This window comes from Phoca vitulina, unplaced genomic scaffold, assembly GCF_004348235.1.
Source record: "Phoca vitulina isolate PV1807 unplaced genomic scaffold, GSC_HSeal_1.0 scaffold19, whole genome shotgun sequence".
In the NCBI taxonomy this organism is placed as follows: domain Eukaryota; kingdom Metazoa; phylum Chordata; class Mammalia; order Carnivora; family Phocidae; genus Phoca; species Phoca vitulina.
This window is the reverse complement of record NW_022589722.1, coordinates 15,398,697-15,470,785: the sequence shown is the minus strand read 5'-3', so window position 1 is coordinate 15,470,785 and position 72,089 is coordinate 15,398,697. Positions and strand designations below refer to the sequence as shown.

Below are 72,089 nucleotides of genomic sequence, written 5' to 3'. Positions count from 1 at the left end.
CACTTATCTTGCTCATGATTTCGTGGGTCAGGATTTGAGGAAGGAGTAGATAGGCTAGGTAGTTTTGTTCTACATGGTCTTAAAGTGGCTGGGCCTAGAGGATCCACTTTCAGGATGGTTCTTTATTCATACATGGTGCCTCCATGCTCCACACATGAGGTCTTATCATTTGAAGTGCTCCCTATGGCTTGAGGTTTTCATGCCATGGTGGTCTCAGGATATCTGATCACACTTCTTACAAGAGGCAGGAGTTCAAGTTACCAGATCAGTAAAGGGCCATGCCTAGAACTGGTACAGTGTCCCTTCTGTTACATTTTGTTGGTCACAGGACCTAAATACATTCAAGACTTTGAGAAATAGATTCCACTTCTGGTTGAGGAAAATGGCAGGTCACATTGCAGAAGGGTATGTGGGATGGGAAATATTTTGGGGCCATCTTTCAAAAATACTATTTGCTATAGGGGTGTCCATCAAAGTCACCTGCGGGGATTTTTCAAATTATGGCTACTATGCTTCCAAGTTTTCTTTAATTTTTTGTTTTTTTGTGATTTTATTTTTAAGGAATCTCTATACCCAACAAGAGTCATATGCTTCACCGTCTAAGCCAGCCAGGTGCTCCTACTTCCAAGTTTTAAGTAGGTTGTACAAGAAATTCTGATACATATCCCTGACTAAGACCCACTGGTATAGAGCAGAAAGAAAAAGTAGCTCAGAAATGAAATGTAAAAGGAAGAACAACTCTGAATAGGGAGCTCCTGCTGATAGACCAGAGATGAAAGAAATGAGCTCAAGGTATTATGGGAGCCCGAGCAGGAAAAAATTCAAGGAGGATGCAGTCAGAAGCACCAAATGCTATGGAGGTAGTGAGAATAAGAAGTAAGCAGAGGTTGCTGTATTTGGCTTTAAAATGTCTCCAGGCATCTTTGAACTCTATTGCAGTTAGGGTTGGGATCCCAATTCTGAGGCTGGCAAACTGAGTCTGCAGCTAGAATAGATTCCTTTTGTAGTCAGTCTATTGCATCAAGTATAGAAACACATCAGACTAGGACTTGAGAGAACTAAGTTCAGATTCTAACTTGGCTGCATATTCACTCTGTGACCCTATACATGTCACCCATTCTCTCTGGGCTTCAGGCTTTTTTGCTCTGAATTCTATATTAATATTTAAAATGTCATATTCTCTTCTTGTTTGCATTCAACAAATGTTTGTTTTCTTGAGATATTTTTTAACAAGACTTGAAAATACTCTCTGTTTTTTAATGTGGTATTACTTGGGACCAGAATAAGGGAAAACATCTGCTTTTATTTCTTTATTTTTTTGACAGAGTTTCTAAATATTTATAATTTACATGAAAAAAATTACAACAGTCATACTGGGCTTCTTTCAAATGTGAAGGAAGAGAGAAGGTTTTGCAAATGAAAATGATAGAAACCACCTTAGTAGGAAAATAATCTGAAGATGGTGTTTGCTCAGAATGGCTCAAAAAAGTCCCCAAGTCCTTGCCTTCACCAGGACGTCCTGGTAGATAGGTAATATAAGAGAGATTTAGGTTAATAAACTCTCTGGAGAGTGCTGTCAGATGGGTTTTGATGACTGGGTTTGCTTTAGCTCCTCAGTCCCTTACCAAACGGAACTAGTGAGACAGTGGTATGAGCCTGGATGTTCCTGGATCAGCCACTGGGGAGATCCTCAAGCAGTATCATTCCAGCCCTGCCCCCAACAGGACTTTCAGGCATCTGCCTTTAGCAAGGCCAAGGCTAAAACAGTGTTTACACAGCTGGGCCTTAGTTTCATGAGGATCTTCATTCTTTGTAGTCTGATTCTCAGTGCTACTTTGGGATACCTCTGAAGATGGGGAGCCAATTTAACTCCAATCATCAAGTAAATTACTAATCAGCCCTCCCACTTCCAAATCCAGACCTTTTTACTTCAGCCTGGTCCATTCCTCTATCCCCCTAGCTACTACTCGCTGCTCATTCCCCACTTGATGTCTTCTTATTCATATTTTCCCTTTCTTCTCTTTCTCTTTTTCTCTTTCCTTTTCCTCTTTCTCTTTCTCTTTATCGAATCCTAATCAGAGTTCAGAGCCAGGCTAAATTCTGCCTCTCCTTGGAGCTTCCCCTGCCAACTCTAGGCCTCTGAACCTCCCCCATACAGGCATGAGTTACCCACTAGGCAGGCTGAGTACGTGCGTAGACCACTTGTAATTCAGGGGCCACAGCCATCCCACCCCTACCCCCACCTCACTAAACACACACACACACACAGAAACCTCAGCTTTAATGAATGTATACAGAATTTTGAAATGGGAGAATCTAAAAAGATTTTATTTTAACTTTAGCATATGTAACCTTTGTGACATTTCAAGAAATAACATTTGTTATTCATTATGTAGGGAGGGGCATGAAAGGCGTACTCTTTTCAGTTTAGGGTCTTTAGAGTTCTTAATTTTATACTGATCTTCCCTCTGAAATACATTGCGCTCATTGTGTTCTGCATAGACATTGGCATTTAACTGTATATTGTCACATGGACGACCTAGTGGCTGAGCACATGATTTCTGAAATCAGACTGATGTGTTGAAATCTTGACTCTGACACTCACTAGCTCTGTGACTTTGGGCAAAGTATTTGTGGTAGATAATCTCCAATCATAGCTGTCATAACTCCTTTCCCCCGCCACTCCTCCATTGAGAAGTGAAACTTGTTTCCCCTTCTCTTAAATTTTGCTGGGCCAGTTACGGGTTTGGCCAACAGATCATGGGAGAAGTGATGTTCTAAGACTTCTGAGCCTGGACCTTAAGAGAACTGGGAGTTTCCATTTCTTCCCTCTTGGAGGGTTCCTTCTTAAGAATCTAGCTTCCATCCCAGGAGAGACAATGGAGGAGTATAGATGTCCTCTGGTAAACAGTCTCAACTGTGCTCCCAGTTGATATCCAACACCAATTGCTAGCCATGTGAGCAAGCCATCTTGGATGTTTTAGCTCTGTCGAGCCTCCAGATAAGTGTTGCCCCAGACAACCTCATGTGGAACAAAACTGCCCAGCTGAGCCTGGCCAACTCAGAATCATGAGACATAATAAGATGGTGTTACTTCAAGCCACTAAGTTTTGAAGTGGTTTGTTGTATAGAAATAGATAATTGAAACAATATTTAACCCTACTTAGATTTGGTTTCTTCCTCTGTAAAATGGAGTCAATAATGGTACCTATTTCATGGTATTGTTTTCAGGATCGATTGAGATTAGTGGTAACTGCTTAGTGATGTTATCATTATTATTATTTTTAATCATGCAAGGAAGACTCTGTCACTGGTTAAAAGGATTCAAGAATCAAAGTGCAGGAGGTGGGGGAGGGCAGGGGAGAAAGCGAAAGTGTAGGAAATAAATGGAACTACCAAAATACCATCAACTTTTTTCAAAGAAATGGAACATATCCAGCCAGATTCTAATCAACCCAATCAATATTCTGCCTCTGATAGGAGCACTTAGGAAAACTTAAGAATATCCTCCAAAGTCCTTCACTTCCTATAATAAAGTATTACAAATCTAGCACCACGGAATCTAGATGAATCTTTCATGAAACTAGTTATTTTTAGCTTATATCACTTCTCAGAGAAACAACTTCCAGGCATGTATAAAGCTGTACTGCCTTTTATTTTTTCCTAAAATACCACCTTTAGCCCTCTAAGAAGTGCTTCCCCATTAAGCCTATATACATTACTGCTTAATTTGTAAATGAGAAGTTAATGTATCTTTCCTCACAGAGCCAGTTTCCTTGGTAAGGTCAGCACAACACTGATAAGAAAATCTATACTAGGCCCCTCAAAATGGGCCTCTGAGATTCTGGCTGAAAGCTCACCACAGATCTGGGTCCAATAATAAAATCCTCCTCAAATCTGGGAGCACTCAGCTCATTCCTGCCTTCTCAATCTTTTAAGTGCCTCCTTCCCATGCTCCTTCTTTTCCTTTCCCCAGTTCCTTGCAAAATCTTGTTCCAAAATGTCAGTCAACCATCAGCTAATGGGATCAGAAGTTGCTTCACAATCACAAAACCTCCTGTTCCCCAGCCCAGTGGCCCCCATTACCATCCTGTGTCCCAAGATGACCTCCAGCCTCCATGACATAAGAAGACATTTCAGAGCAGCTTTATAAATGGAGAAACTCGTTTGTTATTTTTTCAAGGGACCAAGAAAAGAAAATGTTATGAACAAGGAAATTGTTGGTGGGTCACTGGCTGGGACACTGAAATTTGAACATTGAACAATTAATTTGAGGATAATATAAACAGGTTTCATTATACAGATTTTAGGAATATGATATGAACAGTCTGTTGTTTTGAATTCTAGAATATTCTTCCCCCTACTGTGCCCCCACTCCCACCCCCTCTTACCATGACTTGGCATTCTCCCTCTTACTACTCTACTCTGCTGGTTGTTTTCTCCCTTTATGCCTGCTGTTGGGAGTGCAGATGAACTCTGAACTTGGCTTCATGTGGTTGCCTTGCCTACATTTATTCTGACATTCTGGTTTCCTATCGTGTTGCTGACACACATTTTTAAGGGTTCCATTATGTTAGGGTTTTTTTCCTTACTCTCTTCAGAAAAAATGATTTTTCAAAGGAATATTTAAAAAATCTTTTTGTTTAAAGAAATGTTTCTTTCTAGTTCTTTGTCCTGTTTCACAATTATAGCCATGTAATCCATAAGGAATCCATTAATGTGTAAGAGGCTTTGAAGCTGCTAGATTGTGTGTGTGTGTGTGTGCACGCACACTGTTTTTTTCTCTTTCTCTCAGAATCTGGCTGCTGCCAACCACTGATTTAGGAATGTTTAGGGGTATATGCCAACTCAATAATCAAAATCATTTTGGTACTGGGAACCCAACCACAGTCTCTGTAGACCAGTGGAATTTATTGCTTGCTCCAGTATTAAGTAATAGTACCAACAACATTTTGAATAAAGAAGAGTCTGATAAGATGTGAAAGAAGGTCAGGATAATTCATTTTGATCATAAAACAATGCTTGTTTTGAATTGAAATACTGAAGGTACAAATAGCCTGATGGTCCATGGCTTCCTTCCCTTGACCTGGTATAGGAATATGATTCATAGCTTACTTCAGGATTGAGGCTCCATACAAAGTGCTGATTTGCTGCTACATATACGTCCCTATTTTCATTCCACAAATATCAGTATCTAGTACTGATTATGGGCCAAGCACTGGCCAAGGCATTGGGACTGCAGTGGTGAACAGGATAAACACAATTCCTGCCACATGGCACTTTCTGAAGGAAGATATCTTGGCTGCATAGATTACTTGCTATTAGGACATTTGAGGCACATGCATAAGAAAGTAATAGTGAAGCTAGAGTCCTACTGAACTGTGTTCTGACCCAGACTATACCACTTCAAGCAGTGTTATCTTGAACAATTTATGTGGCCTCACTTCAGATCCTAAATTCCAATAGAACTTACATCATAGGGTTATTGTTGAGGGTTAAGTGAAAAAAATCTTTGTACAGCTTTTAGCAAAGTGCCTGGTTAATAACCAGTAGTAGTAATAGTGGTGGCGGTAGTACATGAGAGCCACACTGGCCTTCAGCAAGGTAAGTTTCTTCATTCTTGACACAGCAATTCATGGGACCAACCATCACTGGCAAGTCACAGATCCAGCCCACTCTGGAGTCTCTTCAATTCGAGGGAGAGAAAAAGAAAGAAAGTGTTGCCCAATGCTCAGAACCACATCCTTTGCTTCTAAAACTACAGTTCCTCTTACTGCTCATGGAAGGAAATGCAGCTCCTTCCTCCCCAGGAGGGTAGTTGCCAGCTCCACTGTGGTGAGGATCCTTCACACTACCTGAGCCCTGACATCTCAGACCCCATAAGGTGCAGCACCCCTCATCATCCCTGAGACCTACCACCAGGGACTGTGCCAGTGGAAGCCCACCATGCTATGGTATAGAGTCTTCCCACCCACTCTGCCTCTTCTGTTTCAGCAGGATCCCCATCCTGCTCCATATTGAGCCTAAAACAGTAGATCTAGAACTTCCAAGGTTGCTGGAACCTTCAGGGCTCACAAAAAAAACATCTTTCTGATGGGTCCTGGATTGTCTTTACCTTTGGGACAGCCCTGATTTCAAATACTTATCTCCAAAAGAGCACTCAACAGTTATCGTATGGCTGCCATGTGCCCTGATGTTTCAGCTGAAACAACATGATTACCAAACCTAACCAGATCTCTCCCAGAATAGTCACAAGGTTTTCCTGGGCACAATGGGGGTTACTCTGCCCAAGGTATGATGCAGGGAAAAAAATCTGTGTCCTGGTTCCTCTGTTCCTGTGCCTCTTCAGAAGTTATGTCTTCTACCCAGCAGGAGAGAGAAGTTTTCTCGGTTTCCATCCTAGGGATCTAGGTGTGAAAAGAAACTAGAGGGTATTATGCTAAGCAAAATAAGTCAATCAGAGTAAGACAAGTATCATATGATCTCACTGATACGAGGAATTCGAGAAAAAAGGCAGAGGATCATAGGGGAAGGGAGGGAAAAATGAAACAAGACAAAACCAGAGAGGGAGACAAACCATAAGAGACTCTTAATCTCAGGAAACAAACTGAGGGTTGCTGGAGTGGAGGGGGGTGGGAAGGATGGGGTGGCTGGGTGATGGACATTGGGGAGGATATGTGCTATGGTGAGTGTTGTGAATTGTGTTAAGACTGATGAATCACAGACCTGTACCCCTGAAACAAATAATACATTACATGTTAATAAAAGTAAAAATAAATAAATAAATAAATAAAACCTAGGTGCAAAAAAGAACCCACTGTAGTCAATCTGCCCCCTCCCTTCTCTATGAAGAGGGAAGGCCCAGAAAATTTCCCCAGATCCTGCCCAGCTCATCTATCTCTAAGTGACCTTACCATAGCTAGTGTGTGGGAGGAGAACAAATTTAAATGAAATAAACATGAACCTCCTCATAACAATAATAGTGCTATTAATCCGACACTTACTGAGTGCCCAATTAACTACGTGGTGCCAGAGGAGAGACAAATCCCAGCCACCCGCTTGGTAATTTAGCAAGATGCTGGCTTAGCAGGTCTGTGCTAGCTTGAGGGAAGAACAGGTTGATGCCAGAGGCTAATCTCTAGAGGCTCTGTCTTCAAACAAGACTGTTTCCTCAACCAGGAAATTTCCTGTATCACATAGTATACCATATGTTCTCTGACATCCTTTTCTTATAAATCCATAGAGCAGTACAGGGCAGGGTCCTTTCCCTGGAGCCCTTTCCTGGGGACATCCCCCTGTGGTAAGTCAAGCACACATTTCTCTGTCGGATGATGGCAGCCCAGGGTAGCCATCGGTTCTGCAGCCTCTTATGTGGAAGCTTCCCCAGTAAACCATACTTCACTTTTTGCATATCACTAGTAAGGCGTGTTTCTCTGCTGCCTTGGCATGACCGCATCAGAGCCCAGGAACTTAGCCAGTGTGCAGGTGTGAAGGACTCAAGGTCTCTATACACAAGTAGTTAACAGTTTCGTGGAAAAGAACTCAAAGGCGATAATAAATGCAGTACGTTTATAGACACTTGAGGTAAGAAGGAACTTTGATAGGCTGTCACTGAACCCCCACTCTAGGCAACAGATTATAATCTTAACTAAAATGCATACTTCTGCTTAGATTAACAAAGTCCTGGAGGGCCACTCATAAAGGGGGCCGACACTGGTTCCTGGACCCTCACTTTCACTCTTCAGGGGAAAAAGAAGCCCCCACAGATGACTGTATCTGACAAGAACTTACACTGGGAACAAACCCAAAATGAGGAGATATTCACTAATAATAATACATAATAATAATAATAAAATTCACTAATAATTTTTGTGGAGAATAAACCAACCACTCTTTATTCACATTGATTCATTTAAGAAAGTTAACAGAAAATATATATCTATATTAACCACAATATATTTATACCCACAAGTAATGTTTCAACATAAGCAACCACTCCAAGTGCATGGAAACATGGCCATTGGCCCTTCGAAGTGAGATGGCAAACCTAGGGAAATACTCAGGCTGGGACTGCTGTGTTCAGATTAGGCCTTACACATGAGTGCAGGGCTGGAGGGGGGTGGGCATGCTAAACTCAGGCTTATACACCTTAGTCTGTTTGTGTGGGTGTAAGCACCCAGAGGAAGGGTGCCATACTTTTCTTCCACACATAGACACTATCCATCCACAAAGCCTAAAGGAGTTCACTTTTCCTCATTCATCTGCCTGAAAGGGCTCCTTTTTATAAATGGTATAATTTTTTTTTAAGATTTTATTTATTTATTTGACAGAGAGAGACACAGCGAGAGAGGGAACACAAGCACAGGGAGTGAGAGAGGGAGAAGCAATCTCCCCACTGAGCAGGGAGCCCGATCCCTGGGATCATGGGATCATGATCAGGGTCCTGGGATCATGACTTGAGCCGAAGGCAGTTTCTTAACGAACTGAGCCACCCAGGTGCCCTATAAATGGTATAATTTGTATGTGCTAGCAGGTGTCTCACCTTTCCTCAAAGCCTTTCAGGACTTGAGAGTTCTAAGGGCAAGTGGGGTACAGGGGACCTGACTACTAATAGCTTGAACCATCCATCCCCACTTGGAAATGACAACTTCATAAAGACCTTGGATTTTTGGACTCTGGTCTTCTCCCAGTGGGTAAACATGGAGCTCTAGAGAATAATTTGTCCTGCTCATCAAGCTGGTTTTTTTTTTTAACTGAATCTTTTTGAGATAATTGTAGATTCACATGCAGTTGTAAGAAATACAGAGAGATATACTATGTACACTTTACCAAGATTTAATTATTTAAACCAACATTTGTTGAACACTTTCTGGCCAGCCATCAGGACAACAAAGATGCTTGAAATGGGATCCCTGGGCTTCTGTGCCTTTAAGTTTTCATGATGAAGACAGACACAAAATATCTCTTTAATGAAGTTCATTGTGCAAACTGCCAAGAGGGAAGTGAGCATGTTGGAGGAAGAGTCCTGGGCAGTGCCTTGGGGAATGAGTAGAAGTTTTTCAAGAGAAATGGGTGTTGGAGAGGCAATCTGGGCAGAGAAAAGAGCACGGGCAAAGGCTCAGAAGTATGAAATAGCATGGTGTGTGCTGGGAGCCATTCAAGTAATTCAGCATGGATTGGAACAAAAAATTCAAGGAAGAGAGTTCAGAGGCATCTGGGGAATGAGAAGGGAATGTTGTGTGATCCTGGCCTCCCACATTCTATGCTGGGGAAATGAAAAACAGATGGGAAATATGCTCCCAAACATGGCCCAAGCATGGCTCTCAGAGAAGCAGGAGAGAATCTTGTTCCGGTTTGAGGAACAAGAGCACTCATTTCCAATTTTTGGACTATGGCCCTCATTTCCAATTTTTGGACTATGGCCCACTTCCTTCTGTGACCGTCACCCAAGGCCAAGGGCAGGAGGTCTAGCTCATATCTTTCCTATTCTGCACAAGGGTGGCAATGGGAATGAAACAGAGTGCCCCCTCTACCAATCTGGGCTACCACATGGGGCGAGGCACCCTCAGCTCCCACCTGGCATGAAGTTTACCCAGAAGTCCTGTAAGGGCCCAGTGAAGGACACAGAAGGAAGGCCCTGACTGAGCTGAGAAACAGCAGACCTGGAGTATTCTCGCCACAGATGTCCACAGAAGCTGCCAGTGGAGCAAGGAGTAACCAGGTACACAGGGAAATAATTTCCTCAAAGACAGTGAAGATCCAAGGAGTAGCGTGGGATCTGAGTTCCCACCTGCTCACCTCCACAGTCACACAATAAACAAATGTGTGTGTTTACATGTATACATTCTTGAGGAGAAGACAGGGAGGGCATACTGAGATATTTAAATGTAAGTTTCCTTATTACTCAGCAGGATGGGGCTCCTAAGGAAGATTAGGTAGTTTATAGAAAAATAAAAAAGTCACATTTTCCTTGAATGAATGAGTATATTGTGTGTAAATGATCAACCCCTCTATATATGGTTTATGAAACCCTCAGTAGGGTTTTGGATGAAACAATTCTATTTTAATGTGGAATGGCAAGGATTCTGAATCATGCCATACTCTCTGCCAGTACTAAAATATTCTCTTACCAAAGAAAAGATGAGCTACTTTCTCACCTGTCCTTGCATCCAAAAACATGGCAATCCTGGTACATCCCCAGAAAATGGGGATGTGGCCTTTATGAGAGGATTGGGGCAGTTTTAGATCTGTGAACTGGTTTGTTTCAGAACAACCTGATTTGTAGTATTCCACCCTGTAACTGAAAGGGAAGCCGAAAGATAAGAAAGCAGTATTGTGTGTAGGTAGAACTTGGAATTTGGTGGTTTATGAGCCACTGATGGCCAATTTTCAGGTATTTTTTTAAGTAAAAAAGGAATATTCCTAAGTTTGCTGTGTTTACAAAACAAATCTCAGCAACTTAAAACAATAATGGTTTATTTCTTCTTGATGCTGTCTGGAGGCTGAGATGGGCTCTGGTTTTCACCAAGTGCCGTGAGTAAGAGAAACTTACCCTTCCTGCTGTGTGTCTTCCTTTATCCTCACACCACTACCACACTCACAACACTTCTGATAACAGATGTATGAGGGTCTTCTTGCACCAAGAAATTCTGTGACACCAGCTGGGTGTCCTACAGTTCAACTCAACTCTGAAACTACCTACCTGGAGACAGCATCAGATTCCACAGGTTAATGGTTCAGTCCCATAAGACAGCCACCACCACCACCACCGTAGACACCAACACAAGTCCAGGTCATCACCTGTGCTCCTGACCAACCAGCTATAGGTCAGAGGTTCCCACGACACCCTCCTCAGGTTTGATCAATTTGCTAGAGTGGCTCACAGAACTCAGGAAAACACTTTCCTTACTGTTTACTGGTTTATTATAAAAGGATATGATAAAGAATACAGGTGAACATTCAGATAGAAGACTTACATAGAGCAAGGCACAGGGAAAGAGCATGGAGCTTCCATGCTGTCTCTGGGCATGCTACTCTCCCAGTACCTCCAAGTGTTCACCAATCCAGAAGCTCTCTGAACCCCCATAATTTTGATATTTTTATGGAAGCCTCATCATCTAGACATGATCAATCATTAATTCCATTTCTAGTCCCTCTCCCTTCTTCCAAGCTTCTAATCATGGCTTGGTCTTTCTGGTGACCAGCCTGCAACTAAGAGTCACCTCATAGAACAAAGACACTGCTGTCACCCAAGAAATTCCAAGAGATTTGGGAGCTCTGTGTCAGGATAAGGGGTCAAAGACCAAATACTGGAACAAAAGATGCTGCTACTGCTTTGATCACTTAGAGTATTGTAAGAGTTTTAGGTGTTCTTTGCCAGGAACCAGGGGCAAAGATCAATATACATTTTTTTTATTATCTTATACCCTGGGTTCTGCTCTGTCTTCTTATTTCAGGACCCAGGCCGAAAGAGCAGTCCCTACATGGGACATACCTGAAAAGAGCAGAGAACCGGCCAAACCTTAAGATGAGTCTTATACCTTCTGCTCCAACATGATGAATGCCATATTTACTCACATTTCATTGGCCAAAGCATATCACATAGCCAAACCCAATGAGGTAAGGACATAAAATCTTCCCATAGGAGGTACAGTAAATCACCTGACAATGGACAGGGAGGAGTGACCGGTGACTGAAAAAAATAATATTATCTAGCATGATAATAAACACTGATTATAAATAAAATGGAAAACATGGGAAAGAAGAAAATAAAAATTACCTGTAATTCCATTGTTAACACTCTGATGTATTTCTTTCCAGGCTATGTGTCTGTGTTTTGCTGTTTTGACAAATTTAGGATTATAAAAGTATATGCCTGCTTTATAAGCTGCTGGTTGATACTGAATTATATAATGAACACTTTCCCACATGAAAAATCATTCTTTTAAAATATCACTTTAATTCTTGCACAATTTTTGTATTAGTTTGGATAGACCAGGTTTTGTAACAATAACAAAAAAACTCAACTTTGTTGCATGGCTTCAAGTCACAAAGGTTTATTTCTTTTCTTTTTTTTTTATTTTCAATTAGCCAACATATAGTAATGATTAGCTTTTGATGTGTTCAACAATTCATCAGTTGTGTATAACACTGAGTTCTCATCACAATCATAAAGGTTTATTTCTTATTCAAGCCTCATGTCCAGTGCAATTTGGCATGGCAATTCTGCTTAGCTTGATCATTCTGGAACCAAGCCAGAAAGATCAGCTACCATCTCAAATGTATCTGGCTATTGTGAAAGAAGGGAAGGAGAAAATAGGAGGGCATGCATTGGTTGTTAAAGCTTCTGCCCCCAAATTTTCACACTTTATTAGCCAAATCAAGTCATGTGGTGTGACATTTTTTTTTTCCCCAAGGGACACAATATTTTGCAGATCCTCCAATCAAGAGGTTGAGTCTATTTCTCTACCCCTTGACTCAGCTTGGCCATATGACTTACTTTGGCTAATGGGACAGTAGCAAAAGTAATGTAAGTAGAGGCTTAAAATGTCCTTGTGCATTGAGGCTTGTTTCTCTTAATGCTTTTAGAATCACCCAAGATTGACATAGAGGATGACAGATCACATGGAGAGAGAGGCCATGCTGTTCCATTTGTTTCAGCTATCCCACATAGGTAAGTGAGGTCATTCTCAACCATCAAGTTCCAGCCAGCCTAGACCAGAACCATCCAGCCAATTCACACATTTTGAGAACTTTTTAAGCCACTAAATTTTGAGGTGGTGTGTATGCCATAAGAGCTGACTTATACATATCTATATCTAATTTCATCTGGGAGAGAGACATGATATTTTTAGAAAGTCTTATTGACCTCTTCAGTATGAAATCTTATGGATGTGCCATCATTTATTTAACCATTTTCTTATCATTAGAATCATATTGTTACCTAAATCATTATATCACATTCATTATAACTATAAATAACACTACCATGAACATCTTTGTGTATGCATTTTTACCCAAGTTTCTGATTATTTCATCATAACAGATTGGTGGAAGAATTGCTGTCAAAATTTAAGCCTCTTAATGACCAAATTATGAGCCAAAAGGATGATACTAATTTATAAATCCAATGAAAGTACATAAGCATACCCATTTCTCTTCACTCTTATTCAACATCTAAGTGTGAGCTTTTAAAAGCATCTTTGCTAATCTAATGAGAGAAAAGTTTCATTTAAATTTTAATTTCCTTGCAAATTGAGATCACTTTGTCTTATATATATTGTTAACAGTCAATAATTCTTACATAATACTCAGTGTATATGATAACATTTCCTTATTTTTCTGTATTAAATTAAATCCAACTTTAGTGTCCCATAGGACAAAATTGGCAGAAAGCTCAACATCAGGTGTTCTTTCCAGTTTCTTTTCCCTCTCTTAGATGGTGAGGAACTTGGAGCCCTGAATGGGTATTATAAAGGTGGTGGGGCTCTGTGCTGGTACTTCATTTCCCTCCAAGCTAGGTGCAGGGGAAACTTTATGAAGGGGTGAGACCATCTGGGTTCCCACAACCTTGAAGGTAATGTTCAGTTTTCACATTTAGACATACCTTATTCAGGTCCATCTACCTCAGCGGCATTAGAGTGGGTGCAAGTCCCCTCCTGCTCAAATCTTTAAACACCTGTTGCTTGCCCAATATCATATTCTGTCAGCACCACAGGAAGGCAGGATGCAGAACTCTAGTTCCCTTTATTTGGCAGAGTTATAATTTGAGAAAGTTTGTGTGGCATGTGGGGGTGGGGAGGTGATGTAGGTGGCTGGGATGACAAGAGTTTATATGTACATATTACATAATACTTTCCCCAAAGGAATGAGCAGATATCTCAGAAGACAAACAATGTAACTGTTAGAAGCATAATATAAATGTCAAGTCTAAGAAATTACATATAGAAGTATTGAACCATAAGTCATCATATTTCTTCTGTAATTAAGAAAAAAATCACAATAATTTTAGTGAGTTAGAAAAGAAATGCAAAGTCAGACTATGAACAGACTTATGAACTTCATGGACAGACTTACTATCGAGGCCCTCTATATCCACACCTCCCATCCCCACTATTTTTTTTCATACCCTGCTCTTTGAAAAAGCTTCATTTCCACCAGATGTCATGGGACATAGCTTCTGTCAGTTAATGAATTGACAACAGTTCTCATCATTTGGGGTGCTGGAGTAGATCCCCAAACCCAGTCACATCCCTTTTCCTCCAAGGAACATATAGTCCTATCTACAACACCTTTTCAGGTAAAGCAGCTGAATGACGAAGCCAAGTCCTCATGAGACCCACTAACTCCCCACCCATTGAGTTATGTGCTCCTACGTCATGGTGGTCAGTCGGTGCAAGGGCGTTGCCTGCATCTAAGACAAATGAAGAACTTGCAAGAAAACACACGAAGGCTGCTGGTGCCAAACACTTTATGGGCAACATTTGCCAGTGCAATCTGTGTGTTGTGTCTTCTATAAAAGAATGTCAGCAAAGGAAGGAAATGGAAACCATTCCACAATGTGGGCAACCTCTCCTTGCTCACATATGCTAGAGCTGGGACAGTGGATACAAAAGTGGACCGGGGTGGGGGGGCGTGGGGAGGGTGCCTGAGAAGGAAGACTGGAAAAGGAGTCAGCTCTCGTACTTAGAATTTGTTGCTAGAAAACAGAAGAGCTGTTAGATTGGCCCCCCACAGAACTGTTTAACTCCTCTAAGTCTACCTGGAGTTTTTTGATGTAGTTACTCCACCATAAAATTTCATATCTCCTTAAGATTCAACTTCAGCTAAAGGCCCTGAAGAAACAAGGCCTCCTTCCAAAGAACTGAAGAGTCCAGAAACTTCTAGGTTCAACTGGCCAGTGTCTAAACTGACAACCTGCTCTGCAGCCTGAGGGATGATAAAACTTCACGGACTGGGAGAGAATTCCACGTCAAGAATGTCTGCTTCTGAGAGCTAGCTCTGATTGCCCTCATCCCCATTAACAAAAACAGATGTGTGCTCATGAGCAAAGTAAACATTCAAGGTCAATATATGTTCCTCTCTGCCAATCTAGTTTGGCACTTCAATATGAGCAAATAGTCTATGAAGCGGAGTGGAACTTTTCTGTAACACTGGTGTCGAGTGACAGGACTCACATCTGTGTATTAGGTTAACTGTTATATTAAATATCTATGAAGAGACTTTTTCTGTTTCATGGGGAATGATTTGAGCTATGATAAATCTACTGACATGGAATAGTTATTCTCTACCAGAGAAACAAGGGAGTATGATATTTGAGAGACCAAGTTTCAATCCTGGTTCTATTGCTTACTATCTATGTAACCTTGTGCAAGTCATTTAACTTCAGTTTCTATCTCTAAAATGGAGGTTTTAATAGCATGTATCTCCTACCTTGTCAGCACTAAGCATGCAAAATGTGAGCTCACTCTAGCATTATTCCACAGCACCAGAGGAAGTAGAATCCAAGAAGCCTGGATACCTAAACTTGTCTTCATTCATTCTTTCATTAAATATGTACTGAGTACCTACAATGTGCTGGTAGAAATACAGCGGTGATGATGAAAGATGTAATTCCATGCCATCATGGAGTTTATGGTTTCCTGATTCATCTGCCGCTCTGGATGTGACCCTTCCATATAACTCAGCACCCTGAGCATGGTGTTTCTCAGAGTAATTTGAACATAAGAATTACCTGGAATACTTGTGAAAACACAGATTCTAAGACCTCATCCTGCTGAATATCTTAGGAAGATTCTGACTTCCTTTTCCTCACTGGCAAAATAGGGAGCAAAGCAACCCCTACCACAATCTTATTGTGCATTCCAAGAGAAAGAGCATATGGGAAAGGGCTTTGGAACCCATGAAGTTACTTTCCAGTGTGTGGCATCCCGGCTCTCTCTGGAGGTTCAGAGAAGCCAGCCAAGGGCCACTCAGCCTGTGTTCTATCTCAGTGTCCTCTTACCCCACCTCCTCTCTCTGCACTCTCTGGAGACATGAATCAAAAGCCACCTACCCCCATTTTAACCTAATGAGCTAATGGATCTCAGACTGACAACAGCCTCAAGTCCACCACCAAGATGGACACCTGTATTATATTCTAGGAGTACATATTATAAGGCTTCAGCGGGCAATTCAGTGGCCATAACTGGTGGTTTTCAGGGGACAGCCCTGCCTTCCCTTACCATCTGCTGAAATTGGAGATTAACCCAAAGATTAGAGTGGTGAACGGTAGGGTCTTAGTAAGTTCTCCTCACCCAGCCCCTGTCCACCTCTCCAGCTTTATCTCCCCCTCCTCCTTTTCCTCCTCCTCCATACATCCATCTAACCTCTGACTACCTCTTCCCTTCTTTCAGTAATAAAATCCTCCAATTTTTAACTGACCACCTAGCCATCTAGAATAATGACTACATTTTTCAACCCCCTTGCTACTGTGATCAATGGAAAGTAAGCAGAAATGTCAAATGGCCACAACTGGGAACAGTCCTCCATTAATAACTGGCGTGTGTTTTATCCCTTTTCTATCCTATCCTGTCCTCTATCCTGCTGCTTGGAATGTATATGTAATGGCTAAAGCTCTAGCATCTATTTTGGATGTTGGGAACCAGACTACCCATCAGGAGAACTGGAATAGAGAAGGAGCCTGGAGCCCTGAGCAGTGTATGGAGCCAACCCTTTAATCTGGTCTTGAATTAACAACCTCTAGACTCTTACATAAGATAAAAACAAACTTCTATCTATTTTAAGCCACTGTTACACTGGGTTTCTGCTACTCATATCCAAAATGAGTCCTATCTGATAAAGTGCTCAGGAGCTAGATTCTGGAATTAGACTGCCTAGGTTCTATCACTTATGAGCTCATAGAAGCAGGTAATTTGCTTCACTTCCTTGCCCCAGCTATAAAATAAGAATGCTAAAGATAGCATCTACCTTCTAGGTAAGAATGAGCTAATACACATGAGACTTGAAATATGTAAAGCCTGGCACATAGTAAATGTCTAGAATAAAGGTATGTCCCAAAGTAGCAAGATTGAAGGTTATTCTTCTCTTGAATCAGGCATAGGCATTTTTAGTGCTGAAGCAATGGCAATAGTGCTAATAATAATATCTTTAAAATGTTTGCAGAGCACTTCGTAGGAATCTTTTCAACATCTCTATGAGTTACGTATTATTACTTGTGTCCCACAGAGAAGAAAATGGAAGTCTAGAGAAGTTTACTAACATGCGAAGATCACATAGCTACTAAGGGGCTGTGACAGGATTCACCCCCAGGTCTCTAACCTCCAGATTCCCTTCATTTTCCACAAAGCTTAAGTGCAAGTTGTTGTAATGCTACACATTCCTATCATGCCCTGAACATGTAATTTTTGCGAAGGGACTCCCAGGCTAAATTTTTCTATTTGTAAAGAATCAAAACAAGTGCCCAAATTCCCTGTGTAAGAAACTTTGTTTTCTGGTCCCTGGCAGCCATAAGCCCTTGTATGTGATCACAAAAAAAAAAAAAAAAAAAAAAGGTTAGCCCTAGAACATACTTTGAAAAAAGGGATCTGACCAGATCTCAGCTCAGCAATGGGAGTAGAGGAAAAGCCTTGATCCACCTTGACTGTAATCTGGTTAACGGGGCCTGATTCTGAGTGATATATCAGGCTCACCCTAAAAGGGGCCAAAGAAAAATCGAGCATCTGGGGCAGGGGTGAGGATCCACGACAGTGCATGTGTTTTGAATTGGAGATTCTTTTAACAGAAGCAATTTGGAAGCAGGACTGGAAGCTGCTGCTAACTGGAACGTTGTAGCCATTTTCCATGTTCCCTGAGGGCAAGGCCAGTAGTTCTCATTGCATTTGGGGGTATTTAAGTTAGATGCTAGGAAGAACTTGCTCACTCTAATGATTGTGAAAGGCAGACACAAATGTGGTTCTAGAATATTTTTATCTGTGCAGATTTGAAAGAGGTATAGGAAAAAAATCTTTCACACACAGAAGATATGGACTGAGCCTCACCCTAGTGAGGTGAGAGCAAACAGTAAATGTGTAATGGTTCTAAGCAGTGAACACAGACCTGAGTTCAAATCCTAGCTTATAAGTTCAGTGATTTGGGCCCACCGCCTCAACCACTTGGATCCTCTTCCTCCCCTCTCTATAAAAAGAGGATCACAGGATGCCTACCTCTAAGAGTGACTATGAGGCTGAAAAAAAAATATGTGCAACAATATGGGAGTTGTTCAATATATATTCATTTCATCCTTTTCTCATGAATCTTTTCCTCTTCTTGGCTTTATGATTCAGTACTTCCTGGAATTCTCAGGTACTAGAAATTTTCCAAAGAGCTTAAACTGCTTAATTAGCTTCTGAGCTCTTCCCAGCATCTTTCTGAGAGAGGTGAATAGCAGAGATGGTTCAGAAATCAGACAGACAACTGGGCTTTGCTTGCTGGCCCAGCAGCATCCCCTCACAGCCATTTGCCCCCCTGTTCTCATGGAGCAAGAATGGGATTGTCACAAACAAGACGCTCCACCAAGATGCTCCACCAGCATACAGAATCAGTGTGGCATGTGGCCATTGCTTGTGCACCTTGCTGCCTGCAAATATGAGGGCCTGAAATCTTCTAAAATGTTGGGACTGGGGTCCAACAAGAGGTCGTGGGAAGAGCAGGCTTTGGCTGCTGCATGGCCTGGAACCTCAGGTCCCCTCAAGTACACAAGTTAAGGATGAGATGAGGTGAATGCTGAAAACTTTCTCTAAGCTCAACATTCCTCTGAGCTGGGATGTAGAGAATTTCTTTAGGGTGAAAAGTGATTTCTCGGTCCTCTGTTCCTTTCTGTAGGCTATACTCCCAAATCGTGTTTATACTTTCTCTTGAAGAAAACACTTTTTAAGTCTATGTAAAATTTCTTTCCTTAGTGGGGGGGCTCCTGGTAGCAGCATGGGGGGAAGCGGGGAGTTAACAATGACGGAGGAGGGAGGAAAAGCGACAATATCATCTTAGAATGGGTCATTCCAATCTCTTGTGTTTGCCTGGGTTGAGGAGGCCTGCCTGCCTTGTTCTACTTCACAGGAAAATGACAAAAATGAGTGGGAAAAAGTTATGTATCTCCATTTTGCCCCCAAGACTTTTATAGTCTACTACATCATTAAAAAGTCTTACTGCATAAACCTTACACCCGAAGTTTAGAGAGAAAATATAAATTAAAAAGAACTTACATCCTAAAAAAGTTTATTCTTTTCTTCACCTATATAATTTTTTATTTTAAAATGAGAGCGTTGATAAAGGAAAGAATTCCTTTTTCAACTCAGAGGCTCTATGTTTAGTCCAATAACTTCCACTGTCAAGTATAACTGCCCCAAAATGAACACAACCAATGACAAGCGGTTGGAAAGAGTTGCCTATATGATTTGTCTCCAAAGGTAAAGGGCGCACATGTAGTGTTATCTATCCTGAGTCAATCCCAACATTTCCTCCAAAGAGGGGAGAGAGACAGAGACAGAGACACAGAGAGAGAAAGACCCCAAAGGGAGAGGAATTGGCTCTCAGTAGCTTTCCGTTCAGCTGGAAAGGGAATTGGGGCTTGTTGCTACAACTTCAGGTGGCCCTTTCTTGCGGCATTTGTGGAGAGGTGACCGTTACTGTAGTCCCCTAGTGCCCCCTATTGTCCACTTCAGGAAAATCACAGGGCAGCATGAACGGCTAAACGTGGATACGTCATCTTAATAGCCTTTCAACTTCTCTGACAAAGAAATCTCAAAAACTTGAAACTGTGACTCGACCTTTAATTCATTGAGGGCAGTTTATAGTCAAGTAAGATTATTATTTTAGAGATTTATAGAATGTTAGGAAGGATCTTTAGAAACTATTTAGCCAATTGTTTTTTTTTTTTTTAACCTAAGTATGAGTATTAGCTCTGAGATATTAGCAGCCATTGTGTGAAACCAAAGAGGGCCAGGAAATGCTGAGTTAAATAAACATTAAGTAAACATTAAATAAGCAGGTTCTTTCCTGCTGACCTACTCATATCCTTTCATATGGATTATGTGTCACCCAAGGGGAAATGCAATTTCCCATTAGCACTTGACAGAACAACTACTTTTTATGAATTTCTTGGAAGGCCAATATTCCAGGAAACATACTTGGGTAGTGATAAACAAGTCTAAATGAAATATTCTACAAATTTGGAAACTGAGTCCCAGAGAGGTGCCAGTGACTGGGTGGCAGCAGAGCCCCCAAGAGGATCCATCGGGAGGCTCTCAAACTCCCAGAGCTGCTTCTTCACCAGAGTGCCCCTCTCCTTACAGTTGATCTTTAGCATTTCTGTTTGCATAAAGCATGCTTATTTGTGGAATGGGGAATGGCACTGCCTTTAGCCAAGGGTACTAGGAAAGTGAAGTAGGCTCCTTTCAAGTATGCTCCAACTCTTTGCAGAGAATTTGCTTCTGGTATTTTCAATTCAATTTCTCTCTGTCTCTTGTGAAGAACTTTATTGTTCCATAAAAACCCTATATTCACAGAACCCCTATATTCAACAAATACTTATGCACACAGCTTTGTGCTAGTTGGACAATGCAAAGAAGGACAACATAACACACCACATTGGTTAAGAGCAAAGGTTTGGACGTCAAGTTCTGGTTCTGCCATATTCTGGCTGTGTATATTTGGACAAGTTACTTATTATCTTTAAGACTCAAGATATGGAAACAATCTAAGTGTCCATCAACAGATGAATGGACTAAGAAACTGTTACGTGTGTGTGTGTGTGTGTGTACTGGAATATTGTCCAGCCTTGTAAATGTCAACATCTATGAACCCAGAAGAAATTATGCTAACTGAAATAAGCCACACACAGAAAGAAAAAAAAAACTGAATGATGTCACTTATAAAAATATTGAATGCATAGAGACAAAGAGTAGAATGGTGGTTACCAGGGATGGGAGGTGGAAGAAATGGGAAGATGTCGGTCAAATGGTACAAATTTGCAGTTATATAAGATGAATACATATAGAGATCTAATGTACAGCATGGTGACTATATTTAATAATACTATAATTAATACTCTAGAAATTTGCTGAGAGAGTAGATTTCAGGCGCTCACATCACAGCAATAACAAAAAATGGTAACTATGAGAGGAGAAGATATGTTAATTAGCTTGAAGGCAGTAATCACTTCACTATATACATGTGTATCAAATAATCATGTTATACACTGTAAATATATATAATTTTTATTTAAAAATCAATTTAACAAATAAACATAAGACTTAGACTCCCCATCTATAAAACACAGATTATACTAATACCTTTACAGGATTGTGTTGAGGATTAAAACGGCTAGCACAGCGCCAGCACATACAAGTATTCAAGGAATATTTGCTGCTATTATTGTTGTTGCTGTTATGATTATTGATATTGTCTTGCTGTTATCCCCAAGGACTTAATAGCTCAGTTGCAGAAAGGAAACAGCACATCCAAAAGCTTCAAATAACAGTATAAGGGAACGGATCAGAGATAGCAACTAGGTTTCACGCCACTTGCCAATGGTTAGATAGAACAGTCGCTTCTGGAGGAGATAAGATAGCTGTGCTTGGGGGATGGGTTTGATATGAATGAAAGGAAATGAAGTAAGGCAGGAAGAGGTATCTGGCACCGGGAGTTTTCTGAGAAAATGTGTTAAGGATAAAACACACGTGACCATTTGGGTGGCAGTAAGTAGACCAGCCTGTCTAAAGAAAGGTCTGATGCTACAGAGCAGTTCTACAAATATGGTAACCAGAGATACTGAGCCGGTGACCCAACATCAAATAAGCTGTCCCATTGTTCCCATAAATTTCCCTCATACGCACTGGGACATGTGGCTAAATTTGAAGTTCAGAAAATGTGGACACCAGTAAGTCTTTAGTACCATCTTGTCTACCGTGGCGCTATTTAAAGACTCCTTCCCTTTGCTCATGAGGACCATCCTTTTGTGTTCAGTTCACAGCTGCTGTTCAAAACCCATCACTCTATGTGCACTTTACAGAGTTGTTACAAATGTCTTCCATCATGCACAGCTGGCTTGCAGCCCCAAGCATCTGAGATTCTCAACCAATGCACACACAGATTAAAAAATCATTGAAAATGAAAAATGAAGAATCAACTTACCAGAAACTGTAGCTGCCATGTCTACCATGTGCCCCCTCTATACTCAGAACTGCACTACCCCTGGGGGCAGTGGCAGGAGGGCGGGTATCAAAGAGATATTTATCAGAACCACAAATAAGAATAGGAAGTTTTGAAAAATTCCTGTTTGTAAAACTTCATAATTTGGTCTAGTGTGATTTTATTCATCCATTCTTTTTTATGGAATGTCTGCCACTAAGCAGGGACTTCTTTATTAGTTAGGACTTATGTGGTTACAAGTGACAGAGAGACCTAACTCAAACTCGTTTAAGCAAAGGAGGGGTTTGTTATAAGGGATAATGTGATGTCTGTGAAACCCAAAGACAGGACTGTGCCTGGGGCATGGGAACAACTGAAACCAGGAGCTCAAAACCATCAGGGTTCTTTTTTATTTTTGTCTCTGTGCTTCCATTCGCTCTCTTCATTAGTTTCATTCTTTGCTCTAGCTAGTGATCAGCTTTCTTCAAGTGGTGAAAAACCTGGGAGCCAATACTCCCTAACTTAACAGTACATTTAATAACTTTGGTCACTAGGGGAAAAAAAAACAAAACATAAAAACAAAACCTATCTTAACATTCTTTCTGGTTCCAAGTTGAAAAATCCCAGGGAAGGATTCATTGAAGCAGTTGGAGTCAGGTAAACTCCAGAGAGTCATGAAACAACATGGCAAATCCTGTGGGAACCACAAAGATGGGGATAAGGAAAGGAAGGTTCTGGAAGAAAGGGGTGGGGTGAGGTGCTGGGCAAACAAAACAAGAAATGCCTGTGACATCTTCCCTTTTTTATTTCTCATGCCAACTCCACTTAGCTATCAATCAATTCCATTCATTTAATAAGCACCTATTTACTCATTTACTGAGTGTCTGCTACATGCTGGATACTGCACTAGATTTTAGGGATGAAAAGATGACCATGATGCCTCTTAGAGTGCTGGCATTCAGAGATACAAAGAAACATAAAATATACTTGGTTTAGGACCTCTAGGAACTTACCATATAACTGGGGAGGGAAGACTGTGTATCTGGAGAATAACCAAGTGTCAAGCTGTGTGCTATGGATGATGAGGCTAAAAGAAGGTAAGTGGGGTCAGTGAGGAACATTCAGGGGAAACAGCTTGGCGAGGGTGATACTTCGGCAGGGTCTTTAAAGGGTGAGGAAGTTTTTGTTTATGACCACATGTGTTTCAAGTGCAGGATTTTCACAACATCACACTGAGGCCCTCTGCTCATGGCTCTCTGCATCTGGAGGCCTTCTGGAATGCAGCCATCAGCCAGTGGCCCTGTTCCTCTCTCAGAGACAGGACTACCACCCACAGCTCTTCTGATAGCCTTGTTTTTTTATTGCCATGGCTCATTGGATCAAAGCCTCTGAGTTTGATGCAAGTTCAGAATAATTCAAGGATTAACTCATCTCTCTGTGCTTGGGGAGCTACACAAGCAACATCTGGTACAGCCTGCAGAGGGATTCTTCACCCAAGGAGTTTCAAATTTCAACATGTGAGCCATCCTGCTGAATAACATCATCGACGGGAACAGCACTCAGAGACCTCATCTTGTAACAAGAGCTCTGTGTAACACCCCGCGGTCATGTTTTGCACACAATTATAATAAATGGTGCAAATTGTAACAGGTTCTTTATCATCTTGTTTCTTGCCAAAGGGACTGAATTCCACATCGATGGGATTGAAATTCCCTTGTGGGTTTCCTCTGGGACCATTCCATAGCCCATCCTAGCACCATTAATAACACCCTTCCTGTGCATGGACAAGACCATAGGCTCACATTTTAATGTTGTCACAGGGAATTTCTTGGTCATTCCTTTTGTCAAATCCCATATATCACTTCCGTGTCTTCCCAGGCCCCCTGGAAACTCCTTGGTTGGGACCATTCCTTACCTCTTAGTAAATCCTGATTTGGTAAATCCCTGGCTCTGCCCTCTGTATCCCATGGGTTATTCCCACCGCTCCTGGAGTTCTCTTCAAGATTTTACCATGTTCTTAAAGATGAAACACCATAATAACTAATAGTTAGGTGTTATGTGCCAGAGATGTATTATTACAGAGGCGCTGTTATCATTACCCATGACTCACCAGAAAGAAAAATGAGAATTCACTCAGAGTTCGAGTGAATTGCCCAAGTACAAGGTATGAACCCATGTTTGTCCCATATCAAAGACTGCGTTCTTTTTAAGGGATAAGTATAGGGACCCAAGCATATGGTGATGGGAGTCTCACATGGGAATCCCTACTTCTAAGTTGGGGAAGGAGAAGGAAAGAAGAAAACACAAAGAGTATGGCTCTGAATTCAAGGGGGAGAATTTTGAGACATGGTGAATTGTGTCTAAAACCAGAATGGGTTGGTGAATATTGAGACCATTGGCATGAAAAAGGTTATTGGCAAATGTTTTCAAGAAAAACTTCAGTAGAGTAATGGACCTGGAAGAGGTTAGATAGTGGGTAGAACAATACAGACTGCAAACAAAAGGAAAGAGCCAGTAGACAGATGATGGAATAAAGTGAAGGGCTGGTCTGTATCTACTAAACTTGAAACTCTGGAGATGGGGCCCAGGAATTATTTTAACAAACCCTCCAGGTGATCCTGATACACACTCAAGTTTGTGACCCCCTGCTATCGCAGAGTTTCTCAGCCTTGGCTGCACATTGGAATCACCTGGAGTAATGATGCTTCTGCCCCATTTCCAGGCAATGGGGTTTGATAACACTCTCCAGGTGGTTCTAATGTGCAGCCAGAATTGGAAACCATCAAAGAGGAAAGGAAGGAGTAATTCTAACTGCAATCAATGCAGAGCTCTGGCTATCCCAGGCATTGTACTAAGAATGTGCTTTTCAAGCTTGAATGGGCATAAAGATAATCCAACAAGTTCCCAGTGCTTTGCACGCATTGCTCTAATGAATCCTCAGGACAAGTCTAGGAGGCAGGTACCATCATTAGTCCCATCTTATAAATGAAGACATTGAGTTCCCAAAAAGTTACCTGATTTGCCTGGGATGTCATGGCAAGAGTATGGCAAAGCTGGAACTGGAAAATTAAGTCTTCTTTGACTCCAAAGTACTCGCTTTTTAAAAATTGTGGTAAAATATACATGACATAAAAATTGCCACTTTCTCCATTTGTAAGTGTACAATTCAGTGGCATTAAGTATATTCACAATGTTGTACCACTTATCACCACTATCCATTTCCAGAACTTCTTCTTCATTTCAAATAGAAACTCTGTACCCATTAAACAGTAACTCCCCATTCTCCTCTGCCCCCAGCTCCCTGGTAACCTCTATTCTGCTGTCTCTATGAATCAAAGTATTTCTTCTAAATCACTATGTTTCTAGATGGGCTCAAAGAAGAAACTTGCTGGAGGTGCTGAAATTGATCATTTTTTTCCTTGAATAAGAGTATCTCTGAGTTAGCTAAGGCTCCCACCTGCAACCTGTGTTCCCCAAATTCTGAACAACTTGTAATTCCCACCAAACAGCATATTCTCTCTTGCCTCTGTGCTAGAGCACAGGTGAATCTCTCCACTGTGTGCCTTTTCCCACCTTGCCTTCATTTAGCAAACTGTCTCCTCCTCCAAATTCCCCTCCAGGCATGACTGTCCCTGGGAATCAAAACCAGGTGCTTCAACTGGTCCCACAGACCACGCTTTGCAAACTGGTGTACATGCCAATCACTTTGGCATTTTGTTAAAATGCAGATTTGGATTTAGTGGGTTTGGGACACGGCCCTAAGATTCTGCATTTCTGTCAAGCTTCTGGGTGATGCTTATGCTACTGGTCCCCAAACCGCACTTAGAGTAATGAGATCAGAGAGTGCAGTGCTTTACCATAGCATGTTTTACTGTAGTATTTCCTTGGCTCTTTCACCATTCCACTGTAAATACCTTGAGGACAGAAGCCCATTTTATTTATTGTTATATTCCAGAAGCTAACATTGTGCCAACTCACAGTAACTCTCAATAAATGTTGACAAATGAATAAATAAATGAGTTCACAGGCAGGAAAAATAAAAAGGAACCAGATCTGTAAAGAGCCTCATAGACCATACTAAGGAATTTGAAATTTATCCTGAAGTTATGGGGAGCCACTGAAGGATTTTAAGAGGGTGATATATCAAATGTGTATGTGCAATGTGTTCTAAAGGACCAAGACTGAAATCAAGTAAATAGTGAGCATTAGTCCAAGCAAATGATTATGAAGGCCTGCACTAAGGTAGTGATGGTGGAAATGGAGAGGAGGAAGAGGATTCAAGACCATAGAAATGGTTTGACCACACATTCCCATTTGCTTCAGACAGATCCAGTTTATTCTAGGTACAATTACCAATAGTGTCTCTTTCATTTCCCAAAATACCTTGGCTTGGGTGAACTGTGTGTTCACCCTGTACATAGGAGATAAAGTTAATAGAACATGAGGTGTGGTGGGGAGCAGAGTGAGCAGTCCAGGATATGGTTCTCAAGTTTCTGCCCTTGGTGACCCAGTGGATACTAACACCATTTACCACACTAGACAGTCCAGGAGGAGAAGCAGTGGGGGAAGTTTCTCCTTAAAATAAAAATAGTTAAGTCATACAGCGAGTCATTGAAAAGTGTAAAGTAGATTGCAGTAATAGCATGACAGAAAATTACAAAGGAGACACACAAATGGCTGAAATTTTGGGGATACCGATCAAAAGTATCAAATTGAGAACATCCTTCCTTCCTGAAGCTCTGAATTGTTAGTCTCAGAACAATTTATTAGGAAACCTGTCCCAATCTGCCATTCAGACCAACTGCAGATGGGAAGTCAAAATGATCAATTAATTCTGAGTTTTGTTTCTTCCCATTTTCCTCCCTTCAAGTCATTGCGGTGTCTGCTCTCAACAGCCAACGGATCTTTAGGATTTGCTGGATCACATTTCACCGTGGTCATTTAGACAGTCAAAATAATGATATACCGCACGAAGACCTAACTGAGTGAGAAGAATACATTCCCTGGTTTGGCCTGAGCCAAAGGTCAGTGAACATGAAAATGTTCTACCTCATTTATAAGCCACATGACCCAACATCCTTACTAACCTCTATTCATACTTGCCAACACCTCAGCTTTTTTTCCCTCTCCCCCAACATGTCAACAACTAGGTAATTATTTAATAAACCTCAGAACATACCTTTGCTGCTTCTCTTGGCCAGAGAAACCTGGGATTTTCCCAGTTTCAATTTCAAGGTGGCTCTTACTTGAGGGTTCCAAGTGCAGTCAAGCGGAAGAATAAATTCACCCACTTAGAGCCTTTTGAGGGAACTTTCAAACAAAACTGTGGCTTTTCGAGTATTAAGAGGAAATGACAGACTGAACTAAGCTCAGTATTCATTTTAATACACGTGTTAAAGGTTATGTTAGCAGCTGTCAAATCGCTGGCCAGCCCTAAAGACATCACTCTTCGCTTTAAATCAGATTTCTTGAGTGGTACCCGGAACTTGCTTCTCTGGGCTGACTCTGAGCAAAAGGATTGTTCAAGGAGGTGAAATTTGTCTTCCAGACATTCCTATCACTGGTGCTAATATCAGCCTGATGGGCAAGAGACATGGAACCCCGGACCTCCAAGTCCTGAGACCGTTACTGCTCCCCAGCTATCGGGGACTCAGAGAATTCTTATCACGTGCTGGAGTCTGATTTGAAACTCAGTGAATTCCCCCTGGTGTTTTCCCAGCCTGGGGGCAGCCTCTGGACCCCACCGTGACTTCCCCCTTGGGAAGTAGAGAGCAGATATTTCCAAACAGGAGCCAACCCTAAGTCTGCATTTATTGCACCAACCAGAAGCAAAAGATAAGAGTTGAAAGTCCTAAGAAAACACACCTCACAGCCACCAAAGTCTTAATCACACTGAAAGCCCTCTCCCCAAGCCCCAGTCTCCAAAGGAATCCTTGGCCATTTCTGGGCTCCTCCTCAAGGATCATGGACGGGTGCAGAAAAGTTCATTTCACACTCCCACCAAAAATTGGGAATGGCATACAAGTCCCCCTCTATTATGTTTCTACTTCTGATTCCCATGACCTACCCCCTCCCTCCCACGTCTTAAATGCAGAGTTCAACCAGGATCCGCCCTTTCAAAGCAACACAGACATTTCACACATTCGTCTAAACTTGCCAGTTTAGGGACTTGACTCCTTAGGGCATTGTATTATATGACTGGAAAAGCTGACAAATTCATTCATAATCACACGGTAGTGGTTGATAATCATATCGTCCTGATGGAAAAGGTTAACTGCAAGAGGTACAGCCCTAGGGTGGGTCCTAACCCCAATCACTTGCTACCTGGTGACAACCTGACTGCAATAATTTCCTCAGTGGTAAAATGGAGCTAACTGGGGTGAAATTCCCTTCTCTCAGTGCCTTTGATATGGTTAGATGCTCAACCAATGTTAACAGAATCTGAGTGATAATGCAAGCAGGGAGATAAATGTCCTTGGTGGTTAAGCAGAAGTCCTTAGTACCTGGTACTGAAAACAATTATGCTGCCTCTCTGTAGGTAATTCCAAATAAGATTTTCTTCTTCAAAATGACAAATGGACCTTTACAACAGTGAAACCATTTTGACTGATACTACAATAGTAGACACATGCCATTATACATTTGTCCAAACTCAGTTAATACACACCCCCAAGAGTGAACCCTAATATAATCCATGGACTATGGGTGATAGTATCAGTGTGGGTCCATCAATTGTAATGAAAGCACCACTCTGGGTGGGGGGCGGGCAGTGGGGGACCCTGTGCTTGTTGAGGGGAACTCTGTACTTCCAGTTGATTTTGCTGTGAACCTAAACCACTTTAGAAAGTAAAGTTTATAAATTTTAAAAATGCACTGGGTGTTATAGGTAACTAATGAATCATTGAATACTACATCAAAAACTAATGATGTACTATATAGTGGCCATAAAAGGTACATCTAAGCAAAATTAAAGCCTATTATTTCTAAATAAGGTTGTTTTTTTTTTTAAGTTTCTCAAAGCTGGAGTTTCCTTTCTCTCTCTCTCTTTCTCTTTTTCTCTCTGCCGCTCCTGCATTGTTGGTGTCCCCCACTCACTGGGTCTTTCCACAGTGACCACCAAGCTACAAGGTCAGAGAGGGCCAAAGGATCTGTGAATTCCCCCTGGTGTTCTGTCATGGGTCAGTTGGCTGGAAAGGGACAAGGGGATATTGAGATTGGTGATTGACGTCTATAAAAGCAAAATGTTCTCAGAAGAAAGTGTAAGTGAAGTAGTAGCACTTCAAAGAGACACCAAAAAGAGAAAGTGGCTAGGAAAGGAACGAGATTAGAAGAGACAGTGACAAAAAGCACAAGATCACAATGAAAAACCTAAGTGAGATGGAGACACTTTTGACCATTAAAATGAAAGGGGGGAATCGGAGGGAGAGACGAACCATGAGAGACTATGGACTCTGAGAAACAAACTGAGGGTTTTAGAGGGGAGGGGGGTAGGAGGATGGGTTAGCCTGGTGATGGGTATTAAAGAGGGCATGTTCTGCATGGAGCACTGGGTGTTACATGCAAACAATGAGTCATGGAACACTACATCAAAAACTAATGATGTAATGTATGGTGATTACCATAACATAATAAAAATATATATATATTAAAAAAAAAAAAAGGAGAAGAGTAGGAGTCAGGGGGAGGAGAGAGAAGACAGTAGAGTTCTGCTGTCCACAGACAGGGGAGCAAACAGCCTTGCCCTCCTGCCCTCGGTGCTTAAATAAAAAGGGAGAATAAAGGGGCACCTGGGTTGCTCAGTCGATTGAGAGTCCGCCTTCAGCTCAGGTCATGATCCCGAGGTCCTGGGATCAAGCCCCTCATTGGGCTCCCTGCTCAGTGGGAAGTCTGCTTCTACCTCTACCCTTCCTCCCTGCTTGTGATCTCTCTCTCTCTCTCTCAAATAAATAAATAAAGTGTTTTTTTGAAAGGTGGGGGGACAAAGAGTGAGAGTGTTCATAGAACAGTGACATGGTCAGCCTGCTTCTGTCCCACACCATCTACCAGAGAATGCACATTGGTGCCTATTGAGGAATGAATGACTCACCAAGAAAAGGTGAATTTATTTATTTATTTTTTTTTTTAAAGATTTTATTTATTTATTTGTCAGAGAGAGGGAGAGAGAGAGAGCACAAACAGGAGGAGGGGCAGGCAGAGGGAGAAGCAGGCTCCCCGCTGAGCAAGGAGCCCGACCCTATCCCAGGACCCTGGGGTCATGACCGGAGCCAAGGGTCGACGCTTAACCAACTGAGCCACCCAGGCGTCCCAGTAAAGGTGAACTTATAGTCAGCATCCTCAGTTTAGAAGAAACGGTAAAATAGTTGGAAAGGTTTTCCAACAAAAAATGATCAAGTAAAAACGTTCTGAAGGCAAGATGACGGTATTTGTCAAATGACAGATGCAGTTCCCATCCGTCCCGGCATTCCTGTTTGTGGGAATTTCTCCTACAAGTTTCCTTGCACATGTGTGAAATGATGTATGTACAAGGTCATTCACATGCAATTACAGCAGTTTGGGAACCACACGATTGTTCATCAGATAGGGCACTTGTTAAATAAACGATGGCATAGGCGCACAATGGAATACTACACAGATGCAGCAGAACAAACTAAAAAAATGAGGAAGCTCTCTATATATTGATAAGGAAGCATCTCCAAGACATGTTGCTTAGTCAAAGGAAGGCTCAAAGCTGTCAGTACAGTATGTGATATTTGAGGTAGAAGTTAAAAGGGAAACATTATTAAATGTGTTTCTGCTTGTATTTTCATAAGAAGTGGATATCTGCACTATGGACTCTGAGAAACAAACTGAGGGTTCTAGAGGGGAGGGGGTGGGGGGATGGGTTAGCCTGGTGATGGGTATTAAGGAGGGCACGTTCTGCATGGAGCACTGGGTGTTATACGCAAACAATGAATCATGGAACACTACATCAAAAACTAATGATGTAATGTATGGTGATTAACATAATAAAATTTTTTAAAAAGTGGATATCTGCAAAAAGACGTGTATTGAGTAAATGTGGATAAAGGAAGAGTACAAAGGCTTTTCACAGAGTTCCTTTTTATATTGTTTTGATTTTTGAATCCCATGAATGCTATTACTGACTCAAAAAATTTAAAATAAGAACAAATGCTTCAGAAATTAAGGGCTAAGCGGGAGCAGCTGAATCCCCACTTATCTAGAAATTATCTTTCCACCCCAGCCCAGGGAGCCAGATAATAGCAGTTACTGTATTTGCATATCAGGGGAACTCTTGGGTGATTGTATCAGTCCGGGCTTCGACAGGGATATGCATGGGAAATCCTCATCAAGTGTTACACACCAACTAATGAATCGTTGAACACCATCAAAAACTAATGATGTACTATATGTTGGTTAACTGAACATAAAAAAAAAAAAAAGACAGGCTGTCAACCCCTGTAACTGCAGAGTCCAGAGGTGGAGCTGGCTTTGGGGATGAGGAGGGGGCGGTCACAGAGCACTGCTCTTTGCTGAGGGACTGCCGAAGCTGGGGCTTACTAGGCATCTCATGGCACCCTGGCTCAAACCACAGAACAGATTGTTGGTACCTCGTTTAGCATTTTTTAAGCATGGGTTTTGGAAGTCACAGCCACCCCCGAAATGAGTCTGGCATCCTGCTGCCCTTCCTTTTAGAAGATGAGTCTCCTGGGGGTGACCAAGGAAAGTCAGAAGCTTCTCCTCCAGGGCTTGAGGCTGTGGTTGCTCTCTTATGCAACAGACAGGACGCAAATGCATGACATTCTGGCCTTGAGAATGCGGGGCGTTCAGAGCCAGACCAAGAATATGTGTGTGGGGAGACGGCTGGCCTTACGGGCTTGCCAGAATCAGGGAGTGGGAGAGAATGGGATACCACTTATCTTCCTCCCACTCCTCCTTCCTCATTCCAGAGCCCAAACACCAGACCAGTGTGTCTCCAACTGAGTAAAAAATGGGAACATGGGACAATGCCACATGCAAGGGATATTAGGAAACCCAAACACAGCACAACACTGATGTACTTAATTTGGTTTATGAAATGCAATTTCTGTGGAATTCTGTTAGTGTTTTGAAAGAAAGAAAGAAAGAAAAAGAAGAAAGAAAGAAAGAAGAAAGAAAGAAAGAAGAAAGAAAAAGAAAGAAAGAAAGAAAGAAAGAAAGAAAGAAAGAAAGAAAGAAAGAAAGAAAGAAAGACCCTGATTAGCAATCAGGAAAACAAGAGTCCCCGACTGGACTCCGTCGCCGGCCGGCAGCAGAACCTCTGGCACGTCCCTGAGCTTCTCTCTTCATTTCTTCATCTGAAACATGTGATAAATAACTGCCTGACCAACCACACAGGGGTTAAATAAAAACACAAGAAGCTGGAAAAAGCGTAACTTTGAAGTTAACTGAAGGCATGTTTATTACCTAAATGGTTTACTTCTTTTAACCTGATAAGATTGTCAGCAAGTATAATTTGATTTACCCTGAAACAAGTTAGGTTGTCTTTCCTGGTGGTGGGGGGGCGGGGGGGGGGTGGTGGTTATCTACTGCTTTGAGTCTGTCCCAGACCCATTCCCCATTCCTTTCTTCTGAGAAACAACTTTCACCCACCACCAGCCCCACATTTCTGACACTGCTGACCCCTCCCTGCTCCAGAGGGGGACACATGACACAGGGCTGACTAATCAGAGCATCAGACCTCCCTGAGCGGGGATGGCCACGTGACCCAAGCCAGTCAATCAGAGACAATGAGCTTCAACTCACGGGCTTGTGTGCGAACTCTGGAGGGGTCCCCTCTTTCCACTGGACAGGTTGTCGCCCTCAGGCTTCTAGAAGCCATCTCACTCCCATCAGGGGAAAAGCTGCCTGCGAATGATGCCAACGGAGAGAAAAAGTAGAGCTAGGAGAAGGAAGGAGTTCTGCTACCACTTTTGGATCCAGCCATCCCTGAAGCCAACTCCACCCCTGGACTTGAGTCAATAGATGCCTCTTTCTTCCTCAACACATTTGAGTTGGATTTCTGGTGCCTTCACCTCTAAGAGTCTAGACTGATGCAAACTTCTGATACAAATGTTGGAATCTCTACAAAGATGAACCACTGAGCCCACATGCAAAGCTACAAGAATTAAGAAAACATAAGGTTTAAACTGTCTTTATGGGGGTCCAAGTAGAACTACAGTTGTTTCCTGGATATATAGACTTCATAGTAGTACTTAGTCGACATGTTGTAATTGAACTGAGACACAAATTACTAAAATAAAGAAATATTTCATTTTATTTTACTCTTTCAGCCGTGAGGTCCAAGGAAATGCAAGTTCATGGAAATTAGAAATAATACCGAAATGTGGATAAGACCAGCTTTAGAGGTTTCATGGAATCAGCAGAATGTGATTGTCTGCAGTGATTTTTGGTGTTCTCAGTTTGCCAAGCCAGGTGTACCATTTTGTCTAGCCCATCTAACAATTTCGGTGGTAACAGTCCAGGTTGAAGAGAGTTGTCCTAGAGTGGTGAAACCCAAACAACTGAAATGTTTACAGTACACAAAGCAAAACAGTCAACATTACTGGGTGATACAGTTCATTTATAATAGTATTATAAATGATACTATTCATTTATTGCTTCACTAGTAAGCGGTGTACCACTGTAAATCTCATTATGCAGCACTACAAATATCCCTAGTCATGCCTTCCTCTGTTCATTCATTCATGCATTCAGTGATATTGATTAAGCACCTACTATGGACCAGGAGGCACCCTGGTAAAGGCTGGAGTTACAAAGTTAAAGATTAAGGCCCATACTCTGCCCTCAAGGAGCTCCCAATCTATCTCGCAGAGAGATAAGGAAATGAAGAATGGCAATGCATCATGAGAAGTGCAGGGAAGAAAAGTCTGTTCCAAGTGAGTCCCAACCATGGATTCATTCTCCTACAGGTTCGTTGGCACAGCTAAGTGACACTTCTCCCCCCATCTTCAGAATAAGGAATGCTTGACATAGTTTCAATCAGTCTTTCACTTCCATTGCTACTGTGGGGAGCCACAGCATTACAAGTTGCAACAGACTTAGACATGGTTATGGGGTTCTCACTGCTGAACACACAGGGGACACAGTTTGTCATTGCAGAGGTGGCTGACTGCTTCATTCACTTGACAGATAGTTACTGAGGAGTCATGATGTGCTCCCCACTCCCAGATTCCCTCTCAGGCTGTCTAGGTGGGCCGCTCTGCCCTTGGCATATGCCCTCAAGGTCTGCACCCACTTGGCCAGATGCAGATTTGTAGTCTGGAGGGTCTTCGAAGCAAAGCCTTCTCTTCAACTTTCAGATCTAAGCCTTAACATTTCAAGGTCCACTTCTTTTTTTTTAATTTTTTTTTTTATTAACATGCAATGTATTATTTGTTTCAGAGGTACAGGTCTGTGATTCATCAGTCTTAACACAATTCACAGCACTCAACATAGTACATACCCTCCCCAGTGTCCATCGCCCAGCCACCCCATCCCTCCCACCCACCTCCACTCCAGCAACCCTCAGGTTGTTTCCTGAGATTAAGAGTCTCTTATGGTTTGTCTCTCTCTCTCGGGTTTCATCTTGTTTCATTTTTCCCTTCCTTCCCCTATGATCCTCTGTCTTGTTTCTTAAATTCCTCTTATCAGTGAGATCATATGATACTTGTCTTTCTCTGATTGACTTATTTCGCTCAGCATAACACTCTCCAGTTCCATCCACGTCATTGCAAATGACAAGATTTCATTTTTTGATGGCTGCATACTATTCCATTGTGTATATATACCACATCTTCTTTATTCATTCATCTGTTGATGGACATCTAGACTCTTTCCATAGTTTGGCAATTGTGGACATTGCTGCTATAAACATTGGGGTGCATATGCCCCTTCGGATCACTACATTTGTATCTTTGGGGTAAATACCCAGTAGTGCAATTGCTGGGTCGTACGGTAGCTCTGTTTTCAACTTTTTGAGGAACCTCCATACTGTTTTCCAGAGTGGCTGCACAAGCTTGCATTCCCACCAGCAGTGTAGGAGGGTTCCCCTTTCTCTGCATCCTCGCCAACATCTGTTGTTTCCTGACTTGTTAATTTTAGCCATTCTGACTGGTGTGAGGTGGTATCTCATTGAGGTTTTGATTTGGATTTCCCTGATGCCGAGCGATGTTGAGCACTTTTTCATGTGTCTGCTGGCCATTTGGATGTCTTCTTTGCAGAAATGTCTGTTCATGCCTTCTGCCCACTTCTTGATTGGATTATTTGTTCTTTGGGTGTTGAGTTTGATAAGTTCTTTATAGATTTTGGATACTAGCCTTTTATTTGATATGTCATTTGCAAATATCTTCTCCCATTCTGTAGGTTGTCTTTTGGTTTTGTTGACTGATTCCTTTGCTGAGCAAAAGCTTTTTATCTTGATGAAGTCCCAATAGTTCATTTTTGCCCTTGCTTCCATTGCCTTTGGCGATGTTTCTAGGAAGAAGTTGCTGCGGCTGAGGTCGAAGAGGTTGCTGTCAAGGCCCACTTCTTGCTCTGGAACAATTTGCTTTTCCTTTGTCATTTGTGCTTTGGGTGAGAAGGAGGAGTCTGTCGGTCGTGCTTAATAAAGGACTGACTCCCATTTCATACAATGTGCAAACATCCAGCCATGGGCATTAAAAGAAGGAGTAAATAACCTGCACCCTGCACCCTCTCTTTCTCCTCTGTCTCAGACCTACATTCTCTTCCACAGGTTTAGTGGCAAGAAATGAATTTCAGACGTGAGTTTCAGCTTCTGAGTCAGACTGTATGTAGATCACTTTATGCCAGTGACAATAAAGGGTGGTTTTACTAATGGTCTTTTTAATGTTTTTCACAGATTGGCTTTTGCGGAGGTTTAGTATTAACCAAAGGTCTCTTTCCACAATCTTGCCTTCGACAAATGGTCCCTGAGATACTTTCCCTCCTTGCTTATCCAGCCAGGACAACAATCCGGAATCCAGTGTGGTTTTCCTTGTCAGGTGCTCACCTCCATTTTATCGTTGTTCTAAGGCTTTTTTAATCTGTTTTGCTGAATTCATCTCATCTGGAATTGGGCCCACTATGGAATGCCAGCTGGCAGCAAGGGTAAAAGCTGTGGCTCTGTGAGCAGGGAGGCCCACAGGGGACGGAATTTAAAAACTGAGGTACTCTGTGTTCACTTAGAGTTAATGTGCATAGACAGAGAGTCAGTAAGGCCTTTCGATAGAAGCATTTTGCTTAGTTCACTTAAAAATCAGAGTATCCTTGTTAGTGTTCATTTGTTACCTAAATCTTTATGATTGTTATAAATCAAACTTTATAAATGCTATCATGATATAAAATTAGACTGTTCATTCTCTAAAAATAAAATTTAAAAATGAATATGCCCTGATTTTACTTGTTAGTGAATTCCTCATTTAGTGTATTCCCACAAATCACTTACACACAAAGAAAACACAAAACAGAATCTGTGCAAAAATAAGAGCTCTCCATTTTCTGTAACACCTTCTCTTTTCCGTATGAATTTGTTCATGTAAAAAAAGTGTCTACTTGGAAAATTATAAAAACATTGCTACAATGCCATATATGCTCTACATTCTCTAGGAAAACATACCTTTGGAAATAGTACAACTATTGGGAATTCTTAAAGAAATTCAAGTCGTGGACGTGCCGCAGATACATTCCACTCAGAGCAACACTGAAACCCTGTCTGTCCTCCCTACCACTTCCAGAAATTGTCTGCGACTCTCACTGAGTGAGATATCATTCTTCTTTCTTCAAACATCATCATTGATTTCTGTGGATATTCTTAGGGTGACACTCTATTAAAAACAAAAGAAAAAGGTTTCAAAGAAGATAAACCAGTGCCAGCAACCAACTCCCCACAGCTCCACACCCACCCTTCCGAGATGACCTCACTACGGTTTCAGCAGAGTTTGAATTGGGTCTGAAAGAATTTTCTTGGTTTTCTATATCCTTTTAGCTAAGAATTCACTTGTTTCAAAATGTACGATTTTCTCTGTTCTCAAACCTGATAAGGTCCCACCTTCTCTCTGCCTTGGAAACACTTTTCAACAACAAACTTTTATTAAAAGGACATATTTCCTTTTACTTGGAACTAGTCAGCAAGGCCTCCTCAGAAAGCTAATAACCAGGATCTATGACTATGAGCATTAAGGGGGCAGAGAACATATGAAAATGTCATTGTTTGGGAAAGCTGTTAGAGATGCTTCCCTTAGGGAATAAACTAAACTGTATGATATTTACATATATTTTCAAACACATAAGGGTAAAAAGAAAGATAGCGCTCTTACTTTTTTTAAGTGTAAGAAATGTTCTATGGTGTTCTCCTAACCCTAACTGTCAGCAATTTATAACATATGAACCGGTAAATACCTACCTGGAAATCGTGGATGAATGTTAGGAAGTAGAAAATGAAACCAAAGGCCACTGTCCATTCGCAGATTGCACTCACTACGTGATATATATAATCCTAAAAGCAACAATAAAGAAACAGAATTTAGCCAAAAACATTCACTGTAGTGTATGTACTGAAATAAAAAGCTGGTCAGACCAGAGACGAAAGTTGTCGGGTGAGCATAAGTCAACCCCTTGAGAAAATGCAGTGAGCAAGGGCAGGTGGATGAACATCAGGGCACCTGCCCAATGTGAACATGAACGCAATTATCCCAAAAGTTCTTCAGGCTCTCATACACTCTGGTTTTAAGACTTAGTCTATGCACTTCAAAGAGGCAGAATAGGGGCGCCTGGGTGGCTCAGTCGTTAAGCGTCTGCCTTCGGCTCAGGTCATGATCCCAGGGTCCTGGGATCAAGCCCCACATCGGGCTCCCTGCTCAGCGGGGAGCCTGCTTCTCCCTCTTCCACTCCCCCTACTTGTGTTCTCTCTCTCGCTGTGTTTCTCTCTGTCAAATAAATAAATAAAAAATCTTAAAAAAAAAAAAAAAAAAGGCAGAATAAGGGCCACAGAATGGCTGAGAATGGGAAGCAAATTTGGACTCAAGAGAAGAAAAAACTGGGGTGCCTGGGTGGCTCAGATGGTTAAGCGCTGCCTTAGCCTCAGGTCATGATCCCAGAGTCCTGGGATCGAACCCCACATCGAGCCCCACATCGGGCTCCTGGCTCAGCGGGGAGCCTGCTTCTCCCTCTCCCTCTGCCTCTCTCCCTGCTCATGCTCTCTCTCTCTGTATCTCTGTCTCTCGAATGAATAAATAAAATCTTAAAAAAAGAGAGAGAGAGAAGAAAATCTTTCCACTCAAGGCGTGACTTGCTCTCCCACTGCTAGGAATCCCGAAGTTGAAATGCATGCTTAAAAAACATTGAGTCAGCTTGTGGGCCCTTATTAAAAAGAATGAGTGCTCGCACGCAGAGGACAGTGGCTATCTCCACGGGTCCTGTGTTTCTCTGTTACTACAGAAAAGGCCCTATCGGAACACAGCCACAGAGCAAAAGCTAAGGAGACATCGATATGGTAACTTACCTTATTGGGGGCAGAGATGAGAGAATGGAAAGGAAGAGTGGAGGCTTTAATTGGGGGTTCCTCCTATGGAGGCCAGAGAATAAAAATAAATGGAACTGATGGTTGCAAAAAGAGAGGGAGGACGGGGAACCCACTCCTCATCAGCTCAATTCCATTTTCACCAAATGGGAAAATATAAGCCCCGTGTTGCTCTGAGAGATTAAGAAAAAAGCCTGTGTGTGTGTGTGTGTGTGTGTGTGTGTGTGTGTGTGTGTGTGTGTGTGGTGTGATCTCTCCTGATTTTTAAATGCGGTAAATTACTTTAAAAGCATTTTTAAACACCATCCAAAGGTGGCCTGGGGGGCTTAGCCAGTTGAGTGTCTGACTCTTGATCTCAGCTCAAGTCTTGATCTCAGGGTTGAGAGTTCAAGCCCAGGTTGTGAGTTCCACGCTGGGTGTGGAACCTACTTAACTATAATAAAATAAACACTGAGTGCAAACTGCATGTCTGCATTCTGACTTGAGCCCACATGCCAGATTAGGCCTGTGAACTGTCATCAGTTCTCTGATTTCAAATAGTGACCTATTTTTTTTCAGACTTCACTCTGCTCTGCTATAGATTACACGCATGAATACACAAATATGGTGGGCTGCAGGTTGGTTCCATGGTGACAGGTGCTTTCTCTGATCCAGTTTTCATCCATGGAGATTTCACTGCGGTGCATCAAACTCTCACAGACAGCACTCCTCACTCTCCCCATGCACGTTCATATCCATCCCTGTCCTCATCCAGCTCACACTGGGGAGAACTAGATCAGCCTACGCTGGGGGTAGAGAACTGAGGCCCCCACCTCCTTTTGGTGACCTTACCAGGAGATCCACCTCATCCTTTATCGTTCTCGGACAGTGAAGATGGCTTATAAAAATAGAAACAGAATTGGGGGAGGAAGATTTCTTTAGCATATTTAATGAAAGCACACTGAACTAGGAGTGCAGACTCTTCCACTACACTTGTGGGAATGCAGGCAAAGCTCTAATCTCCTTGCCACATGACATGAGAGAATGATATTAGAATTCTCACCATCCCTACCAAGTAAGTGAATGCACAGGAATGTGCTACACAAGCTCCAAGCACGCCACAGAAGTTTGGGGCAGTACCTAAGCCGCTATTCCATTCAGTGAATTCATGTAAAGGGTTTTGTGTGCATTCATTGATACTGGGAACAGAAAGCAATACAAGAGCGGCATGGTAATTTATGGTGTGAGCAGAAAATGAGGTACTTTTCACTTTTTTAAGATAGAAAATGAAATGAAAAACAATTTTTAATTGCCTGGGGGATATACTCTGATGAATCCTTCCCAGCAGCTGGTTTTGTGTTTAATTTGTGGTGGAAGGTCTCCCTCCAGTGGCTGAACTGGTAAAGTACATCCGAAGCCACCTTGCTGTGAGGTCTCGCTTCAGTGAAGAGAATGATCCCAGAGCGAGGAGGCAGAGGGAGAAGCGGACTCCCCGCTGAGCAGGGAGCGGGAAGCAGGGCTGGATCCCAGGACACTAAGATCGTGACTTGAGCTGAAGGCAGATGCTTCACCGACTGAGCCACCCAGGTGCCCCTTCTCCGTAGTCTCCTGCAGGCTTCCATCACATGCCAGAATCCTGCCGTGGAAAATCCCCTGATCCCACTGGCCCTCTAGCCACCATGTTATTTCTCCTCTTCCTCTCACCTCCAAACATTCATATAGCTGAATGAATGAACCACCCCTCTCACCATTTCTTTACCCTCCTGCAATTGGCCTAAAGCCAACATTTTACTGAAACTGCTTTTTGGAAAAACATCAGTAACTACCCTGCCCCTTGCAAAACAAACTGCTGTTCTCCCACCAACTCCCCTCTCCTGGGCATCATTCATTCCCCATATGGCATCTAGATGAGCCACCACTATGCGTACCTCGTGGCATGAGTCCATCTCAATTCCAAACATTCAGTTCCAGGTGTTCTGATGTTTGGGCTGGAAATACTCTGTGTCCTGATGGTTCCCAGTACCCACACGGGTCTAGTCCCACAAGTAACTGGGCAGTTCTCCTTAATGTTTCACTATAGCCTCAGATTCAACAGTTCTAAACCCAAACCCACCCACCTTCCCCTCATGGAATCATTTATTCCTGTTTGGGACTCTGCTTCTCTCTGCTCACGGGGACAGATTCTTTGCTTCCCCCAAGATAACATCTGAAAGTCCTCTTTGATTCATGTCCTTCTATTCTCATGTCTGTCACTTGCCAACGCCCATGAATATTTCCCCTTCATACTTCTACCCTAGGCTAACCTTTTTTTTATTCACTTTTTTAAAGTTTTTAATTTTAATTTCTGTATAGTTAACACAGGGTTATATTAGTTTCAGGTGTACAACATCGTGATTCAACACTTCCATACATCACCTGGTGCTCATCACAGCAAGTGCCCTCCTTAATCCCCTTCACCTGTTTCACCCATCCCCCCCACCCACTGTGCCTCCAATAACCATCAGTTTGTTCTCTATAATTAAGAGTCTGTTTCTTGGTTTGTCTCTCTCTTTCTCACTTTTTTTTCCTTTGTCCATTTGTTTTGTTTCTTAAATTCCATATATATATGAGTGAAATCATATTTTTTTTGTCTTTCTCGGACTTATTCGCTTAGCATTATACTCGCTTTGTCGTTGCAAATGGCAAGATTTCATTCTTTTTATGGCTGAGTAATATTCCATTGTGTATATATACCACATCTTCTTTGTCCATTCATCTATGGATGGACATTTGGGCTACTTCCATCATTTGGCTATTGTAGATAATGCTGCAATAAACATAGGGGTGCATGTATCTCTTTGAATTAATGTTTTTGTATTTTTGCGGTAAATACCCAGTACTGTGATTACTGGATCATATGCTAGTTCTATTTTTAACTTTTTGAGGAATCTCCATACTGTTTTCCACAGTGGCTGCACCAGTTTGCATTCTCACCAGCAATGCATGAGGGTTCCTTTTTCTCCACATCCCCACCAACACTTGTTGTTTCTTGTGTTGTTGATTTTAGCCATTCTGACAGGTGTGAGGTGCTATCTCAATTGTGGTTTTGATCTGCATTTCCCTGATGATGAGGGATGTTGAGCCCCCTAGGCCAATCCTGATTTGAAATCTAAACTAGAGAACTGCCTTCTCCCTGCCACCCTAACTCCAGGCTCTCTCCTCAGTCCTTTATCCCAGGGTTGCTTCTGACTAATAGGTACCCGCTAATACTCTTTCAATGTACTTGCCTGTTCAAAAGCTTATTTGGGTCACCTACGTCAGGTAGGAACCTCTCTGCCTACCTCTTAGAGCTTTGCACAAACTCCTCGCCCACACAGAGAGTTTACTCTCCAGTTTATCCTGAAACAAAAGCCCTCTGTGCTGGAGCGGGTCTCATCCTCTCTGCTCACCACTCCCCGCTTCCTTGGACCTCCATACACCTTAATTCACAGCAGCCCCTACCATTAAGTGTCTGACCTCCTTAATGAGGAAATTCAATTAGGAACTCAAAATTTTGAAAATAATCCCCAGGCACCAGGTTCAACAATCATATTGAAGATGAGTTAAATTTTACCTTTTCTTTGGGATTCCACTCCAGCTTGGTTATAGAAATTAGTGAAGCACAGGCAATCACTAAAAAAGGGAAATCGTTAAGGAAGCTCCAAAAAAATACAGGTCTTTTAATGTTAAGACTATTTTTCTAATAATCATCACACGGTGTTAAAATGTTAATACCAACATTTCTGCAATCAGAAATGTTATGTCAGCTTCTTATAATCTCAAAGCTTAAGTTCAATTGTGATAGCATTTAAATTATAACATGGACTTATAGTCGTTCTTTAGCAATACCTTTTCGGTTACGTATAGTCAAATTTTCTTCTGTGGCTCCATTTTGCTCCACTGTGCTTTTTAAATTTGGTCAAAATGACAGATGGGTACTTTTTACCTAAAATACTATTTTCCCTAAATAAAAGTATTGAATAAAAATACTCTTTCCCTAAAATCCTATTTTCAAGGCAACAGCTTTAAGGAAAAATTAACATTTCAAAGTATCAAAGCATCACAAACTACCAAGGTCCCTCTACAAAAACAAGCTACAGATTCACACTACTGTCTTTAAAAAAACAGACTTATTCCATCAAGTCCTTGGGTATAAACGGAGTCCTTCCTTCCAGGCCTAAAGGGTTTACAAATCAAAGAGATACATCCTACCTCTGACCTTCGGGGATACCCAGAGAGGCCAAACAGTGCCGGGGACTGAGGCTAGAGCCTCCATGGGCTGTCTGCAAAAGAGCCATGACAGCCATTCTGATGGAGCTTATAAAGGCAAAAGAGAAAGCTAGAGATGAGATGATCTTAAAATGCTTTTGCAAACAGTTATGAATTCAAAGCTTTGAGTCAATGCCAAGTTTAGAACTTCCTCCGAATTCAGAGTCAGCACCTCCTCTCCCTGCCCTCCCTACCCCCCAATATTTTGCAATTCTTAACACTTCTTGGTTTCTCAAAATAAAAGATTCTCTGATCATGTCATTACCATATTTCTGTTTCTAATAGTTTAAAAGCCTCTTAACTCTTTGTTCTCGAGTCCTATCTTCTGTGCACCAGGTACCATGCTGGTGGGGAGGAAGGGGGAGACAGAAAACTCTGGCAAAACAGACTTGGTGTCAGCTCTTGGAAACATCACAGCCTTGTCGGATGAAGCCCAGGGAATGTGCTGCATTAAGACAGAAAAGAATAGGGCACGATGATGACTCAGAGGGAAAATTATGAATTCAGAGTGGAATGGGATTTTAGGGGTCAGGAAAGGCTTCACTGAGTTGAGCCTAATGTAAGTTGAGGCTTGAGGAACTCTCTAGAGCAGTGTCACCCCAGAAATTAATGCCAGCCACATGTGTAATGTAAAATATTCTTTTTTTTTTTAAAGATTTTATTTATTTATTTGAGAGAGAGATAGCAAGAGCAGGAGCACAAGCAGGGGGAGTAGGAGAGGGAGAAGCAGGCTCCCACTGAGCAGGGAGCCCGATGCGGGGCTCAATCCCAGGACCCTGGGATCATGACCTGAGCCGAAGGCAGACGCTCAACGACTGAGCCACCCAGGCGCCCCTGTAAAATGCTCTCCCATAGGCAGATAGCCTCTCCTCTGCTGCCCTACCCGCTTCTCCCTTCAATAAACTTCTATCTCCTTAAAAAAAAATTCTACTATAGTAGCTACACTAAAAAAAAAAACTAAAAAGAACCAAATGAGGGGCGCCTGGCTGGCTCAGTCGGTAGAGCATGTGACTCTTGATCTCAGGATTGGGAGGTTGGGCCACATGTTGGGTGTAGAGGTTACTTAAAAATAAAATAGAACCAAATGAAATTAATTTTAATAATATATCTTATCTAACCCAATATATCAAAAATATTATCATTTCAACATGTACTAATATAAAGAATTAATAATGAGATATTTTACATTCTCCTTTTCTTCTTCTTAAATCTTTGAAATCGGTGTGGTTTTTACACTTAGCTGCATGTCTCCATGTGAACCAGCCACATTTCAAGTGCTCAGTAGCCCCATGTGGCTAGTGGCTACCATACTGGACAGCTCAGCTCTAGAAAACAAGGTGGAGGAGGAGAATCCAGCCAGGGAGAACAGAATGGGCAAAAGCAGAGAACAGGAAGCGGGCAAGTCCAGGGGAGACCATGTAAGAATGAGGTCAAAAATACAGGCAGTCTCATGGGGCACGTGGGTGGCTCAGTCTGTTAAGCACTGACTCTGGGTTTCAGCTCAGGTCATGATCTCATGGGTCATGAGGTCAAGTCCCACATGGGGCTCTGAGCACAGTGAGGAGTCTGAGATTCTCTCTCTCTCTCTCAAATAAGTAAATCAATAAAATCTTAAAAAAAAATACTCAATAGGCAGTCTCAGGCTATGTGTTTCAAGCGAAGGAACCTGGGCTTTATGCTATTAGTGATTTTGTGAAGGCTTTTGAAAGTGTTAGAAGCCAGGAGCAAGATGGATAGTCTCGCAGGGAGGGTCTAGAAGCAAGATCCTAGCAACTGCCTCATCTTTGCTTCAGTTTCTTCATTAGTCAAATGAGGATGTTCCACGGAAATATTACAGTAAGAAGAGACAAGGGCATTTTAAAGATATTTTGAAATCTTTGGAAAGAAATATAAATACCATGCTAATGCTTAGGACAAAAGACCTTTCCATACGGATTAATTCATTCGAGTTGATTTAATACAGGGACATGACCTGTTTCTGCTTGGGGATGCTATCCCTTGGCATGGCTCCTAAGAACCACCTAGAAATGGGAGCTATTTGTATGTGAAACTCTTAGGCCTGAAATGCTTATTCTTGCTAAAATTCTCTCTGATTTTAACATCTAAAGATGTGCCTCTCAAGTTGGAAGCAAGCAAAGTTTTCCTACACCAAGAAACTTTGGCTTTAACACTACGAACACTGCTACTATAAATTTTACAACTAACACAAGCTAAAAGTTTTAAGTGGATATATTTGGAGAGAAACATGAGTGTCTTCAATCCATAAATAGGACAGGAAAATTGCGAAGGAACTATCTTTGTAACAAGGGTATGTATTTTGTTTAAATTTCTCAACAGTAGGATTTGCTTCCTCTGTGCTTAGAAATTTTGTAACTAAAAATTTCCTTCCCTAAGATGAAAAAAAAAAACCAAAACCCAAAACCGTACTTAGGCTTCACATTTTGTATAGCTTCTGTTTTAAAAGAGAAATGCAAAACTTACCATTTAGAAGCACATGGTGCATTTTCACTCAAGCTTGCCCACTTTATACCACAACCCAATCCAGACTAAGAAAGTTTCTGATAATAAAATAGTTGTTATTTTCCTACAGTCTGACAGGAATCACCATCTTTTGATGGCTCTGCAGTTTTTGTCTGATAGGACTGCAGATGGTATTTCGAAAGATGGGGAATTTTCCACATCTTAAAGACACAGCTTTTTTTTTTTTTTTTTTTCTGTTAAATACCTCTAGAAAGAGAGAAAGATCAAGCTTTCATTTCCTTTAAACCAGAACGCACAGGCATATAAATTGATACTTTCTTTTCACATTGTTGAATTAGAAAATGGAATGAGATTTCATTTTGCAACTGGAATCAGTGATAACAAGAGAAGGCTAAATGTATTTCAACTGCCTTAGAAATAAATGATAGAGCTTTTTAAAACCTCTCAACACAGACGGGTAAATCGAACCATCTAATGAATCATCAACGTGCAGGGTGAGGGCAGAGTACTGGCTCTTGGGACTTCACAGGGCTGTTACTTTAAGTACAATATCAATATTTGGTGCCTTTGACCAAGCACTACAAAGAAAAATAAATATTTTCCCATTGCTTATGAAACTTTCCCTGTTGGAAGGAAAGTAAACAGACTAAAGTGTTTCGACATGTTTCCATTCTCCTTGCACACATTCCCTCCAAAGATTGTTTTGATCTAACCAGACAATGTTGAGATATTTTCTTAACGACATACACTTTTCTCCCAATTGTTCTCCTGAAGGACGTGGAAACCGGGCTGCTAACCTTTGCTTTTTTTCATACTCTTTTGGTGGAGTGGGAGAAGGGTCAAGCCTGTGAAGACACTGACAAATGTGTAAAGGATACTGGGGACCACGGCTGCACAGGAAACAGCAGAGATGGCCAGCCGCACGTGGCATGTGGACAGGCTGTTCCACTGGGGACATGATTTGTAAGAGATGATGGACTGCAGGAGCGTGTAGACCACACCGCAGACAAAAGCCAAGAGGGCGCCGCCATCGTGGACCACGGGGACAGCTAACTCCTAGAGAGAGAGTCACAAACAGCTGTTACTCCGCGTGAGTCTGCGCGCAGCAAGACCCACGCCCCCGCCCACGCTGGGCTACTCAAAGCCACGGTCATCACAGGTGCACCCACCACTCCTTGGAGAATGCAGTTGCCTGCAGAGGACTACCAAGAGAAATGCCTTCCAGACCCTAAAGTAAATGCTCTTAGTTGTTCCACAGCAAACGGGGGCACGCTGGACAGGGACAGAGGGATGTCTGCCTCAGAGGTGGGAGAACTGAGTACCGAGGGCTTTGGAGTGTGGCAGAACTGGATAAAGAATTTCAACTCTGCCACTGAACTCTGTGACCTTAGTTTATAACCTCAATTTCTGTATCTGTAAAATGGGCATAATAATTTCTGCCTTGCAGGTTTGCAGTGAAGATTATATGATGAATTTCATTTAAAAGTATACACCTGGTTCCATGAACATGCCCAGCATGGCTTTTCAGGCTCCCTGCTCCCCAATAATCTCTTTGTCTTCCCCCAGGCACCCCACATGCACACACAAATGTAAGTAAAGACACTGCCCTTGCCTTGCAAAGGCAATTTCAGGTCAAGGCCCTGCGCCCCCATCCTCCCCCAGCCATTTCAACCAGAAGGCACCTCTACACCCAGTCTAGGCACAGAATCTGGTATTGATCACAAATATGCTCATGATGGACCATTCAAGGAGCTCACTTTAGGCTCCTTTCAAATGTGCAGTGGCACCTACCTTCTGGTGTAACAATGATGTTGGATTGAACAATGGATTGTCTCTGCTTGAACTTGAAAATGCAAGCTTTGCAAAGGGGCAAGTTAAAGTATTGTCCAAGAGAGCCTGGTTTGGGTCCTAGACCCCTACTGGCCCCAACTCACTACCCATACCCTGTCCCTCCCAGATTTTTCTTTGATCTGGGCCCACCCAGGCTTGCCCAGAACCAGGGTGTTCTCCATGTGCTCACAAATAAACTGGTATCAAGTCTTTATTGTCCACATGGGAAAGGAAGATTAAAAAAAAAAAACTTTCAAACTTCTTTTCTTTTTTTTAAGATTTTACTTATTTATTTGACAGAGAGAGAGAGAGCACAAGCAGGGGGAGCAGCAGGTAGAGGGAGAAGCAGGCTCCCTGCTGAGCAAGGAGCCCTGACACAGGGCTTGATCCCAGGACCCTGGGATCATGACATGAGCTGAAGGCAGATGCTTAACCAACTGAGCCATCCAGCTTGATCCCAGGATGCTGGGTCAAACTTATTTTCTAAGGAAACTTATTTCCTGGTATCAAACCTACTAATATAGGGGAAAATGCAATACTTGATTTATGTTATAATAAAATATGGCTGCATTAACATTCTGCAACATGGAATATCAATTACACACTTATTAGGTATAGATTCTGTATTCCTAGGATACTTAACATGGGCATATAGATTTAGAAAAATTATATATGAAAAATAAAATACATTCTATGCCCTTTAAAATATTTATATACCTTCAAGTACTTAAAGAATTTTAAAAAAACCACTAAACTGTACACTTAAAAATGGTTAAATGGCCAATTTTTAAAAAAGATTTTATTTATTTATTTGAGAGAGAAAGCTAGAGAGAGCAAGCCTGAGGGGGGGAGGGGCAGAGGGAGAGGGAAAAGCAGGCTCCCTGCTCAGCAGGGAACCCCACACAGGGCTCATCCCAGGACCCTGAGATCATGACCTGAGCCAAAGGCAGATGCTTAACCAACTGAGCCACCCATGCACCCCTATGATGGCCAATTCTATGTTATATATGTATTTTACTACAATGAAAAATAGCAATAATTCAAAGAAAATGAAATCACTCTCAAAAAGCTGACTGTACCCCCATGTTCATTGCGGCGTTATTTACAATAGCCAAGACATAGAAAAAACCTAAGTGTCCGTCAAAGGATGAACAGATAATGAAAATGTGACACACACACAGATTATTATTCACCCATGAAAAAGAAAAAAATCTTGCCATTTGTGACACACAGATGGATGCTGAGGGCATTATGCTAAGTGAAATGAGTCAGACAGAGAAAGACAAATACTGTATGATCTCACTTATATGTGGAATCTTAAAAAAAATTAAAAACTGAACTTATTGATACAGAAAACAGATCAATGGTTGCCAGAGGTGAGGGGTAGGGGTGGGGATGGAGGATGGGGGAAAGGGGATCAAAAGATTGAAGCTTCCAGATATAAGGTCTGAGGATGTAACGTACAGCATGGTGACCATAGTTAACAATGCCGTATTGTATATTCGAAAGTTGGTAAGAGAGTTGTCATCACAAGAAAAAAAATTGTGTGATCATTTTGCAATATATACATGTATCAAATCACTATGTTACACACTAATACAAGGTTATATGCCAAAGATACCTCAGTAAAACTGGGGAAAAAAACAATATAAAACCAACAGTATTAAACCAAATATAAAACCAACATTAAACCAATAAAATAAAAGAATGAAGACACAGATCTTTTCCCCCCCTTTGAATGTTAGGCACATTTGGGCAAGGGAAAATGAACAAAAAGCAAGGCGTCCCCTGCTAATGAGTCATTTTCAGGAATAATGTCCTGAGATTCTTGATGCTTTCCATGAGCTGTTTTCTTTTTTATGCTAAGTAAATCAACATCCTGCATTTATATACTCTGTTTCCTCCAATTCCACTATCAGGGAATTTGCTTCCTCAACCCCCTCCGATTCAACATATCCTTTAGGATCTTCATCTGCAAATTCATGGGCCCCCACATTAACCCTGCCATTACCGGATCAGAAGGTCCTTGAGTCAGCAGGAGTTGTATTTGAATGTGCTTTTTCCCCCTGTGAAGTACATACTCTCTCATCAAAGATGTCTTTTCGAAGGGAAATGATTCTTAGATCAGACATGAATTTTGGATAGAGGATAAAAATGAAAACCCGGCATGCTTTCTGGATCTCTTTTTCAAAACTCTCTTGTTAATTTAAAAGGTAGTAAAAAAAAAATCTAGAATACTGAGAGGGTTAAACCTTGGAAAACTTGACTTTTCCAAAAGGGAAATTTCTTGAAGGAAAGTAAAGCACTGAGAGATGTTGGGGGGGACACACCAAAAAGTAGCCATCCCACCCAACCAGCTAAGGATAGACAGCTCCTTGAACTTCTGATGAGTGCAGTTTGCTCCTACGCAAAGAACACCCCCCCCCCAAGACAGCCAGCTCCCTCTTGACCGCACACCTCCAATTCCTCGGGAAGGAACAGCTCGAGTTGGTTTGCTCCCCACATGTTGAAAATGAATTACAGGATATCAAACAAGGAAGTTGTAAAGATATACTTATGGGGACAATGACAAGGCAAATACTTTGCTCTCAGGAAAGTTTAAGATTCTATTGCTGGTTCTTTGTTAAGATGTAATCACTTCACTGAAACCGTAAAGAGAACCACAAGTTCAATGATCTGACTTCCAAGTGTTCTTTCTAACATTTGCCCTTTCTGGTTGAAAAGCTGACAGCTGTCGTGCTCATCCTGTGAGTTAGTTGGAGAGCAAAGTGATAGGATGTCATATAGTGTATACTCTTCCCCACTGAACAATTCATATCCACCATCTACTAACGATTATATCGTTCCACGTCTTCTCCTCACCCCTACGATTCCATTTCCCTTCCTGTCGCGCTTTCCGGCGCTAGAACTGTGAATTGTGTACCTGCTTTATTTCTTTCAGAGATTTCCCCATTTGGGCCTTGAAGTTAACTCTTTCCCACAGGTTCTAGACAGATGGCTTCGATTCAAAGTCCACGTCTGCCTTTCTGTGTTCATTCGATCTTGGGCAAGGATGAAGCCCTCTGGGCCTCCATTTCTCCACTGGCAAATGAGGAAAATAATACCACCTGACTTCTAAGGTCATTATTGGGATGACAGAAGTTAAAGCACTGAATGTTTTCGTAAAGTCTGTCAAACAGGAGATTTTCAATACATTGGTTGTTATGAAAAACCAAACGCATACAATCATAAACTATAAAGAAAGAGTCTCCACCATGTGACCAATGTCACCTGCACCCACATGTGTTACAGCCTTTGTCTCATTTCTCCATTAAAGGGAAAATAAGGGTAGGAAAATAAAATGGAGCCAGAAGCAATCTATTCGTACAGTGCCCTCCATGAAGCCCTGGATACTTGCTCCAGGGAGGCTACAAACCCACCTTTCGGTGTTAAAAGGGAAACAATAATTGTGGATTTATAACATTCAAAAACGAAAACTCAGGGGGCGCCTGGGTGGCTCAGTCAGTTAAACATCTACCTTCCACCCAGGTCATGATCCCAGGGTCCTGGGATCGAGTTCCGCATCCAGCTCCTTGCTCAGCAGGAAGCCTGCTTCTCCCTCTGCCTATCACTGCCCCCTGCTTGTGTGCACTCTCTCTCTCTCGCTGACAAATAAATAAATAAAATCTTAAAAAACAAAACAAAACAAAACATAGTGGTGGTGAGAGCAGGACCAACGCAGTGTAAGCCTGTAATGATGGCAGCCACGGTGGCTGCCAAGTACGGCCTGCTGTTAGTGTACATCAGCTCATAGGGTCCTCACAATAACCCTAGGAGGGGAGGATATTATAACTAGCAAAATCTGAAATGCAATAAATACTTTTAAAATATTAAATATCGTCTCTATAGACAAACAGTTCCCATGCCTTCCTGAAAGAGACCTCAGGATGAACAGGTATTCCCGAGTTAGAATAGAACAAGCAGGGTTTATTCAAACACTTCGAACAGTAAGAATATATTGAGCAGACTCCAGAGAAGTCACCATATAAGTTAATTTGCTCCACTGGGGCCATGTTTTGGCTCTGTAATGAATGAGCTGAGTAACGCTGAGTAAATGATTTCACCCCCATTACCTATATCCTCACCTGACAAAGGAAGAAATCAGATGCTGCTCTCCGTTTGGTAAACACATACGTTCATACACACAAATATTCTCACACTCTTTGTTTTTTAAAGATTTTATTTGTTTGAGAGAGAGAGAGAGAGCTCAAGCAGGGGGAGGGGCAGAGGAAGAGGGAGAAGCAGACTCTTCACTGAGCGCAGAGCCCAATGCGGGCTCAATCTCAGGACCCTGAGATCATGACCTGAGACGAAACCCAGAGTCAGAGGCTCAACCGACTGAGTCACCCAGGTGCCCCAAATATTTTCACACTCTTAACGAAACTATTACAATGACTAAAGTCGCTCTCCCAACCCGTCAACCATGTTAATAAACATGGAGCAATGCAGAGCCCGGAACATGGAGCAAAATGCACTTTCTCATAACCGTACAAACATGCACCCCACCTCTCCCAAGCGCCAGGCAGGACTGACTTTCAAATAAGAAAGATTTGTTTCTAAGAAGCAAACTATCCCAACTTTTATAAACCCATCAACTACTTGATCCTGGCACAAGGCTCCTCTTGTGTACTTGTTTCTCTCCTCCAGACACACATACTCCATCATCCCCAAGAACACAAACAACCTCAGAACATACCTGGAAATTGGCTACAATGCCCATTCCGATACATCCCACCAATCCAAGAACTAGGGACACCAAGTTAAATACAGGCGTGCTGAAATAGCTGGTCTGATTTTGCTTCTCTACTATTTTATATCTTGTGTACATTGTGGCTGCACCTGAAAAAGAAAGGCACTTTGATGAATTTTGATTTGACCTTTTAGAACGGAAACACAGGGAAAGTTTTGCATTGCTGTTTTAAAGTCTGTATTTCAATTTAATTGCCATAGTCTCCCACTCACCCACCCAGTCCTTCCTCACCCCTTCTTACTCTCTCCTCAGTGTGATGGATATACACACACATACACACACACATACACACACACACACACACACCAACTTGCCTGTTATCTTTTTCACATAAATGCTACTGTGCATGTATTCTGTGACTTGCTTTTTTTTCAAATAAAGAAAACCACCATGGAGATCTCACCATGTTGGTTGAAATAAGTCTACTTCATTGTTCTTAGGGGTCTCATCATGGTATATATTTATTTCGTTATTCTCCTAATGTTGGACTTCTACACTGTCTCTATATTTTTCCTGTTACAAACAATGTTCAATGAAGAGCCTTGTATACAAGTCCTTGGCATGCTTTCAGTGCTTCTGGAAGACAAATTCCTAGAAGTAATATTACTGGAGCAAAAACTGTGCACAATTAAAATGCCAAGAAGTAGCTGCAAATTGCTCCAACACTGTATTATACCATTTATACCCTCACAGCAGAGTTTGAAAGCAATTCTGCATGCCCTTGCCTTTTTAATTATGGCCAATACAGTGAATGAGAAATGACAACCTGTTGGTTTAATTTGCATTTCTCTGCTCATTAGTGAGATTGAGCAACTTTCAGTATGTCTGCTGGTCATCTGCATTTCTTCTTCTGAAACTTGCATTTAATTTTTTCCTGATTTTTCTCTTGAGTTTGTCTCCTCATTTTTAATTTGCAGTTGCTTTTTACACATTATGCACGCTAGTCTATTGTCTGCTATAAATATTACAAATTTTCTTCTGGTCCATCTTTAACTTCATTTTTTGTACCTTTTGTCACTTGGAAGTTTTAATTTTTTATCTACTAAATCTTTCAATTCTTTACTGTTCAGCTTCTGGGTTTTGTGTAAGTTTATCCCTCTGCCCCTCCTCCCACTCGTGTGCCTGCATGCTCACACACTCTCTCTAATAAATAAACAAATCCTTAAAAAAATTTATACACACCAAGAGTGAACCCTAATGTAAACTATGGACTTTGGGTGATAATGATACATCAATGTAGGCTCATCAACTGTAACAAATGTACAACTCTGGTGCGGAATGATGATAGTGGGGGAGACACTGGCTGGGGGGCAGGGCATATATGAGAAATGTCTACCTTTTGCTCAATTTTGCTGTGAACCTAAAACTGTTCTGAAAAATAAAGTCTGCTAAAAAAAACAAAAACAAAAAATTATATACAAACTGTAAACAACACGTTTCACTTCACTTGAGACTATGAATTTTTCATTTATTTATAATAATTATTGTGTACTTACCAAGAAATGCAGAGAAGTTTATCATAAATCCAAAAATCCCACTCTCTGGAGGTGTTGTTCCTGTATCACTGACAAAGAGAAATGTCCAAGTTATTAAAAAGGAATTAGACCTCTGGGAGGCATGTAACTGGCAATTTTAATACGGTGGTTCTTCTGGGTATTTAGCCACTTTGAATTCCAAAGACTTGGTCCGATTTTGCTCTAAAGTATTTTCATTTTGGCCCTGAAAAACCTAAAACTCATTTTCTACCATAAGAGATTACATTAATCTTTTTTCCACTGTAAAAAGCTAGGAAATATTTAAAGTGAATGATTGTGGTGTTTCTCAAATAATCAAGCCCGATAAACTCGATATGTATTCATTCTCGTTAAGAATTGAATGTGACTATTTAGGGGGAAAAAGAGTCTAAAATCAAGTTTGAAAAAGCAACTATTTGGATTTTAAATATACATAAACACATCATTTACATTTTTTTAATTATTTAATTTATCCACAAGAGTTTCTGCTGCTGACAACAGGATGGTAAGAAGCTGAACAATATTGCTGATGCCTATTAGAACTTTATGGAAGCAATAGGATATCAAGGATATATTAATTGTGATAAACTATTTTAACAAAAAATAGTTTCTATAAGACATGTTTCTGGTGCAATCAATTCATTAATTATATGAGCTCGAAAAAATTAATTAAATGAGCTGGAAAGTAGTGTTTGATGTGTTCTGTTTTCTACTCATTCATACCAAGGTTTACATTTTTTTTTAATTTTATTATGTTATGTTAATCACCACACATTACAACATTAGTTTTTGATGTAGTGTTCCATGATTCATTGTTTGCGTATAACACCCAGTGATCCATGCAATACGTGCCCTCTTTAATACCCATCACCAGGCTAACCCATCCCCCCACCTCCCTCCCCTCTAGAACCCTCAGTTTGTTTCTCAGAGTTCATCGTCTCTCATGGTTCCCCTCCCCCCTTCATTTTACCCTTCCTGCTATCTTCTTCTTTTTTTTTTCTTTTTTAAACATATAATGTATTATTTGTTTCAGAGATACAGGTCTGTGATTCAACAGTCTTACACAATTCACAGCACTCACCATAGCACATAACCTCCCCAATGTCCATCACCCAGCCACCCCATCCCTCCCACCCCACCCCCCACTTCAGCAACTCTCAGTTTGTTTCCTGAGATTAAGAATTCCTCATATCAGTGAGATCATATGATACATGTCTTTCTCTGATTGACTTATTTCGCTCAGCATAATACCCTCCAGTTCCATCCACGTCGTTGCAAATGGCAAGATTTCATTCCTTTTGATGGCTGCATAATATTCCATTGTATATATATACCACATCTTCTTTATCCATTCGTCTGTTGATGGACATCTTGGCTCTTTCCACAGTTTGGCTATTGTGGACATTGCTGCTATAAACATCAGAATGCATGTACCCCTTTGGATCCCTACATTTGTATCTTTGGGGTAAATACCCAATAGTGCAATTTCTGGGTCGTATGGTAGCTCTATTTTCAACTTTTTGAGGAACCTCCATACTGTTTTCCAGAGTGGCTGCACCAGCTTGCATTCCCACCAGCGGTGTAGGAGGGTTTCCCTTTCTCTGCATCCCCGCCAACATCTGTCGTTTCCTGACTTGTTAATTTTAGCCAAGGTTTACATTTTTACATCATCAAGCTGCTCCCATAAAGTGATAGTTTAAAACTGATGGCCAGAGAGTTCTCAACATGAAACAATTTGTACCCGTCTTAAGTGTTTCCCCATTTAAAACAGCTCTGAAATTTAAGTATTGAAACACCAATCATGTTGAAAAGGCACACTTCAAATGATCTGAGGAATTCCACAAGAAGCCCATGTGTGCAGAAGGCAGCAGGAGTCTTCCAGTTTTGTGCACACTTAATATTTGAAAAGTATAAAGAGGTTAAGACACCCCCTTACAACAAATACTTCTATTCCTATTTCAATCTCAGTGGCACTTGCACCTGTAAGAATCTGGAGGGTTTAGAATTTCACGTTATCATTTCTCCTACAAATAACCATTTTTCTCCCCAAAGGAATCTTGAGGGGGAAAAGGCTACACAGTGTGTGGGATGTCTTTCTGAGCATGACATGGGTAAGAGGAGGGGACCGGAACCAGTCATGGAAAAAAAGGCAGACAGCTTTTACCCTCGGGGGAACCTTTTGCCCGAAGATTAAATCTCACATAGAAATCAAGCCTTCTGTTCTTGGCCTCGGGATATAAAAAGGCAGCTTCCAGGTGAGTCATGCAAGAGTACTTGTGATCACAGGCCTGACAGCACCTACCACATGCCAGGGAGATTGTTTGCTTATTTGTGGAGAAAGGAAGGAAATGGAAGAGTGAGGATATTTATGGGAATGGGAATAGGTAAGTAGTTGGAGAGAAGAAGGTGCCCTGACAGGAGATAAGTCAACCAGACTCTGGAACTATCTGCCCATTGATAGCAAACCAAGACATTTGTCAAGGGCCCAGATGTACAGTCCCCATGGCATAAAACATGTGATCTGAAAGCTCAGAATTTCAGGGTGGTGCTTTATTCTTGTTTATCTGTACATGGGTGGTTCAGCTTGATAAGCATCTCACTTCCGCTCAGGTCATGATCTCAGGGTCCAGGATCTAGACCCACTTCAGGCTCCCCTGCTCGGTGGGGAGTCTGCTTGTCCCTCTCTCTCTCTGCCCCTCCCCCTGCTCATGCTGCCTCTCTCTCTCTCACTCTCTCTCTAAAATAAATAAATAAAACCTTAAAAAATAACAAGAATAAAAAGTAAAAATCCAGACAGAATCAAATATGCTTTGTAAATAGCCATTCCATATGTATTTGTTGAATGAATATCAGTACTAGCAATAAAAAAAAACAACAACACCCAAACCTAGTAAACACCACTTATTGAGCATTTACTACATACCAGACACTGTTAGGTGGTTACCATACATCATTTCATTTTACCCTCAAAACCTTGAGGTGAGTCTTATTTCAACCCCATTTTACTAAGGAAGAGAGTGGTATTAGAGAGGTTACATAATTTGTTCAAGGTCATGGGGTTATTAAGGAGATGAATCTATATTCCAGTTACTAAACACAACAGACCCAAAATGGAGTTGCTTATACTAAGCCCCAAGTCACCAAACTGAGACTTAATTTAAGTTTCAGCTCTCCTGGAAATGGAATCTTAAACCAGTCATTCAGGAATCACCTGATCAGCATTAGTTATGTAATGTGCCTGATAAGACCCCTGCCCTCTATAGGGAAAGTAAGCTTGCAATAATCAATTGGCTTTTTGCCTAGTATAACTTCCTTGTCCCGCTCCCTTCTGCCTATAAAAGTCTTTCATTTTGTACAGTTCCTCAGAGCTCCTTTCTGTCTGCTAGACTGGATCTTGCCCAAATCATGAATCCATGAATAAAGCCAATAAGATCTTTAAATTTTTATTCAGTTAAATTTTGTTGTTAACACAATCCAGACATCTGACTCCCTGACTTCCGTGCCTCTCGTGTGCTCTAAAGCAGGCAAGGAACAGAGTAGTTAGAATGATTGCGGGTGGGCACAGAGAATGAACACTGATGTGCTGGTAAATGTTTAACAACTAGCTCTGGAGGGAGCCTGATTGTAGCACAGGCCAATTTCCATGGTGTAAATGCTCCCAACATGTCAAAGTTCAAGCTGCCAAAATGTAGGTCACTGAACATTGAATTGGGAAGAAATGTACACAGTTGGCTCTCAGGAGCACATATTAGCTGGCTCCAGCACACCATGGGAGTGAACCATGATGGTAATGAAAACAGATCATCATGCCTTTCTGGTATACCAGGAAAGTGTAAACCAGGCAAGACCTCATAACTCCTCAAATGCCATAACTGAATTGTAAAATATTTTTGACATATATGGACTATCATAATAAGTCTGATTTTCTTTCAGGATTAGAGTCTACAACACCTACCATCAGTGCATGAGTACCAATGGGCCTACATTCTTACACTTGGCACTATACTACAAAAATTGGGGTAAATATTAGTGTACTGCATTCACAACCAGTTGTTTGATTAAATGCAAACATCTTTAAAATTTTTTTTATTTCGTTCCACAAATACCATGAAATTTATCTGCTCATCAACAAAATATTTAAGAGATACCTACTATGCATTAGATACCATCTGAGTCACAAATTGCCCAATCTATCAGCTAAGAATGGTCAGTGTGTGATTTATTTCCATTAAGTGACAAAAGGTACCTAACTACATATGGTGAAATTTCACTCAAGAATATTCTTTTTTTTTTAAGACTTTATTTATTTATTTGACAGAGAGAACGAGTGGCTGGGAGGGGCAGAGGGAGAGAGAGAGAGAGAGAAGCAGACTCCCTGCTGAGCAGGAAGCTTAATGCAGGGCTTGATCCCAGGACCCTGAGTTCATGACCTGAGCTGAAGGCAGACGCTTAACTGACTGAGTCACCCAAGTGCCCCTTGCTCAAGAATATTTCAAGAAAATTTTCCAAGCAGCAAATAAAAATGTGACACTTCTAAGAATTTTTAAGAATAAAAGCAAAATTAAACTATTTGAGACTACTCCCAAACAAAAGGCTTTTGCACAGCAAAGGAAACCATCAATAAACCACCTACTGAATAGGAGAAGATATTTGCAAATGATATATCCCATAAGGGGTTAATATTCCAAAATATATATAAAGAAGTTATATAACTCAACACCAAAAAATAATAATAATCTAATTAAAAATGGGCAGGGGACTTGAATAGACATCTTTCCAAAGAAGACATAAAAATGGCTAACAGACGCATGAAAAGATGTTCAACATCACTCATCATCAAGGAAATGCAAATCAAAACCACAATGAGATATCACCTCACACCTGTCAGAATGACTAGAATTAAAAAAACAAGAAATAACAAGTGTTGGTGAGGATGTGGGGAAAGAAAGGAACCCTCGTGTACTATTGGTGGGAATGTAAACTGGTGCAGCCACTGTGGAAAACAATATGGAGGTTCCTCAAAAACTTAAAAATAGGGGTGCCTGGATGGCCCAGTCGTTAAGTGTCTGCCTTCAGCTCAGGTCATGGTCCCAGGGTCCTGGGAATAAGCCCTGCATTGGGCTCCCTGCTCAGCGGGAAGCCTGCTTCTCTCTCTCCTACTCCTCCTGCTTGTGTTCCCTCTCTTGCTATCTCTCTCTCTCTGTCAAATAAATAAATAAAATCTTTTTGAAAAAACAAGTTAAAAATATAATTACCATACAATCCAATAATTTCATTACTGGGCACTTACCCAAAGAAAATGAAAACACTAACTCAAAAAAATATATGCACCCCCATGTTTGTTGCAGCATTATTTACAAGAGCCAAGATATGGAAGCAACCCAAGTGTCCACTGGTTGGATAAACAAGATATGGGTTACACACACGTGCACACACACAATGGAGGGTTACTCAGCCATAAAAAAGAATGAGATCTTGCCATCTGCAACAACACGGATGGACCTAGAAGGTATAATGCTAAATGACATAAATAATACATAGAAATACAAATACCAAATGATTTCACTCATATGTAGAATTTAAGAAACAAAGCCAGTGAACAAAGAAAAAAGAGACAAACCAAAACAACAACAACAACAAAAAACCAGACTCCTAAATACAGGGAACAAACTGGTGGTTGCCAGAAGGGAGGCAGGTGGGGGGCGGGGGCCAGGGGAGTGGGTGAAATAGATTAAGAGTACACTTATCTTGATGAGCACTGAGTAATGTATAGAACTGTTGAATCACTATATTGTACACCTGAAACTAGTATGACACTGTATGTTAATTATACTTTAATTTAAAAAAAAGAATAGTAGTGGTTGCCCATTATCATCAATAAAAATGAAAGGCTCTTTTACCTTAAAATGTTCTTTTAAGTCTTTCAGTCTTTGAGCTAATATGTTATATCATTAATAAATATCAAATCACATCTTCTGCCTGACGTTGGAATCCAGATGAGCACAACACCCAGGGGGTACCAAGAGAAAGTGTGGGTAGACTCTTTTTATTTTTATTAAGCTCAAACTAAATGATCTCATTGTGCAAAGGTAGAGGTAGTAGTATTTGGCTGGCATAGCCATACTTGGGTGCTGATTTAGGAAACTGGAGAATGAGTAAGAGGTGAAACCAATTGCCTCCCAACCTTGCAAAACAGTCTCCCCACCCAACTCCCACCACATAGTTCTGTACCATATGGCTTAAGCCACATGGTTCTGGCCCTGCCCCATCCCAGCTGCCTCCTCACTTGCCTCCTTGCAAAGAACGCACTTCCTGGAAACTGCAACAGGGTTAGAAAGTAATTGTTCATTTGCATGTGGTTTAGAAGCTGTTGAGGCTATTGTTTGTAGACAGTTGTTTCTAGGGTAGGATTGTGTCTAGGAAATCAACTTACATCGACATTTCCTGTATTTACATCTCTACAAATTAAGTTCACTGTGGAAAATTCCAAGTTGTCTAACATCCTTCTCCAAACTAATTTATGATTTTATACCAGTGCATAATCATTTGATGCTCACAGGAATGAAAACAATGCAAAGAAGACCTACATGATAATATAAGCTTGATGGAATGCTGTTCTCTAAATCACTGGATACAAGTAATTCCATCATTCCAAAGCCTGGAGTCATGGTTTATGGAGGAGCGGGGGGGACTGACAAGCTGACAATATGCAAAATTATCTGTTTGCCCAGACTGAGGTTTATTGGATTGCCCTAAAATTCTAGGCCCATTGCTTGGAAAAATTATTCAGGACTTAGAACCTGAAGACACGGAATGAACCAATAAAGGAGACTGTTAATTCCTTTATCTTCACAATATCTAAATATAATATTTGAAGGGAAGAAGTATGATAATAAAAAGTCATTACACTTTATTAGATACTTTTAATTATTAGGGCTAACTTTTCGGCAGCTTCATTTGCTGATGATTATCCTGAAGTGGGAGGCACCATATAGTTCTATCGACCATTTTTAAACTTAAAAAGAATTTCCTACTCATAAATGCAAACAACTCACTCTATTCTCACCCCACCCACATGCAAATTAGCCCCCTTTCTATCAGTCCAACTTCCCTCTTTGTTCACAAAAAAAAAAAAAAAAAAAATGGCGGGGGGGCAGTTTGTGGGCAGAGGAAGAGAGAGAATCTCAAGCAGCCTCTACACCCATCAGGGAGCCTGATGCCTGGCTAGGTCCCACAACCCTGAGATCATGACCTAAGCCGAATTCAAGAGTTAGATGCTTAACTCACTGAGCCACCCAGGCATCCCACAAATTTCTTTTTTTTTTTTTTTAATTGTTAAGTGTCGGGAACTGTGCCAGGTGATGGGGATACGAAGACGAAAAGATAACTCACTAACCTTCAAGAAGCTTAATATCTAACACAAAATTCAAGGATTCACTGATTCAATACATAGTTACTGATTGCCTTCAACACAATAGGTGATTTTGTAGGCATGGTGAATGCAGTGACAGATAAAACAGAAAAAGCCCCTCCTTCATGGAACTTATAATCTGTGGAGGGCAATAAAAAGAGTCTAGGGTGATGAACGCTGTGAAGAAAAGGTAAGCTGGATACAGGACTCAGAGAGGGGTGAGGCGCCTACTTGAGACAGGGTATTCCGGGAAGGGGACTTGAACAGAGATCTGGATGAAGTGGAATATTTGGGCCAGGAAATTTACAAGCAGAGGAACAGCAAAGTCAAAGGCCTTAAGGTGGCAATATGTCAGAGGAACTGCAAGGAAGTGGGTGTGGCTGGAGAGGAGTGAGTGAGAACATGTGCCTGCACATGGGGGAGGGAGTCTCGGGGAGTCCCGGGGTCATGGTAAGGACTCTGAATGTTATTCTAAGATGATGGGAAGCCGTTGAGGGCTGAGCGCTGGGAAGTGATACAAAGTTGATAGATGTTTTTAAAGAATGTTGTGCAAAGGCTGTGGAGAGGCAAATGTGGTCCAATGAGACAGTTAGGAAGCTATTTCAATAGTTTGTCAAGAGATGACAATGGCTGAGGCAGGGTGGTAACGAAGCCGGAGGTGTAAGAGGACAGATTTGGGAAGTTTTCTGAGAGGGGTCTCTAGAAAACCATCCCTGCTTGGACTACGGCTGCTAATATTACAAAAGAAATTTTTAAGTTCACATTTCTTCAGCACTTACACTCGGCCAGGCACATCTTATTTGGTCTTCACAACTTTGTAAGGAAAGTACTTTTTATCTCCATCTTAAAGATGAGGAAACGGAGTCTTAGAAAAGTACTTTACATTTCTTTTTATGAAAACATAATATTTCCATGTGAGTTTTTAGTGCTAGGTAACTACAGCCAGGTTCGCATCCGCCATTCCCTCTGGAGCCTTAGTAAGATGTCCTTGGCAAGAACTGCGTCTACAACGCAGGTACCTGGGGCACCGAAATGCAATTACTGTCAGGTAAGGAGGACTGTTGTGTAGAGCACTCTTTTTTTTTTTTTTAAGTTGAAATTGAGACCTTATATTTAAAAATTGTCAGCCTTGCAGCAGTCAGACTTTTGAGCAATACTCGACTGTCTTTTTAGAAGTGGGAATAACAGAAGAAAAACATTCCCAATTTTATTTTTCGTGAAAAAAAAAAAAGAATTTTATGTAGTCCAATGACAATGGAAAATTTACACAGAGGAGAAATTACACACATTTATGGTTGACTCAGAAGCCAAACAACACTGCATCCATCTTTTCAATTAATTTTTGAGCTATGAAAGTTTGGGATCTTCAATTTTCTTATTATGCTTTTCTTAGGATTAACTAATTTGGGTAATGCTTTTTTTGAAGAAAATGTGAAGCTCTAAATTATCATTTCAAGGATGATACTTTTCTACCTAAAAGTTTTCAATGGCAAGCCCACATTTTCATCCTTATGATACCATGGCTTAGATACTATGAAGTAATAATCAGCGCACCGTAAAGACTGAAGCATCTGGGGCACCTGGGTGGCTCAGTCGTTAAGCGCCTGCCTTCGGCTCAGGTCATGGTCCCAGGGTCCTGGGATCGAGCCCTGCATCGGGCTCCCTGCTCAGCGGGAAGCCTGCTTCTCCCTCTCCTACTCCCCCTGCTTGTGTTCCCTCTCTCGCTGTGTCTCTCTCTGTCAAATAAATAAATAAAATCTTAAAAAAAAAAAAAAAGACTGAAGTGTCATTAACATCATGCCAGAATATGTGACTTTATACACACAGACCTCATTATCTGATTATTTATTATCCCCAACCCCACTGTTTTTTGGTTGTTTGTTTGTTTTTAATTTTAGGTAGTGAACATACAGTGCAATATTACTGGCTTCTGGAGTAGAATTCAGTGATTCATCACTCACATACAACACCCAGTGCTCATCATAACAAGTGCCCTCCTTACACCCATCCCCCATCCAGCCCATCCCCCACCCACCTCCGTCCTTCAACCCTCAGTTTGTTCTCTATCGTTAAGAGTTTCTTATGGTGGGACATTGTCATAATATGGGGGTAAATGATGAATTGCGGGCATCAACACTGTATGTGACATGGTCTTAATGGTATAAAAGAAAAAAATGTGTATTGTTGTTTATAAATATGCTTACAGATATACTTAAATATATCTTACAAGATGAGTGATGAGTATTATATGGATTGTACTGATGAACCCTAGGCATTTTGTGTCCCTCCTCATATACATTAGATATAATTTAGTGATTGTATGTAAATAGAGTCCAAAATTATGCAAATCAATCCAATAATACTGGATATATTTCTAGAAAGTTGAGATTTGAAATATTTATTTTCTGTTTCTGTATTTCTGATTTTTCACTATGATTATTACATTTTTATTTTAAAATTGTAAAATATGCCTTCACAAGTTATTATTACTGGAAAACTGCTTATTGTATAACAGTACAAACAGAAGTGAAAAATTACGATCCAAAATGATATGTACAAACTTCCAGTTATAAAATGAATAAGTCACAGAGATGAAAAGTACAGAATAGGCAATAAAGTCAATAATATTGTAATAATGTTTGGTGACAGATGGTGACTACACTTACCCTGATGAACACAGAGTATTGTATAGAATTATTGAATGACTATATTGTACAGCTGAAACTAATATAACACTTCAATAATAAATAAATAAATAAATAAATAAAATTTTAAAATAATATGTAGGAGTGAACCCAATTTTATAAAAAAAGTAAATATAAACATGGAAATGTAGAAATACATAAACATGTAAAGTTTGTATGAACATGTAAAGAAATGAGAAATTCCTAGGATTCCTAGGATGTTGGGTTCATGTTTGCTATTTATTTCTACAATATAGTTCCTTCTATTCTGAAAAAAGAAAAAGTTTCTTATGGCTTGTTTCCCTCTCTCCTTTTTTCTTTTCCCCCTTCCCATATGTTCGTTTTCTTTCTTAAATGCCACATATGAGTGAGATCATATGGTATATTTGTCTTTCTCTGACTGACTTATTTCACTTAGCTTAATATACTCTGGCTCCATCCATGTCATTGCAAATGGCAAGATTTCATTCTTTTTGATGGCTGAGTAATATTCCATTCTGTATATATACCCCATCTTCTTTATCCATTCATCAGTTGATGGACATTTGGGCTCTCTCCATAGTTTGGCTATTGTTGATAATGCTGCTATAAATATCCAGACCCTACTGTTATGGTTGAAATGGAAGCAAAAGTCACCATTGCCTGAAATGCAATGTAGTTAGTAATCAAAAAAGTTGGTTTAGGTAGAAGTCATCAAAAATTATGTGGTTACAAAAAAAAATTATGTGGATACATACACACAACAAGCAAATAAATGTATGCACATTCATTTGCCTACCTATTGATGTGGCCAAGGCCGTTATGTGAGTACCAGTCCACTGTGTGTGTCCCTGGCATATAAACCACATCTACTCCAAATGATCTCATTTCTAGTTCTGGATTCTTTAAAGTAGAAGGAAATCTTAAAGATACTTTTGAAGCAATTTGAGTGCAGAATCCTTCTAGTTTTTTAATCACTTTTTGTAAGTCTTCACATTTGTCATAAACACTACTAAATAGACTGCAATCTTTGACAACTTGTCTCTTTTGAATCTTCCCAAAGCATTCAACAGAGTTTTCTTTAAAATTACAATTCTTTTTTTGCATTCACAGACCAACAGTTTATGTACAGTGAGTTTAATCATGTAATTACAATAAAAAAAAAAAATACAACTGGCATAAACGCAATTGGGAACAAACAGCCAGCAGTGGATAAGCATAAAAAGAAACAGGCGACAGAAGACAGCAAGCAGCCCAGACAGCGACCGGTCCTGGGAGAGGCTTTCAGGGATGACTGGCTTCAGTCCATTTATTTTTCAGAGAATGAGGTTACCAGTTAACCCAGCAAGCTGATTGAGGTTGGTTAAGAAAACTTCTGCTATAGGGGCACCTGAGGATAAGTAGAGAGAGCATGCAACTCTTGATCTTGGGGTTGTGAGTTCAAGTCCCACGTTGGACATAGAGATTACTTAAAAAATAAAATTAAAAAGAAAACCTGCTATAATCACAAATAAACTGATTACTTATAAAATTAGCCCTCAACCAAATGTCCTTTCCTACTTAACCCTAGCATCTATCCAGACCAGTGTGGGCTGGTCCCTTGATAATACTATTAGCAAATTCTTACAGAGAACTTAATTTCTTACAGCAGGGTGTTAATGAGTTCTAAGTGAGTTCACACCTTAATGCATGAGGGATGTGCTATTACTAACCCATAGAAAAGCAGAGAGAAATCAAGTAGCCTGTCCAAGGTCCTATAGTGAGGGCACAGGGCGCAGTTGTATTCCAGCTAAAGTTGCCTGCTCCGAAGTTGTTCCTTTACCCACCGTGGTGGATAATCAAAGGTTGTAAATATCCAACAATGAAAGTCAAATGGACTACATTGTGAGGCTGCAAATCTTGTAAAACACACAGAATTTCATGAAACCGACAGATTTGGTGTTGGAGAAGAGCTGGAATGGCAGCCCAAGTTAATGAACAGTGAGCACTGGCAGAATCAGCTAATAATTAAGGAGAAGCTGACAAGATTAACAAAATGCATACCAAAAGCAGGCCCATCTGGCATAAATTATCTTCACATTCAACCAGTATTTACTAAGCACCTACTACGTGTCTGGCACTGTCATAAATGCAAGGGATGCAGCAGTGAACAAACCCTAAATCTCTACCCTCATGAAACTTATATTTTGTGTGAGAAACAGACAATAATCAAGACAATAACCTTACACACAATGATTAAGAATGGTCATTGGAAAAAGTGAAGTCACAAAACATTTCTGCAAAAATAAGCCTCTTCCTATCTCCCTTCACAAGACAAATGTGAAATCAAGGACTTCACACAATCATAAAACTGTCTTGGAAAGTTCCTTCCCTTAAAAAATCCACACCTGAATCATTTTAAGATTTTTGTTTATTGTAAGAATTTTGTCTTTTCATTTTGCTTTGTTCATTACAAGATGTGTTCATTATAATGAGTTTTGTTCATTGTTAGAACTAGCACCTAATTGTGATTATAACCTAAATTTTATGATTGTTAACCAAGTGAAAGATAAAAAAATTTCCCTAATTTTTAGGTTCATTTTGGAGTTAAAGACCCAGCCTCTTTTACTTTGTTTACTACACCATTTTGGTCTCCATTTTAAGGCGGCTTAATTCTAGGTGACCGGTTTTCTGCCACCAACCACTGAGCAGGTTTGTGGTCATGAGGAGGAACAATGGGAGTGGGCAAAGATCACAATCTACCCAGCAAACAGTACTTGCACAAAAAATGAGACCAGGTTAATAAAAAGCAACCAGGACGCAGAACTGACAAAACTTTAAAGGGTCACAGAATATACTGGAAGCATGAGACACAGTCCAAAGAAGATGATTTTTTAAAAGAGAGTGGCTTATCAGCTGGGAGGAGTTGATAAGTAAAGTTGATTCAAGATAGCCTAAGAGATTGGGTCACAGAGGGAATATAAGAAACTATAACAAATTAAGTATGATTGTGCTCAAGAATGTGGGTGTGACCTTGTAAAAATTTAAACTAATCCTTTGAGGTTGACTTTTATCTGTCCTTCATTTTGACACCCTTAAGGGCATTAATGGTTTCCTAATACAGAAACATTGCACTATGTTATTTCAGCTTGTTAAATCTAGAGGCTGTTTGAATTGCATGTTTCTAATTTAAGTTTTAATAGGAAATCAGTCCATGTGGCTAAAGAATAAATACATACAGTAAGACATGCCAGGCTCATAAATATTGCCCTTGGGAGAAACTGGGTAAAAGACACATGGGATCTTTCTGCATTATTGTTTTATTACTACATGTAAATTTACAGCTATCTCAAAATAAAAAGACTAATTTAAAAAAGTATGGCACAGGGATGACTGGATGGCTCAGTTGGTTAAGCATCTGCCTTTGTCTCAGGTCATGATCCCAGGGTCCTGAGATCGAGTCCCGCATCGGGCTCCTTGCTCAGTGGGGAGCCTGCTTCTCCCTCAGCCTGCTGCTCCCCCTGCTTGTGCTCTCTCTCTCTGTCTAACAAATAAATAAATAAAATCTTTTTTAAAATAATTAATTAATTAAAAAATAAAAATAAAAAAGTATAGCACAAGGCCTTATGCCCACCCTCTTTTCCACCTGCTAAAGTCTCCCTGACCATGACCTCCTCCTTCATACACAAACTACGTTTATTAGTTTCTTTATGCAAGCAAATACAAGCATACGCTATTACCCCCACCAATCTCTATCTCCCCTCACCCCCACCCCACTAATGGTAGCATATTTTGCTCTGCATCTTGCTTTTTTCCATGTAACAATGTATTGGAGATTTTTCCACACTAATGTATTAATTTAAAAAGAGTATTCTATGTATAGAGAGCTTTCCTTTGACGTATTCTTTGGATAAACCATATTTATTTAGTCAATCCTCTCTGATGGAAATCTGCATTGCTTCCAGCCTTTTGTTAGTAAAAGCAATACTGTAAGTAACCTTGCGGATAAATGTTCGTCATTTTGATACATGCCAACATCCCTCCATAGAGACTGAATCTATTTACATTCCCACCAGCAACACATGAAAGCCTGTTTCCTCGAAGTCTCAGCAATAGTGTGTTATCAAAATTTAGGTTCCTGCTGATCCAATGATAAAAAATGGCATTAGTGAGTTTTAATTTGAATTTTTATTCCATTCATGAGATTGAGCATCTTTCCACAGGTCTAAGAGCTACTTGCCTTTCATTCAATATGCTGCAGGATAACAATGTTACAAGAAGATATGTCATGAGGAAGCTGAATTTGAATGTCATACTGCAAAGAGGTCCTCCCAAGATTATGGTTCTTATTTAAAATGCAATGGCTCTTATTTAAAGTGTTCATGTTTTGGGGGTACCTGGGTGGCTCAGTTGGCTAAGTGGCTGACTCTTGATTTCTGCTCAAGTCACAGTCTCGGGTCCTAGGACTGAGCGCCGTGGAGGGCTCCCCAGTCAGCAGGGAGTCTGCTTGGGGATTCTCTCTCTCCCTCTGCCCCTCCCCCCCCACTTCCCTGTGCACACGCTCACTCTCTCTCAAATAAATAAATCCTTAAAAAATAAAGTGTTCAGGGCGCCTGGGTGGCTCAGATGGTTAAGCGTCTGCCTTCGGCTCAGGTCATGATCCCAGGATCCTGAGATCGAGTCCCGCATCGGGCTCCCTGCTCAGTGGGGAGCCTGCTTCTCCCTCTGCCTCTCTCTCTCTCTCTCTCTGTCTCTTACGAATAAATAAATAAAATCTTAAAAAAATAAAATAAAAAAATAAAGTGTTCAACGTTGTTAAAAAATAAATCAATACAGTATTTAACATTAAGAACTGTCAGAACATCGGATTGGTTGAACAATGTCATCACGTAAAAGGGAAGCATCCTGAATAAATCCAGATCACTGATCAATGACCAATGATCTTACCGAGCCTTCCCTAAGGGGACGTGGCCCTAGGGGGAAGAATAACTCTATTGAAAATGAATGCCTGAGAAATATTAATTCAACAAATATTGAAAGCCTTCATGGATCTTACACTCCAGTGAAGAAAGACAGATAAAGTATGTAATTTGTTAGAAGATGATAGATGCTATGGTGAATAATTAGACTAGATATGGGGGATCAGGAGTGCTAGCGGACAGTTTTAAATAGGGCAACAGGCCTCATCAATATTTGAACAGAGGAAGAGGTCGGGGAGAAAGCTTCATAATTTCTGGAGGAAGAGCATTCTGGCAGAGGAATAACCAGGGCAGAGGTCATGAGGAGGTGGTGTGTCTGACAAGCTTAAGGCACAGGAAGGAGGCCAGTGTAGTTGAGGGAAGTGGAGGGAGTGGGGGTAAGGGAGCCCGGGAGCACTGACAGCAGAGATGAGTTATAGGAGATAAGGCTGAACATTTCTGGGGCCAAATGGATAAATCTGGCGTTACTCCCATCACTTTCCAGTATCTTGTTCTTAATCTAAATCTTGCCTTTGCCTCAATGACTTGGTTTTCTAGGAGGGACAGAGAGACAATGGAGTGCTCCAGCTGCTCAAGTAGGCAGAGAGCAGACAACCTAAAAGCCCCCAGCACATGTGGGCAACAAAACATGTGTTTGTTGTTTGTAGGCTGGGGGCTCCTGGCAACAAGGTGACAATCTCCAGCCTTTTTCTCCGTAACTTCTGCTTTTCCTAAAGGCTTCCTTTCCTTGTTAAATTTAATACCTATTCTTTGGACTGTCTGTGATTGAGCATCTCACAAGTGGTTCATCTTGTCAGCTCATTTCCCAATTTCTGAATGTCTTCCATTTCAAGTTCGCCTTGTGGTGCTATTAATCACAACTATATCAGACATCACAAAGATTCAAGCCCTCCTGCCTCTGACACTCTCCACCCCTCTCCCCCTGCCAATGAATATCAAATATTATGTGTTCCTGACCTTTAGATCCGAGACAGCTATTATTTTCTCATGAAAAGCATTGTAGGGGGCGCCTGGGTGGCTCAGTCGTTAAGCGTCTGCCTTCTGCTCAGGTCATGATCCCAGGGTCCTGGGATCGAGCCCCACATCGGGCTCCCTGCTCTGCGGGGAGCCTGCTTCTCCCTCACCCTCTGCTTGCCTCTCTGCCTACTTGTGCTCTCCCTCTCTCTCTCTTTGTCAAATAAATAAAGAAAATCTTAAAAAAAAAAAAAAAGCATTGTAGGGAAAGAAACTCCTCCCTTTTATGCAAGTCTAAGAGGATCTATCAGCTTCAGAATCAAGAGAAGCGAGACAATGCCATGTGAGACTGAGATGAGCCACGAGAAACCCAGTCCAGGTTTCCGCAGGGCACCAGGTCTGATGGGAAAGTCTCCTTGATGCCTGGAACACCTCTTGAGTGGGCAAAACCACCACCGTTAACTGCTTCTCTGAACTCTTCTCCACACTGCTCTCCTCCTTGCTTCAAACTCTAGGTCCTTCTTGCCTCACCTTCATTTCCCCTTCCGTGCCCACAAACATTACAGAACGTGGCTCACCATGAGGCTCCGCTGCAGGATGGAGAAGCCCTATAATCCCTATAATCATAAAGTGGTAACAAACCTTGGTTATCACCAACTTTATTATTTCCTCACCAGTCAATGCAGGTCACAGCACTTGGATAAGGATGGATCGTTCTAAAGGTTAAGGAACGCCCATTGCCATGGGGCTAGACACAGAGATGGAAGCCATTTGAAGAGGATCGAAACGACCTGGGCACTGATGAAGGAACCCCTCAGGAATGGTGAGGCCAAAAACCATGAAAAAAGAAACGGTATGACAACGCAAGATATGTCATAAGTTGCTGACAATTTGAGGGCTCTGACTTTGGGGGCGCAGTACCCAGAGGGATCCTGGGCAGCTCCATCCAGGAGAGCTTAAGCCTGATCCCAAAGACCTGGAGGTGACACAGCGTTCCTTTTGGATTGGACGGATCTGGGTGTGAACTCTGCTTCCACCATTCCTACCTGTGACATCAGTGTTACACTAATGATATTTTGACGTCTGCTCATACTTAGATTTCCTTGCATGAAAAATACGCGGGACATCCATCATGAGGATGTTGGGAAGTGGAAGTGAAATATGTGAGCTGTTTTAGCATACACCTGGACCTGCCTCTTACACACTCAAAAAATGGCATCCATCAGGCCCCATTCTTGTTTCAACACCGCCCAAGAAGCATCTTCGGGGATTCTGTCCCACAGTCCGTCTCAAGTTCTACTGTCTATCCTGAGCCCCTCCCGACGCCACTGGGTTCAGTGTTCAATGTTCAGGGTAAACTCAGAACCGCTCTGGCTCTGCACCCGCTGCCTCCCTACCCGTCCCGGCCGCCAGGAGCGCGCTCGCCTCGTCGTCAGACGTGGGTCTCCCCGCAGGACGCCCCCTGTCAGGTCTGGACCCTTCCCTCCCCGCGGGCACCTCTGCCCCGCGGCTCCTCTGCCCGGCCCGGCCTCACCTGATGTAGGGGAGGAAGGGGTTGACGTGCCCCGAGAGCACCGCGACCACGTAGGAGATGATGAAGGCGGCGGACGACCAGGTCACCAGGAGGAAGGGCACGAAGGCCATTCCCCTCAGGAAGCACAGCATCGCGCGGCCGCCGGGAGGGCGCTACGCTCTGTGGGGTCGGACGCGGGGCGCGGGGCGCGGGGCGCGGGGCGCGGGAGCCGCGCACGTGCTGGCCCGCAGGCGGCGGCCGGACCCAAGGCTCCGCGACGGCGGCGCAGGCCCGACCCCGGATGGAGGGAAGCGCGGAAAGCGGAGTGAGGCGGCGGGCGGCGAGGCGGGCGGCCGGCCGGCCGCGGGTGGGTGGGGCGCCGGCTGCCCCGGTTTGTTTCGAAACCAGTGAAGTCACAAAGCGGCGGCCCCGCGGGCTTGGAGGCGCACGGCGACCTCCCCGCGGACGCGACGTGGGAGCGGCGGGGACGCGGCGCCGGGCTCCTTTCGCTTTTGGTTCGGACTCGGCGGGGGTCTGCGCGGGTGGGCGGGGGTACTCGGGGCCGTCTCAGCCCTCCCAGCCGCCCTGGCTCTTGCGCAACTCCGGAGAAACGAACAGCTCCTCCCGGGCTCTCCTTCCCTGGGGCTTTCCGGGGTATGGGGCCTCGAACCCCGGGGCTTCCCTTCCGTGATCCCACCGCCTGCCCGTCGCAGGTTGAGAGTGTGGCCACTGCGTGGCGACATCCACCCCATCCCGCTGCTGCTGCAGGGGTCCGGACAGAAGTGTATGGTGACGTTCGCCAACTCACGGGGCACGGACGTGGCACCCACCTCGATGGTGCCCACGAGAAAACCTAGAGTGTGTAGGAGCCGGTGGGAGTCGAGGTGGGACTGAGTTGCAGTCCAGCCGAGTGGCGCCTTATGCCTCATAGTTCTGCTTTTCACTAGAGCCGACCTGGAGTTATTTCCTAGAAATTAGATTTCCCTTTCTCTCACGGATCAGGGTTCGCCCA

At 41.7% G+C, this 72,089-nt stretch overlaps 1 protein-coding gene across 1 annotated transcript; it reads right to left on the bottom strand.

The window, feature by feature from the left end:
• Nucleotides 1-35,631: 35,631 nt before the first annotated feature.
• DRAM1 (DNA damage regulated autophagy modulator 1) lies at nt 35,632-71,285 on the bottom strand. Its single transcript, XM_032416902.1, has 7 exons — nt 71,099-71,285; nt 53,561-53,628; nt 52,011-52,153; nt 46,324-46,501; nt 42,270-42,328; nt 37,583-37,675; nt 35,632-37,004 (listed from the first exon to the last, which is right to left on the bottom strand). The coding sequence occupies exons 1-7, from the start codon at nt 71,227-71,229 to the stop codon at nt 36,960-36,962; spliced, it is 717 nt and encodes a 238-aa protein (XP_032272793.1). The 5' UTR covers nt 71,230-71,285; the 3' UTR covers nt 35,632-36,959.
• Nucleotides 71,286-72,089: the final 804 nt, after the last annotated feature.

Bases quoted from the DNA above. Each gene is read 5' to 3' on its own strand.
- DRAM1 (XM_032416902.1), bottom strand. From the start codon at position 71,229: ATGCTGTGCTTCCTGAGGGGAATGGCCTTCGTGCCCTTCCTCCTGGTG. The intron at 46,502-52,010 runs GTATGTTCTGAG...CTCTCTCTCTAG, and splicing joins GCATTGTAGCCAATTTCCAG to GAGTTAGCTGTCCCCGTGGT. The intron at 37,005-37,582 runs GTAGGTATTTAC...TGTTTTTAATAG, and splicing joins CATTCATCCACGATTTCCAG to AGTGTCACCCTAAGAATATC.